This window comes from Apium graveolens, unplaced genomic scaffold, assembly GCF_009905375.1.
Source record: "Apium graveolens cultivar Ventura unplaced genomic scaffold, ASM990537v1 ctg3794, whole genome shotgun sequence".
Taxonomy (NCBI): domain Eukaryota; kingdom Viridiplantae; phylum Streptophyta; class Magnoliopsida; order Apiales; family Apiaceae; genus Apium; species Apium graveolens.
The window spans coordinates 1-54984 of record NW_027418267.1 but is presented as its reverse complement, the minus strand read 5'-3'; the positions used below and the strand labels follow the sequence as shown (position 1 = coordinate 54984).

Sequence of the window (54984 nt, the reverse complement as noted above, 5' to 3'; positions counted from 1 at the left end):
AATTTTTATTTCTCAAAATTATAATACTACTACAAAAAGTTGGAACCGTAAAAAATTCCACTGTTCGATAAAGAAAATTATATCAGTGGAAGAAGAAGATGCTCTTGTTTTTTACAAGTTGCAAATCCCAATTTTGGACGTGTTAAAGAAGGGTCCAAAAAATTCCGATGGTTATTGAACCAGAGGTTATAGAAGATGATGTTGATTATCAAAGCTAAACCTATGTAAAGGATCCTGAGGATTTTTTTTCTCCTGCTGAAAAAGAAGAAGCCTCCTTGGATGCTAGCCTTCAATTAATTTTAGTTGATTCCCTTGACCCTTGATGAACAGACATGTGATGAACTGTAAAAATTCCAAACATCTGGAAACTATTGAGGTGATTAATGAAGAACAGAGGAGTTCGGGAGAACAAGTTAGAGATCCTAACCTGAGTATGAACATTTTAAATCCAATCCAGGAGAAGGATTACTGAAGTGTTTGAGAGGACAATGCATGATCAACAACCTGAACAAAATGGAAAATATTATTCAATCAGGGAGGTCAACAAAAAGTTCCTTTTAACACTGCCAACTCATCTTGAACATAGAATCACTGCCATAAGCGAGCGAGATCTGAATGAGATTTCTTTAGAAAGGCTCTATGGTGTGCTAAAAACCTAGGTTGAGCAGATTCAGCAGAAGGAAGTCTACGGGAAGGAAGAGTGGTCAGCACGTCTACGCTCTAGTAGCTGAAGAACAACAACACAACACAACAACAACAACATCTCAAAGTCAGAGAGAATGGTACAGTCTTCCAAGGCGAAGAAAATGTGATAGTAGCAGAATTTGATCCTCCTACTACAAATCAATCAGGAGATGATTTTTACTCCTTGAAGAACTGAGCAATTGGAAGATGAGTCAATGGCCCTGATTGTCAAGAGATCTCCAATGTTCAGATTCAAGAGGAATCCAAGTTCAAGTACAAGTCCAACTATAACAATTCCAAAAAGGTGGATCTTCATCACTAACCCAGCAGTGGTGGATACAAAACAGGGATGGTTGATCGAAGCACCATTCGATGTTTTAACTGCAATGAGTTGGGACACTTTGCCACAGAATGCAGAAGCCAAAACAAGTTAGGAAGAACTCTTATGATTCTAATTAGAAGAGTATCTGAAAGGGCTTACCTGGCAAGGGAAAGAAGCTGGGATGATACTGAGTGAAGATGAAGAAGTTGGGAATCTTGCTCTTATGGCAAGTGATGCAAACACCTCATCGTCAAGAAAAGAGGTAAAATTTACTGATGCTGAATTAGTCTATCATCTAGGAGGCTCCTTAGATTGTGCTGTCGTATAATGAAATGTTAACTAACAAATCAAAGACCTTGAGAAAGAGGTCAATGAATTAAGACTTGGCACATTAATCAAGATAAATTAAAAGAACAAGTATCGTTTCTAGAGAATAGAGTTGACTGTTATAGACAACTCAAACTATTCTCAAAGACAGATCACGATCTGGACTAAGGTCAAAGCTTACTTTAATTCTTGCTCTAAGGCTAAAGAGTTCTCAATAAGCAAGCTATTAATCAAACATCTGGAGTAGGTTATGATTACAATGTTGCTATTGGAGAAAGGCATAAACTCCCCTCCTCATGTTTGTGCTAAAGTAGGGAAGTACCACATGTGCTTAAGGGTGTTGAAACCCTCTATAAAAAAATAATTGCTGACCATTTGATGAGAACCTCCTTTATTATTCAAGAAGAAATACGTGCTGAAGATTTGCTAATGAGAAGGTGTTTGCAAGTCAAGTGTGTCGAAAGTACAAGTCAAAGTTGTGAAAAGCAACTACGACTAACTCAGACATACCTGAGTTGGATAACAAAATGCCATGCCCGCCATGTATAATTTGCCTGTTGCTAATTCCTCTCATAAAGTATTGGTTTTCTAATTGCATTCTTGTGCTTTTAATTTGTGGTTGCTTATTTTATGGTAAGCACGTTTCTAGTGATAAGACCACTCCTTGTCAGCATGTGAATAATAAGAAGCATAATAGGTCTAAGACTGCTAGTCCTCCTAAAGCTAAAAGGAGACATTGTGCCTAAGCCTAAACAGAATTTGCAAGGCTGTTTACAAGGTCAAATGTCCAGTCGTTGAGAAAGTTGAGAACATAAAGTTAGAATGTTGTTTTGCCTGATAAAGGCCAATTCTACAAGTATTGCCGAACCCAACCAAGTTTGGGTTCCGAAGAAGGTCTAATCCATTTGTATTGCAGGGCATTAAACAGGTGTGGAACCGGTAGTGTGGATTCTTGACAGCGGATCGTCAAGACATATGACCGGAGATAGAGCCCTGATCAAATGTGGTTGAGATAAAGCTGGCCCAGTGGTTACCTTTGAGAGTAACAGCAATGGTCTAACTGAGGGATATGGCTATTTGCGAGCTGGTAATGTTACATTGAAAATGTGTATGTTGTGCAAGGACTTGAACACAATCTGCTTAGTATTAGTCATTCTGACAACGGCTACAATGTTTTATTCGACAAGCTGAAGTGTCAGATTCTGCACAGAAAAGTGAAAAACCTCCTTGATGGGAATCCGGAAAGGAAATCTGTTCGTAGCTGACATGAACTCTGAAAGCAATCCTGAAGTCAATTGTTTCTATGCAAAGGCATTTCAGATGAGAGTTGGCTATGACACAAGAGACTTTCCCATCTCAATTTCAAATCAATGAATCTTGTCAAGAGAGAACTGGTCAGAGGTCTGCCTCAGCTGAAATTCTCCCCAGAAGGACTGTGTGAGGCTTTCCAGAAAGGCAAGTCAAAGAAAGCAAGTCACAAAGGCACTGACATATCCTCCATAACTGGTGTCTTCAATTAGCATGAATTTGTTTGGATCATTAATGTTCTTGTCGATGTCAAAGAAGTGTTACTGTCTTGTGAGTTGTGACTATTCCAAGTCTACGTGGGTTTTATTCCATTCACTCTAAGGATGAAACAACCACAAGTTGTGATTGATCATATCAAGTTGATCGAGTTAGATTTAATGTCCCTGTTAGTGCATAAGGTCAGATAATGGAACAGAATTCAAGAATTCACTTTCTCAAGGATTCTGTACAGCCAAAGGGATTACCAGACAATTTTCAGCTCCTAGAACCCCTCAGCAAAATGGAGTGTTAAAAGGAAGAATCGTACATGATGAAGCTGCAAGAACTATGTTAAGTGAATCAGGTCTTCCAATGTACTTTTGGGCTGAAGCTGTCAATACTGCATGTTATACTCAGAATTAAACTCTAATCAACAAGACTTCATAAAAATCCTTATGAGATTATAAATGAACAGAAACCTTCTATCAAATACTTTCATGTATTTGGTGCCAGATGCTTCGTGCTCAAGGATGGAGATGATCGTCGTGGTAAATTCGAGGCAAAGGGCATATGAGGGTATTTTTGTTGATATGGAAGAAGATCATACAGGGTGTATATCATTTATCAACATAAAGTAACTGAAAATGTCAATGTTACATTTGATGACACTAAACTCCTTAGTATCCAAACTGAAGATCCTTATGAGAAACTGAAGTTTGATGATATGTCAGATTCAGAATCAGAACATGATCAAGAACCTGAGGTTGTTGCTGGTGAAGAACCTGTTAATCATGATGATACTCAAGGTAATGGTGATGGAAACATTGGCAACAATGGAGATACCACTGCTACTGACGAAGAATCGTCAAGTCAACCGGACAACAACTCAGGGGGAGATGCTGAAGGATCAACTAGTAGGACACAACATCCCAATGAATTTCAAGGTGAATCATCAAGATCAAATCTTCCAAGACAGGCTGTCTGGAATAAAGCTCATCCTTTTGAATTGATTATTGGAGATCTAAATGTTGGAGTCAGAACTAGACATGCTACTCAAAATGAATGCCTGTTCTCAGGATTTCTTTCTGAGATGGAACCTAAGAAGATTGAAGAAGCACTGACTGATCCAGATTGGGTGATTACTATGCAAGATGAACTCAATCAGTTTGAACATCAACAAGTCTGGAAACTGGTACCTAGACCTACACACAAGAAAGTTGTTGGTACTCGATGGGTATTCAGGAATAAACTAGATGAAGATGGTGTGGTTACAAGAAACAAAGCAAGACTGGTAGCTAAAGGGTATTCTCAAGCCGAAGGCATTGATTATGATGAAACCTATGCTCCAGTAGCTAGACTAGAGGCCATCAGGATATTTCTGGCATTCGCAGCATTCTCGAACTTTAAAGTTTATCAAATGGATATCAAGAGTGCCTTTCTGAATGGAAAGATGGATGAAGAGGTGTATGTAGAGCAACCTCCTGGTTTTGAAGATCCGAATCATTTGGATTTTGTCTACTTTCTTTCAGGCTATCTATGGTCTCAAACAGTCTCCGAGAAAATAGTATGACACTCTCTCTGAATTTCTTATTGAAAATAGCTTATTAGAGGTGTCATAAACAAAACTCTCTTTTCTAATAAGCATAAGAATGATACTATATTAGTCCAAGTCTATGTGGATGATATAATATTTGGGTCTACTAATGATAATCTCTGTAAGAGATTTGCTAAGTAATGCACAGCAAATTTGAAATGAGCATGATGGGAGAGCTGAAGTTCTTTCTTGGATTACAAGTAAATCAAAGGTTAGATGGAACTTTTATTTGTCAATCCAAGTATCTCAAGGAACTCCGTCAAAAAGTACAATCTAGAGGATTCTGCATCAGCAAGGACTCCGTCAACTACAACTGTCAAGCTTGGACCATGTGAAAACTCCATTAAGGTAGATGTCACAAGCTACAGAGGTATGATTGGCTCGGTACTCTATCTCACTGCAAGTAGACCAGATATTATATATGCCTACATGCTTATGTGCAAGGTTCCAAGCGGATCCTAGAGATATTCATCTCGTTGCTGTTAAACGAATCTTGAGATATCTTAAGGAACACCAATCTAGGTATTTGGTACCCTAAAGAATCTGGTTTTAACCTTGTTGGATATACAGATTCAGATTACGCAGGAAGTGTGTTGATAGGAAAAGCACCTCAGGGAGTTGTCAATTCCTAGGTAGCAGACTAGTCTCATGGTACAGCAAGAAACAACAAACAGTTTCCAATTCAACGGCCGAGGCTGAATATATTGCTACTGGAAGCTGCTGTGCTCAGATCTTGTGGATTAGGAATCAGCTACGGGACTATGGCTCTGTATTGAACAAAATCCCTATTCTATGTGATAATACAAGTGCAATAAGCCACTCACCAACAACCCTGTGCACCACACAAGGACCACGCACATTTGACATCATGTATCACTTTATTAGAGAGCACGTCATGAATGGTACTGTTGAACTATTTTTTGTTCCAACAGAAGAACAAATAGCAGATATTTTCACTAAACCTCTTGATGAATCATATTTACCAGATTAGTTGGTAAATTGGGTATGTTGAATAGCTTTAGTGATTAAACTAGTTAATATCTGAGATTTGTTGTTGAATGAATTTATAAATGAATTTTTCATACCATATTTCTTGCTTAATTCTATGTAATTGTTATTATCTTATCTTATTTATTTTATTCAACTTGTTAATTTAATATCTCAGAATTTTTATTTCTCTACAAATATTTTTCTATGAATTTTATTTGCTAAAATTCAACAGAAATCTGTTTTTGGAATAAAATATAATTATTTCTGAGTATTTTAATTTTGTAAATATATTCTGTAGTGTAAATTCTGTTTATATTTGGTTTATAACTGCAATGACAATCGGTAAGACTTTTGGAAATTGTCTTGCTGAAAAGTCATTCCAGTTCATATGTGTTTTATTTAAAATTTAAATTTTCAGTTTAGTTTATACTTGCAAGACAATCGATATGACTATCAATAGTCTTGCCAGTTATAAAACTTATATTATATATATATATATATTACTTTTTATTTTTGTATTTTTGTACTAGAATGACAATCGGTATGACTATCGATTGTCTTTCTAGTTTATTCTGTTATAATTCATGATATTTTATACTGGTATGACAATTGGTATGACTATCAGATTGTCATACCAGTTATTTTTATTTTCCTTTTAAATCCAACCGTTTGCCTGGTATGACAATCGGTATGACAATCCCGGATTGTCATACCAGTTGTAGTACTTAGGCTTTGTATAGAGTTTTAAAATCATTTCTTCACTGCTGTTTTTTTTTCTTTCTTTCTTCAACCGTTGTTTCTTTCTCTCTCTCTCTTCGATCAAATCAACAGTCACCATTGTTCTTGCTCGAGTTTTTACTCAGCACACTTAACTGTGATATATACATATACGTGTGTATACATACAGTGAGGAAGTGCTTGCCCATTTTTTTACTATTTCACTTCATTTTTTTTTCTTTCCAAAATCAGTTTTTTTGGTATTTCAATTTGGTTTTGTGTCTTGTAAGTTGCAGATCTGCTTTGGTGAGTTAAGAACATTAACGAGATACATTTCTTTCTAAATTTTTCGGATATAATTGACTTAATTCGAATTATTAATTTTTTCTTAAAAATTCGAATTTTCTTAATTTAATTCTTAAAATTCTGAAAGTGTGTGTTTTATTATATTTTTAATGGCTCTCAATTTCCAAATTGTCTCGCATAATCATGTTGGTTATTTTAATCCAGAAAAGTGTGATGTGGAAAAATTTAAGCCGTGGATTAGATTTTTAAATGACCATTCGATTGTTAGCTCTGCTATTAAATCAAATGTGCTATTAAATGTCTATCTGCTTAGACTGATTTGCACAACCTCTACTGTGACCGATGATTCTACATCTGTTTTATTCACCGTGGCAAACAATCAGTATGTAGTTGATGAAACAGACATCAATCGAGCGTTAAATTTTCCAATGGACAATTTCTGTAATTTACCCTCTGAAAATGAGATTTCAAACTTTTTCCATGCCATTCACTATCAGGGGGTGATTAATTTAACCAAGCTGTCCAAATCCAATTTGGTTTCCGAATGGGATATTTTCTTCGATACACTTTCCAAAGTGTTTGCCAACTGCACTAAATCCAACTTTCACAACATCACTTCCACTCTGCAGTATATTGGTCTTGCGGTTGTTTTCAATCAAAGGATCAATTTTGACAAACTACTTTTACCCATTTTTCTGAGACGTCTCACTACAGCTTTGCGTGATCATTCTACGAATCATAGGGTTTCGTGCTACCACCCTCGTTTTCTTATGCTTATAGCAGAACATCTTCTCACACCTGAGCATAAGGCTCTTTTTGCTAACTCATCAGTAGCTGAACCCCCTCCCGTAAGCAAAAAGATCTACACACGCCAAGACACAACCTTCAAATTCATGCAAGTTCCAGTACTTGTATCTGCTTTCATGGCCACTTTCATTCCTTTACCAATTTTCAATCTTCCCGGTCATGAACAGCAAGCTCAAACTCCAGTGGTTCAAGCCACCCAGGCACACACATCTCATGCTCTTCCACTGCAGGTAATAGTTCCTCACTCTCAAACTATTCCTACTTCTGTTGAAAGACCCCCAGTGGTTGATAGAGCTGACCATGAAGTTGTAGAACCGCAGCTTCAATCCCAGGTTATAGAGCCAAACACAGAGTCACAACCTGTCTCAAACTCTCCCCCACTGTCTAAAATGTTACCGAGAAGGTTAGTAGGAAGTAGTGTGTTTCTGGATGTGAATGAACCCTCAGCTCTGCCTCCTCCCAAGAAAAGAAGAACACTTACTCAGGCATCTGAAAGCCCATCCTTGTCCTTCCAACAGGACATGGACTTTGAAATGGCCAATGAACAGTTACTAGAGACATTCTCTCAACAGGATGAATCTATTGAAATTCATCATAGGGCCATGGCATCTTGTACTGAGTCAAGCACACTTCCATTACTCACAATGGAAGCATACAGACCAATAGATGATACTCAGGACACAGAGAGAGGAGTGCACATTGAGTCGGTTACAGTGTCTGCCATAGTTACGGCAAAAGAGCAGTCATATGCTTCTGAGGGAAAATCTGACTCTCAGCCACCTTTAATAGAGTCATTTTCTCCCCTCCTAGATCCAACACCTCTGGCTCCCTCACGGGATTCTCCACTCGCAGATTTATCTGGAGAAAGTGGAGGGCAACTCGGTCAATCTATCTCTGAAGCAATTCAGACATCTATTTCACATGATAAGATAAGTTTGACTGAGGATCGGGACTCGTGAATTCCCATTGCACCACCACTGACCTCTCTTGAAGAGGCTAGGGTGATTTCAATTGCAGGTACAGAAGACCAGCTATAGGATGGCTCCTCACGAGCACTTATATTGAGAGAAACACAAGCACGTGAGTTGAGTGAACCAAACAGGAGAGATATTCAGGTGAGCGCACACACAGACACAAACACTGAAAATCTGTTAGCTCAAATTGCTAATCTAAAAGAACAACTTGCTAAAAGTCAGGCTGAGGCTCAAACATTCACAGCACAAGTGGTTGAACAGTCTTCTTCTTCCACCTCTGTCAACAATCAGCTGGCATTCATTAGAAATGATATCTCCGATTTCAAGACCACTGTGATACCAAAGCTTAATTCCATTCAGGAATCTCCAACTTTATCAGCCGATGATATTGCAAACTTCTGCTCTCTCCATACTAGAATGACTTCTCTTGAAGACCTGGTTGAAATGAATCATTCACTGGACTCTTCCAGATTCGTGAAGATAGAAAAGGGCATGGAACATCTCAATGAAGAAATGAAGCACTTGTATTTCATGATAAAAAATTCTCACTGCCCTAATGAAGAACAAAGGACTTTCTTTGAAGGGCCGTCTGGTGGAGGCTCAGGCTCTGGAGGTAATGGAGGTCAGGGAGGGTCTAAAGGAAAATCGGTAGAGGATTCCTCAACTAAGGGGGAGAAGCAAGGGAGAAGTGGAAAGGGTAAAGAAAAAGATTCTTCTTTTGGAGACACAAGGAAGGCTGATGATGTCTACTATAGTGGAGAACAAGATGACTTCGATATTTTTGATGTTCCCACTGAACCAGTCTTGGAAGATAAAGCTGGTTTCTTAGAAGCTGAGGAGGAAAGTAATTTTGAAGAATGGGAAGAGGAAGCTCAAGTGGATCCTGTTTTTCAGAAAGAGTTCCAGCAGCAGCAGTCAGAGTTGAAGAGAAAAGAAGCTGAACTTAAAAAGATATCTCAGATCATTGACATGAGAAAAGACATCCAACGAACAGAAACTCTTGAAAAGCAACGTCTTCATGACATTAAAGCTAAAGAAAGAAGAAGAGATGTCAAACTGAAGATTGGTGAAAAATGGGATGAAGCAAGAAGAGTTATTGATATACCTCAACTGATTAAAAACAATGATAGGGAGTTTCTACATCTTCTAGACAGGCTGGAAATTTCTAATCCAAACAATGATGTGTACATGAGTTCTATCAAGACTGAAATCTCAAGGATCACAGCTGCTTTTGACAGATCTCTAAATAAAATGAGCATATTTGTATATTGTCAGAGTGAGGGATCTTTCAAGGTATCACTTCATCTGTTTGAGAATCGTTCTTTATCAGAGATTTGGGTTCATCTCAACAAAGTCAAAAGAAGCTCAAAATTGAATGAAGTCCTTCGTGAAAGGCTAAAAGAGTTTTCTAATAGGGCTAGTCCTCAAGTGGTCAACTTGCCCTTTCAAGTAAGATTCTTTAAGTCGGACTGTCTTCAAATCTGCCAGCTCGATTCACAATCTCTTAAAGACTACTCTGCTAAGCATCTTGTCTGGATGGAACATCACTTAAGAACTGCTGGATACTCATCTGAGTTGAAAACTAAAGCTGTTGATCTGATTCAAGCTTATTGTGAAAAGAACATTAAAAGGTATAATTAGTTTAAGAATAAGCTGAAGTCAGTTGGAGTTCAACCAGTTAGACTAGCCAGCTTCACTTCAGAAAAGGATCGTGTCTTTGACAAGGAGCTGCTTCAAGATTTGGAAGAAGGTGAATTCGGAAGGGAAGACAACTGGATTCAATTAGCTCAACTTAATATAATATGCTTAGAGCTTTATGAATCAAGATAGACAAATGTAGTCATATGTTCAGTCTAGAGGAACATCTATCTTGTATTCACTTGTAAATTTCTTTTAGAATCTGGAAAATGTTAAATATAATCCAGAACTTTTCTGCTATTTACTTTGAATTATTGTTTATATCTTTTTCTTATTTGTTAGTTGAGTTATCCTCTAGGTATTTGTTGTTATTGTCTAACAAACAAATAGGGGGAGATTGAAAGGCATATGTCATAACCTATTTGTTTATTCGAGGATTTAACTCAACTCAAATAAGGATGTAACAAGTAAATAGTGGTTCTATCGTCAAAGAGATCTCACTAAGTAACATATGTCAAAGGATTAAGTAACATTGTTCATCTACAGACTTGAGGACTTAATACACTGGAAGAAGCTCAAGAAATTGATCAAGCCTCAGTGATATAAATCAAGATTGTGGATTTAATCAAGTGACAGAGATCTCGTCAGGGTATCAAATATTTACAGGGATTTAATCTGAAGAAAATCAAGTTATTAAAGTCAAGACATGAAGAAACATCACAGATGTTAGTCATTCATGAACCAGACAGTACATCGAGTGTCAACATTGAAGTGGTGAAATGGATTCATAAGTTTCAGTGATTTTCAGAAGATTGTCAGAAGAGTGGTTGTTGTTCAAGAATAGTATTAATTCTATATTAATTAATTAAGTCATATAATTTAATTAAGAAAATAAATTATATTTGTAAAGATTAATTTATTGATTAATTGAATTAATTGGTTAATTAATTCTGAATTAATATTATGCATTTTTCAGAAATGATTTTGAATTAATATTCAAAATTAACTCAGAAAGACAAATATTTGAACTGGTATGACAATTGGATTGTCATACCGAAAGTCTTTTCGAGTCTTTTTAGATTGTCTTGCTGATAGTCTTTCCAGCTTAAATGATTGTCTTGCCGATAGTCTTGCCAGTTCAATCAATAGTCTCACTGATTGTCTTGCTAGATCAAAAGGATTGTCTTGCCAACAAATCAAGTGGTTGTTTGATTACTTAAGTACAGAAGCTGATTTTCAATAGAAGAATTGAATATCTCAACCAACTGAAAAACACAGAACAAAAAGAATAACAGAGAACTTATTATCTTCAACTGCAAAATATCAGGACATTAATTTCTAGTATCTATTGTTAAATTTAAACCACTAGAAATCCTTCTCTTGTTCTTGTGTAACTATCTAGCGGATCAAAATCCCTAGAACTTAATCTCAAATTGCTTTTAGCATTTGATCTTTTTATTCAAAAATTGAAAAAGTTCATGTTGAATTTATTCTAGATTTGGAATAATTTTTTTGAGATTAATCCCTTGTAAATGATACCGTTGTTGTAACACCTTTCAAGTTTAATAATAGTTTTATTTAACTTGAATTTTGTTTCACTTTTTTATTCCGCATTTTATTCGATTAAACGGTATAGTTTGTATTCAATCCCCCTTCTACAAACATATTGGGACCTAACATAACACCTACCATAAACTTTGAGGGGGTTGTACAGGGTGTTATGTTGGGAACCACAGACTTAGGGTGTTACTATGTTTTACGGTAAAGATTATGAAAAGAGGATTACCTTGTTAATGGTTGATTCCACGATCTTCTATTGTATTCCCAAATTCCCTTGAGCGAAGTGTGGCCTCCTTCTTCTCAAGTTATCCTCTCTTCTTGCTCCTTGGTTGCTACAATATGTTTTCACACAATTTCCAAGCAAGAAGAGAATAAGAATATATATAGGCTACAATAGGGACCATGGATAATTAGGTTGGGCCTTCTAATTACATCTTGAGCCTAGTCTAATGTAATTAAATATTAATTCAATCCACTAAAGAATTAATATTTGCACTACCTTTCCTAATACCGTAATTTAATTAATTCGGTTCCAATATTATTTGCTTATTAAATTCCCCATGTTTAAAATATCATATGTCCATTAATTAAATAAATTACTGATAATTTATTTAATTAATATCTTTTATCCTTGATCATCCACTCAACCTTTATTTAATTATGCCAGAATAAATTCCACCTGCAGGGTTTCACATAATTAAATCTTTTTGAGCTTTCAAGGGGACATCATTAACCCGAATATTATCAGGACATGGATTCCTTCAATAAATAATATCCACCATGTATATAATTCCATCACCCAAAATATAATGATATAATTCAAAAGAATTATTTCATATATAAATCAAATCATGTAAATAATATACACGTGTCAATTACTATTTCCGGATTAAGAACCTAAGCATTAATAATAACATAGAATCTTAGTTCTCCTTCTTAATCAGTATTAAGGGAACAATTCTAAATTTGATCATGTTCAATATACACAAAGTATACTAGCATTATTTATTAGTCAATATAAACTAATCTAAATAATACTACAGCCATACCAGTGGATTGTCCAACACCACCTGTGCTGTGAACCTTATTATATTATATAACCGTATTTAACAATCTAATATTCTGTATCCCATTTGATACTAGATTGTTCACAATATATAATATTAGACAACATGTAATCATTCAAATGATTCTCAAATAAACTGGCCAGAAATAAATGTACATACTTCAAATAAATATTTTCAGTATACACTAACAATCTCCCACTTATACTCAAAATATTCTATGTGTACATCAGTGTTTATTTAATCCACTATTACATAAATATCTATGTGTCCATCCATCTGACTCCTATCGCTTCCACATGCTTGTCAAAAACCTTGGTTGGCAAGCTCTTTGTGAAAGGATCTGCTCGGTTGTCTTCTGATGATATGTGAGCCACAACTATATCCCCTCGCTTTACGATTCCTCGTATGAGATGATACTTACGTTCAATATGTTTAGCTGCTTTGTGGTCTCACGGTTCCTTTGAATATGCCACAGCACCAGTGTTATCACAATACACCGTCAAGCTCCTAGGCAAATTAGGTACCACATCTAAGTCCAAAAGGAAGTTCCTGAACCATACAGCCTCCTTGGCAGCCTCAGAGGCCGCCACGTACTCGGCCTCCATGGTGGAGTCTGTAATGCATTTCTGCTTTACACTCCTCCATATAACGGCTCCACCTCCCAAAGTAAAAACATATCCCGAGGTTGATTTCCTCTTATCCCTATCTGATTGGAAATCTGAATCAGTATATCCCAAAGGAAATAGATCTGAGGCCTTGTAAATTAACATATACTCCTTAGTCCTTCTCAGGTACTTGAGTATAGTTTTTACTGCACTCCAATGTTCCTGACCTGGGTTCGACTGATATCTACTAACCATGACTACAGCAAAGCAAATGTCAGGCCTCGTACATAACATAGCATACATTAAGCTTCCACATGCTGAAGCATAAGGAACTGCTTTCATGCTCTCTATATCCTTAGGTATCGAAGGACACTGCTTCTTAGATAGAGCAACTCCATGCTTAAAAGGTAAAAAACCTTTCTTAGAGTTCTGCATGTTAAAACGAGCTAATACTTCATCAATGTAGGGCTCTTGAGATAAAGCCAACATCCTTTTCTTGCGATCCCTTATAACTTTGATCCCAAGGATGTATGCCGCTTCACCTAAGTCCTTCATGTCAAATTATTTGAACAACCATGCCTTTACTGATGACAACATCTCAACATTGTTTCCAATGAGTAAAATATCATCTATATATAGTACTAGAAAAACCACTGCATTACCTTCACTTCTCTTATCACGCACGATTCGCTTGGACTTTGATCAAATCCATATGATTGGACTGCCTGATCAAAACGAATATTCCAGTCTCTAGAAGCTTGTTTAAGTCCATAAATAGACCTCTTAAGCTTACATACCAGATGCTCTTGGCCTTCCTTAATGAATCCTTTTGGTTGCTGCATATAGATGGTTTCTTCAAGACTTCCATTAAGAAAAGCTGTCTTGACATCCATTTGCCAAATCTCATAATCGAGATGAGCTGCTATAGATAAAAGAATACGGATTGACTTATGCATGACTACCGGTGAAAAGGTTTCCTCATAATCGATACCTTCTTTCTGAGTATACCCTTTCGTAACAAGTCTTGCTTTCCAGGCTTTCACCTTTTTATCTAATCCCCTCTTTTTCTTGTAGATCCACTTACATCCAATAGGTTTTATACCTTTGGGTGGTTCCACGAGCTCCCAGACCTGATTAGAATACATTGATTCTATCTCAGATTCCATCGCCTTTTGCCAAAGATCTGCATCTTTGTTTTGTATTGCCTCTTCGTATGTACGGGGATCATCATCATGTTCACCAGGGACCAAGTCTGAAGACTCTCCCAAAAACATGAATCTATCAGGCTGTTGAACAACCCTCCCACTACGATGAGGCACTGGTGCGGTATTAGTGACAGGTTGTACATTATGTTGTGGTTGTTCTACTTGTACTACAGCTTCATGGGTATTATTTGTCCCTCCCACTAGTTCCTCTAAAACGACACTACTCATGGGTTTGTGATTCATTATATAGTCCTCCTTCAAGAATCTTGCATTGGTGCTAACAATGACATCCCGATTCTTCGGACTATAAAATAAATATCCTTTCGTTCCCATGGGGTAGCCTACAAACAACTTTACTTCTGTACGAGATTCAAACTTAGTCGCATTCTTGTTCAGCACATGTGCTGGACAACCCCATATTCGAATATGTCTTAAACTCGGTTTATCCCCGGTCCACAATTCTAAGGGGGTTTTAGGAACCGACTTAGAAGGTACTAAGTTCAGAAGATAAGCTGATGTCTCTAAGGCATGTCCCCAAAACGACTTGGGTAAATCCGAATAACTCATCATCAATCTAACACTCTCTAAAAGAGTCTGGTTCCTTCTCTCTGCTACACCGTTCTGCTGGGGTGTGCCTGGTGCAGTTAACTGGGATTCTATCCCATTTTCTGATAAATATTCCCTAAATTCTCCAAGCAAGTATTCGCCACCACGATCTGATCGTAGTGACTTGATACTTTTATTAAGTCGCTTCTTCGTTTTAGCTTTGTACTCTTTGAACTTATCAAAGCACTCAGACTTACGGCGCAACAAATAAACGTACCCATATCTAGAATAATCATCAATGAAAGTGACGAAATATTCATAACCACCTCTTGCTTGGATATTCATGGGTCCACATAAATCAGAGTGAACCAATTCTAATACTTGTTTGGCTCTATTCCCTTTTGCCTTGAAAGGCCTATTAGTCATTTTACCTTCCAAGCAGGATTCACAAACTGGAAATGGCTCCACTGCCAATGAGCTTAAAGGCCCGTCTACTACCAGTCTTTAATCCTCCTCAAGTTAATATGACCTAATCTCAAGTGCCAAAGATATGTTTGGTTCAAACTAGAAGGTTCCTTTCTTTTAGTAGAGTTAGAAGATGTGTTGTTCAATTCCCTAAATTGCAGTTGCAGTGCAGGTTGACTAGGATTAATTATATACAAATTGTCTTGCAATGTACCAGAACATATAATTCGTTTATTCATCATAATAGAAACATTACGATCCAAACAAACATTATAACCATCCAAAACAAGTTTAGAAACCGAAATTAAATTCCTTCTAAAAAAAGGTACATAAAGACAATTGTTCAAAACCAAAATCCTATCAGAACCAAAAGATAAATGAATAACTCCTACTGCAACTACTGCTACTTTCGTAGCATCTCCCATGAACACGTATATCTCACCATCTTTAAGCATTCTGGATAGTTGGAACCCCTGCATAGAATTACAAACATGATCAGTGGCTCCTGTATCTACACACCAAGTGCTCGTAGATATAGCCGCTATAAATGTTTCTGTAACTAGAGAAAGAGACATACCAATATTGTTTGTCTTTTTAGGAAGAAGACAATCATGTTTCCAGTGACCTGACTGTTTGCATCTGAAGCACTTTCCCTTAGGCTTTTTCACACCACCCTGAACTCCCACTGCCTTCACAGCTTTCTGTGTCTGAGCCTTTTTCTTCTTCTTAATACCTTTCGGCTTAGAGGAAGAACCTTTCTCAGCCACATTCACTTGAACACTCTGCCGAAATAATCCTTCAGCTGCCTGAAGTTCTGTCAGCAGTTCTGCGAGACTATACTGCCTCTTGTTCATGTTGTAATTCAAGCGGAACTGCTCAAAACTCTTGGACAAGCTCATAAGGATAATGTCAATCTGGGTTTCCCCGTCAAGTTCAGCACCAAGGATCTCTATCTCATTCAGATGCGACATCATCTTGAGAACATGATCCCTTACAGGTGTGCCTTCAGCCATCTGAGTGTTCATTATAGCCTTCATGGCTACTTGCCTAGAAGCCCTATTCTGATCTCCAAAAAGTTCCTTGAGATTAAAGAGCATATCCGAAGCAGTGGCCATAGACTGATGATGATGCTGCAAAACACCCGACATTGCTGCCAGAATGTAACATCGCGACATCTCATCAGCCTTAATCTACCGTTTATAATACTCTTTCTCATCTTCAGGAGCATCAGCAGCAGGCTGTTCAGGCTTGGGTTCATAAGTACAAAACTTGTACTCCTCAGCAGTCAACACAATGTCCAAATTTCGTTTCCATTCAATATAGTTAGGTCCGGTAAGTTTGTTATCCTTAAGTATGGTGAATAGTGGATTAAAGCCCATTTTATCCTGAGAATCATGCATAAAAATATCACATAAATAAGGGTGCATTAATTATTAAGATCTAAATTATTAAAATTTAATGCACTAACATCTAAACACCATAAGCTTCTGGTACGCCATGATGTGTGACATGTATACCACCTAATTTTGTTTAAATGTTACTTCGGTCCTATTACTAAACAATATGTCACGTTGGGGTGGACTATATTATTTTTCATAGCTAAGTGTATACCATCATCAAATCTTAAATTATTCGAAATCTATGGAACTTGGTACGCCACGATGGGTGGCGTGTATACCTTCCAATATTCGTAATTTTGCCTTGAATAGAATACTTCAATTCAATATTCATCAATGGTTTGATTTCCAGGTAGTGGAGGAGTCACATCGGTCTTGCTTTAAACCCACAGCCTTACAAGTTCGATGAACCCGTTTTTGACAAAATCGCCCCAAATCAGAAATAAAGAAAATCCGTATTTATTCCTTTCAAAATTTATTAATTTAAGAAGTTTGTTCTAGTAATTTCTATAACATTCTAGACACCATAAATTACATGCCACGATGGGTGACGTATATATAATTTATATTCGTCTTTATGTTAAATTACCTACAACCAATAATGGAGACCATGAGATTTAATTTCATATTAATTCCCTCTCCCACTTAGAATTTTTTTTTATTAAAATTGAGGAGTTTTAAAATTAAATGGGGCCCTATGTTGTTATAATTATGTCTAATCATGCATTCAAAATACACACATAATTTTAGCAACATATAACATTTAATTAAAGCAATTAATAAAATTTATGTCCATGTCGTCCTAATTAAGTTAAACATGCAATTTTAAAAGAATTACACACATAATTAACGACAAACATAATCAATAAATTAAAGCAATAATTAAAATTTAATGGAAAAAATTAAAATAAATTTTCCACTATTATGGCCCTTGAAAAAAAAATCCAGCTCTCAAAAAAAATCTGCCCCAAGCGCGCCCCGACGCCCCCAGCAGCCCCAGCAGCCCCAGCCGGCCCAGCTGCCGCAGCGGCCCTAGCAGCCCCAGCAGTCCCAGCAGCCCCAGCAGCCCCTTGTAATCGCACAGCGGAACAAAAAACTACCGGAATTGATTTCCGATCGCACATAACTTGTACAAAATACCCGGAACAATTACAAAAAAAATAGATCTAATACAAAACTAATTTTGTAAAATCTATTCTAACACGATCAACCCTCGTGTAAATTACAACCACGATTAAACCACGTGGAAACCAAAACAAAAATTAACCACGATTAAACCACGTGGGATCCAAATACATAATTAAAATATACATGGCCATAATAGTGGATTAACAACCTGCATAAAAAAACAATACAAGCAAAACACTATATACATGCATATATAATTACGACATGAACATTATATCATAAAACATAGAACCCATTACCAGGCTCTTGATACCAATTGTTGGGAACCACGGACTTAGGGTGTTACTACGTTTTACGATAAAGATTACGAAAAGAGGATTACCTTGTTAATGGTTGATTCCACGCTCTTCTATTGTATTCCCAAATTCCCTTGAGCGAAGTGTGGCCTCCGTCTTCTCAAGTTATCCTCTCTTCTTGCTCCTTGGTGGCTACAATATGTTTTCACACAATTTCCAAGCAAGAATAGAATAAGAATATATATAGGCTACAATAGGGACCATGGATAATTAGGTTGGGCCTTCTAATTACATCTTGAGCCTAGCCCAATGTAATTAAATATTAATTCAATCCACTAAAGAATTAATATTTGCACTACCTTTCCTAATACCGTAATTTAATTAATTCGGTTCCAATATTATTTGCTTATTAAATTCCCCATGTTTAAAATATCATATGTCCATTAATTAAATAAATTACTAATAATAATATCTTTTATCCTTGATCATCCACTCAACCTTTATTTAATTATGCCAGAATAAATTCCACCTGCAGGGTTTCACATAATTAAATCTTTTTGAGCTTTCAAGGGGACATCATTAACCCGAATATTATCAGGACATGGATTCCTTCAATAAATAATATCCACCATGTATATAATTCCATCACCCAAAATATAATGATATAATTCAAAAGAATTATTTCATATATAAATCAAAGCATGTAAATAATATACACGTGTCAATTACTATTTCCGGATTAAGAACCTAAGCATTAATAATAACATAGAATCTTAGTTTTCCTTCTTAATCAGTATTAAGGGAACAATTCTAAATTTGATCATGTTCAATATACACAAAGTATACTAGCATTATTTATTAGTCAATATAAACTAATCTAAATAATACTACAGCCATACCAGTGGATTGTCCAACACCACCTGTGCTGTGAACCTTATTATATTATATAACCGTATTTAACAATCTAATATTTTGTATCCCATTTGATACTAGATTGTTCACAATATATAATATTAGACAACATGTAATCATTCAAATGATTCTCAAATAAACTGGCCAGAAATAAATGTACATACTTCAAATAAATATTTTCAGTATACACTAACATGTTAGTGGTGAGGGGAGGGGTGAACATCAAGAAAACCCCCAGAATAAGGTAGGAGAGGTGAGTGGTACCCTAGCTAGCCAAGCCACAGTTTCTCAAAAGACTGTGGTGGTTGAAAAGGATTCAAACTCATCCCTAGTTGCATCCTCCCAAAATGGTGCAGCTATTGAAAATAGTCCCCAACCAGGACACAGAATAAAAGAGGGAGGGAGACTGAAGCCACACACTCACCTGTAAAAGCCTTCACAAGAAGAAAGAGGGTCAAAACCCTAGTTTTCACACAGGGTGCACACACTGCACAGATACAACCACCTGTATCTATGCCTTCTCAAATTCAGCTTAATGTGACTCCAACAAATGTGGAGTTACAGCCCCATTCTCTCAAAATTGACACACATCAATCACCAAATTCTCCATCACCATCTCTGGATGTGGACATGATATTCACATCAATTCTTGATTCTCCCTCTTTACAACTCAGGGAGGAGCCCCACTCAAATACTGGTGATCATCATCTTTTAGATGATTTGTTGGATCATCAGCCAATTCTTTCAGACTTAGTTGAAGAAGTTGTGTCACCTAAATTACAATCAATCCACACAGATTCAACAATTATGTCACTTTCAATTTCTACTTCTTTTCCTTCTTCAACGGATATTCCTCATCCGTTGACAAGTGGTTGCTCTTCAACGGATAAGCTTAACAACAATTATCCGTTGATACCATCAGTTTCAAATTCAACGGATATTCCTTATCCGTTGATGGTCTCTACACAAACAACTGAATTAACTCCATGTGTAGAAGACATGGTTACTGTACAATCACTTCTAGGATTGAGGGAAGGGAGTGAAAACTTGAGTGAGAGGTTGGGTTGCTCCCAGGAAAAAGGAGAGCTTGAGAGTCTAAATATGCATACTATTTCTTCCAGCATGGCAAAAGAAAGTGAGAGGAGTATCACCTTAGTAGGTGAAGGTGAGGGTGTGAGGAGTGTAAGCTAGGGGGAGCCCCTGATGCAAGAAAAGAGAGAAATTGAGAGAAAAGCAGGTACATGAGGTATAAGGGTGAATCCAGCCATTGCTATTGAGTCAATGATTATGGATGATGGTGAAAAGGAAAGACAATTTCAGCAACATTACAAAGCTGTAATTGATAACATTTCCTTGGATGCTGACACTTTTACTCATCCTGTGTCAACCTATCAACTGTTGGCTATTCAGGGCAATGAGGAGGCAGAAAAGACTTAAAATCTAGTACATACTTCAGAATCTCTACAAAGGGATAAAGCTGCTGTCAATATGATGCCTTCTACAGCTGGTGAGCCATCTGAAGAATTTGGAGTAAATTCTAATGATGATGACTCTGATTCTTTTGATGGAATCATGAACTTAGGGGGAGATGAAGGCCCAAGTTCTACTCCAGAGTTACCTGAATGGGCATTGACAAAGGAGTCTACACCAGGGCATTTCAATGTATCTTTAGTCAAACAAGTCATGGCTATCCAAAAGGAAATTCAGGAAACTTCAAATGTTGGTACCAACGCTATTCTTCAAGCCCACTTAGATTCTCTACATCTCATGAAGCTACAACAATTAAGACAGAATCTAAGTGTGGATGAACTCAAGAAGGATATAGCTGACTTGAAGTCCTATAATTCTGAGAAGCTGGATTCAATCATGCCCTTTGGTACCATGCAGGAACTGTTACTGAGACTGAGAAGAGAATCAGATGCTGAAAAGAAGATGGCCAAATTGGAGGAAAGAGTTCAAGCTATTGAAAACTCTGTGGTCACTATTCTTCACAAAAAGGGGAGAATAAAGGGGAAGGGGAAGGGGAGCCATCTACACATATACAAATATCAAAAGTGCTAGTTCCAGCCATCACTACTTCTCCAACACTTCAAATCAAAGAAAAGCTTGATGGAATTGATCTAATCCAGCTAGCAGCAGCTGAGATGAAGGTGAAAGAGCAAAGGAGAAAAATTGATGAAGGATGCAACAAGTGTTTGGCTCTTCAACTACAAAATCCTTATTTGTGAAACATAGCATAAAAGTTGAGCCAATCATTATGGAGCACAAGCCAGTAAGGAGGAATAAGGTTGGAGAAACTTCTTTCAGGAACCTAAAGCCCATGGTACTCAAGCCAACCACTAGATTTAACAAGGACTCTACAAAGAACCCTCTAAGCTTTGCTCAACTAAAAGAAGTGGATTTTCCTCTTCCAAAGCCTGATAAAGACAAAGTTTTGGGTGGTAACATCATAAAGCACAAAGAGACCAACAATGTAGTGGAAAGAATGAATATGGCTATCATCTATAGAGAGGGAAAGAGCATCTGTGTGATGCAAGGACATCCCAAATTCTCAATAGCCAAGAGGGAAGAGACCAAGAAGCTAAAGGAAGAAGCTAAAAAGCTGAAGGCTGACAAAAGAGCACAAGTAAAGCTTGAAAAACAGCTAAAGTCAAGTCAAATTGAAGAAAAGAAGAAGATTGAAGACAAGAGTGAAGGAGACAAGACTGAAAGCATAAACGTGGATATGGGGAATATGGTTGGTGAGAGTGTGGAGGAAAGGAGTGAGGAAAGAAAGGAATGGCAGAAAGGGAACATAAAGAAGGTCAAGGCAAAAAGGAAGAGTGAAGACGACACTGAGGAAACCCAATCAAAATCTAAACCACTACCTTCTATTCCTGAACCTGTTGTGGCTGATCCCAGTATAAATATTCATGGTGAAACAGTCATCCCTAAAGAGGAACCTATTGATTGGGAAACTATCAAATTGCCTACCTTCCTAACTACTTCTCCACCACCAAAGAAAATGAAAAGAAAATCCAAATCAACACCTCCTCTAACCTCAAGTAAATTCACTCAGAAACATAAACCTAAGCCTAAGCCTAAGCCACAAGCCTCAAAGGATGATTATGTTCACATTTGTTACATAAAAGAACATACAGTTATTGAACTCTTCCTGGATGAGCTGGAGGAAGTAAGGGGAATAAATGCCTATAGACAGTTACCAGAAAGGCTAGTGTTCAAGTATAAAGGAAGTGTGGAAAGGACTTGGCCTCTTCAAAGAATTCTAAGTGAGGGCTACTTTATCTTGAATAGAGTCTACTCAGCTATCAAAAGGGATACTGGCTTTACCAGGACTGCCAAAACTGAGATTCTCAACAAGATTGCCAGCATAAGGAAGAATTGGTGGGAGTCAAATTCCTTGCCTAGAACATTACTCATCCCTGAGCATGGAATTACAATTCATAAATTACCTCATTGGTTGATGGAGTTCAGAGACAACAAAGGAGTCAGAAGATTTTTCAGACTTGAAGACCAGCTTAAAATTGCCAGTAATGAAACTCTCAAGGACATGCAATCTAAGTTGGATATCAGTGAAGAAGATGAAGCTGAATTCTACGGACAAATCCAACTCCAAGTAGAGAAAAATGACAGGAGGCTAGGGAAGAAAACAAGGGAACAAAGGAAAAGAAAATGATTTGCTCAGACTAAAGGAGCACCCTTGGAATAACTGTAAATCTTTAATTCTATCTCAGTACATACACTTTTGCAGCACTTTTGAATTTCTACTTGATTTCAACTCATATATTTGTTAAGTGTTTTGTTATCATCAAGTTAACCCTGAATTTATGAAAACACTTAAGTAGAAATCTAGTGTTTGTAGCCTCAACGGATAAGATCATCTTGGCTATCCGTTGATGGAGCAGCTTTACTTAGAAATAAGTTTAGTATTGTAGCACATTTCAGTCTCTGTATTTAAGTTATAATTCTTAGAAGTTGTGGGAAATTATAAGTCATGTTGACTACTAGTGGATATGCAAATAGGAGGGCTAATTGTAAATATTTCATGTCTTGTAATTTTGTGTAAATGAAGTAGTATCAACTGATAGATTAAAGGCCTTCAACAAATGAGAAACAAAGCTTCAGCGGATGTCTCTAAAGCTTCAACGGATGTCTCTAAAGCTTCAACGGATAACATCCATCAACGGATGAGTGCATCAACGGATAAAGCTTCAACTGTTAAAGTATCAACGGATGTCACTAAAGCATCAACAGATAAAGCCATCAACGGATGAAAGCTTCAACGGATGCTCAGTTTCATAGCAGTTGATAGAGACAATTCATAAGCTGACAGAGGCACATGGGTTGACAGAGATAATTGGAATGTGGTAGCCTCTTGGAGGAATCAAGAAAAAACAGTATTTCCATTCTGGTGCAAACAAGGAAGTATTCAAAGATTCACAGATTATCTTAGATTGCATTGGATAGAGAAATGAAGAAGAAACATGTGAAGAACTATTTTATAATTATATTTTATCTTTGTCTTCACTTGAAAACTTGGTGATATATAAACCAAGTTGCAGCAAGTAATTAGATGTGAATTTTCCAGAGCTGTTTAAAAAAACATAGAGAGAAAATCATCTAGTTTGTACTAGGAAGCAGCTGTGATCAATTCTTTATATCACAGATTTTCTGAAATACACATCTCTGGTGGAACAAAAAATCCACCAGAAAAGTTTTTAAAAGCCTTTGTGTTCTTTACATTTGTGTCTTGAATATACATCTGTCTGCACCTGCTCAAAAAAATTCACACACATCTGTTCATCATACACTTAGCTTTTGAAACTGTCTAAAACTTGAAAAAGTTTTGAGATTTACATTCAACCCCCCCCCTCTGTAAATCTCATTGTTAGTTCATTGGGAATAACATAGATTTTATTAATTAAATTGTTTAATTAATAAAATATGGGGCTATTGTTATACTTGAATTTCCACACTACATGACCGAACATGTTCATGTCATGGATGAGAAGGCAGGTCGAGACATGAAGGTTGAATTGATGTCCTGAACGACATCATCAGAGTGGTAAGCATCTGAGAGCAGGACTTAGTCCGATGTTTGCCGAGTTTATCGGAGAAATAACAGGTGTGCATATCCGTATTATCAACAACCAAAATTTGAAATGGAGAGAAAAAAGGGGGGAGTTAGAGAAAATAGGGGAACAAACAAGAAGATAAAGGCAAGAAAAAAAAAGATGAAGACAAACACAACATCACTACATAAAACATACAACAAACACTTGAGCAAAAAAGATCAAGAAAAGGAAGAAATATAAAACCAGAAAAGAGACCACAACAACATTGGATTTTTCTTCATGAACTTAGAACATGTATAGGATTTATTAGTCATGATACTGCAACAAAAACACATATCCAAACATCGTCATTGTAATCTAATTGATCATATAGTGGATTTCATTTAGGTTGGGCACGCAATCCCACCCGCGGTTTTTTTCCCAATCTCGGGTTTTCCGCGTCACCAATCTCTTAACTTTAGTTCACTTACGTCAATTTCATTTTAGTTACATCACATTAAGCTTAGTGCCAACACAATATTCTTAACATTTAATCCGAAAACTTTTGTTAAAAATAATTATATTCATTTAAGTATGAATAATTTAAAAAATTCAATAATAAATATAATTTTAATAAATAACTAATATAATTTTAATCCCGATTTCACATTAATTTTAAGTCAATAATTCAACCAATTAGGTTTGATTACAGATATTATTCACCATAAGGGGTACTTTAATCACTAATCTTCTTTCGAAAAGTATTTTAAAAAGTTTTTTTTTCTTTTGTAGGCCATTAATTTTCCGTGCAGAGAGCAGAAAGGTCAAGATACTTTTACACCTTAATTGAATAAGTTCGAGCCTAAGATCAACTCCAACGCAGGCCTGAGTGCTGCGTTGGGTTGCGTGAGAAGGACCCCTTTTCAATTTTCAGCGTTGCAGATTAAAGCAAAAGTTGGCCAAGCCCGAGTAGGTGGGCTGGCCAACTCCTGTCCCATTTTGCTTTATTGTCCTATCAACATTATATTTATTATTTATATTATGCAACTTATCCATCCATCTGCCACTTGACTGTATTAAAGCTGATAACAATTTTTTTCTTGAAAAGTAAAGTTGACCTTCTGAAAATTGTAACGTTAAAATTTTTTAAAATCCTAACGTTCTAAAATTTTAACCCTATAAATACTAACCTTGTGATTTTATTGAGTCCAATTTCACTTCTTTCACTTCTTCAAATAAGTTGTATTATCCTATCAACAATGAATCCAAATAATTATTCACCTTCAAAATCACAAAACTCAAACCCACAAAATTCTCAATTCCCGAATATTCAACACCTATATTCATTTCCAAATCTTTTTTCCCATATAGTCAAAATCCAAATATCGATAATTCTCAATTTTCCAACCAACAAAATTCAAATTTTAATGCTCAAACTCCAAATTCTCAATTTCCATTTTCGAATCCGTATTTTCCGTATCCACAAAATTCTCAATTTCCTTTTGTCCAAAATTTTCAAAATGCATACCCACAATTTGAAATCCAACAAAATTCGATTACTAATGAAAATTCTCCACATTCACAAGCTTCCACTTTCCATGCTACTAACATTATTGATCTCAACGATGATATTATCGAAGTCGAAAATAAGCGAGATGCTATAACCCAATGGAAGTGGAGTGAAGATAAACTCTTAATTAGTGCATGGTTAAATGTATCTACTGATCCTATAATCGGTGCAGATCAAAAAGGTGAAACTTTTTGGGATCGAATTCACCAATATTGTGAAGAGGGTTATCCCAGACTTATCAAAAGAGGAGTGATATCTACAAATAAAAGATGGCAACGAATAAATGAAGGGGCTCAAAAATATGAAGCGTGTTACGAAAAAGCTGAAGAAGTAGTGAGAAGTGGTTCAAACATGGCCAACATTATTGAAGCAGCTCATGATCTCCATAAAACTAGACACAAGAAGAAGTCAAATTTTGAATTGCATTGGAACGAGTTTCGAAGACAACCTAAGTGGAAAACTCCAACGTCAAGTCGTGGAAGTGGGAAGCGCACTAAATTAAGTGATTCTAGAGCTTATTCAACATCAGGAAATGATGATACACATGAAAATATCGTGGAATCTCCAGTTCGTCCTAAAGGTGCAAAAGCGGCTAAGAAGGGAAAAGGGAAGGCCAAAACAAAAAAAAGATATAGAAGCTAAGTATGAAGAGTTGAAGGCCGATACGACTAGAAAATTAAATCTAATAGATAAATTTAATGATGTTCGACAGAAGGGTATAGATTTAAGGATTATGATGGCTGATACAACTGTAATGAATGAAACTCACCGCGAGATGCATGCCAAGTTGCTTGAAGAAGTGTAATCAAGGATGATGTAGCTGTTGGAAGCTAGTATTTGTTTTTTTCTTGTTGTAATATAACCGTTGGAATTTAGTGTTTATTTTATTTTTTCTTTGAATGTGACCGTTGGAGTGTAGTATTTGTTTTTTCCTTCTTGTAATGTGACTGTTGTAATGTACCTGTTGGAATGTATTCCTTTTATCTATATAACATAGTTCTTTCAGTATCATTTTTATAAATCATTATCATACTACACAATCTTCATCAAAATTACAACTCTTTCAAATATGGATTATAACTGTGCAGAGGCCGAAGAAGTCATTGAACAATTGTTACTTGATAATTCAATGGAAGAACATCGATTTAAACTCTTGAATTAACTTTATGGAGAAGGCTCATCATCCACGCAAAGGAGGGTGATAAACAGAGATCGTGAATCAGCTCACGATCGTCTAGTGAAGGATTATTTTGTAGAAAATTCAGTATATCCTCTTGAGACATTTCGAAGAAGGTTTCGAATGGGAAGACCCATTTTTTCGTATTATGGAATCTCTTTCAAATTTTGATCCATATTTTCAGCAAAGGGTTGATGCGTTGGGAAGGAAAGGGCTATCACCTTTACAAAAGTGTACGACGGCCATGTGTATGTTGGCATATGGAATATCTGCAGATGCTGTTGATGATTATGTGTGTATTGGTGAGTCCACTGCGATTGAATATTTAAAAAGATTTTGTCACTAATGTTATTTTGATATTTGAGAGTGAGTATTTACGAAAGCCAAACTAAAATGACGTACAACGTCTACTAAAATTGATTGCATGCACTGGCAATGAAAAAATTGTCCTAAAGCATGGAAATGTATGTTCATGATTGGACATAAAGGAGTTCCGACAATTTTGCTTGAAGCAGTTGCCTCATCGGATCTATGGATATGGCATGCATTTTTTGGAGTTGCTGGTTCTAACAATGATATAAATGTGTTAGACCGTTCACCAGTATTTAATGAAGTGCTAGAAGGTCGTGCTCCTGAAGTAAACTACAATGTTAATGGTAAAAACTATAATTTGGGATATTGTTTAACAGATGGAATATATCCTGAATGGGCAACCTTCGTTAAAACGATTTCTCGTCCTCAAGGTGATAAGAGAAGATTGTTCTCAAAGTATCAAGAAGGACAACGAAAAGATATAACGAGCATTTGGTGTGCTACAATCACGATTCGCAATTGTACGTGATCCAGCACGATTTTGGGACCGAGAAGATCTCGCTAAAATAATGAGAGCATGTATCATATAACATAATATGAGTGTCGAGGATGAAAGAGATACATATGATACGCCATTCGGTCCGTTACCAACTTACGATGATGCAACAAATGGTTTATCACGACCGAACCTAAAGGAAGACCTTTTGTCCCTTATGAAAGATATATTCAAAATAATGTTCGAATTCGTGATAGACAGAAGTATCTTCAACTACAAGCTGATTTGATCGAGCATATCTCACAATTTCATAACAATCGTTAATTTATTTCATATAAAATATTTTTCATTTCATGTTTTCCTTATTCTTATAATGTGTGTTTTTATTATATAATTTAATTTAATTATGTCTTGTTTAATTATCTTTTATTTTTAAATAATGTCTTATCATTTAAATAATATGAGTATAATTATAGGAAAATAATATTATTTAATCCATTATTTAATTCATAATATTTGTTAAAAATAAAACATAAAGTAAATAAGTGGGACATATTAAATGGGGCACTTGGGCTTTGCATTGGAGTAAGTTGTACAACTTTTCTTAAAACCCAGCTTTTACTTATGTGGCATGCAATTGGTTCCTCAAAAACTTGGACCTGGGCTCTTGCATTAAAGATGCTCTAAATGACCTCCATCTTACTTTTGTTAGCTGTTGTTTTTTTAGGAATAAATTAATTCAACTTTAACTAAAATTTATATATCATTTTGGTTACTTTTTAAAATATATTAAACATACTTTCTAAACATGTAATTTCATATTTCTGACTAATGATATATTTAATTTATAATTAGTGTTCGGTTAATTTAATCATAACAACTAAACTATATTTTTTATGGAACAAATGATTTAATTTCTGGTAAAATATAATTAAAATAAATATTTTTCATAAATACTTCCTTATTTTTTATAAAAAAAACTTGGTCAAACATTGGGTATCCGTCAACTTGCAAAGGTATCGATCAGCAACAAATGCTTGAGCTTGATTAGCAGGGCGCATGCTTCGGACTGTTCTTGAAAGAAAAAAAAATAGCAATAAAAAAATAAATATTTTACGGTTATAAATAAATATTGTGTTTTCTGTTATAAAAATTGATCGATTTTTAAAAAATCGCCGAGAAATCGCTTAAAACCGGTCAAAAATATTTGTTTGATTTGATCAATTTCCGATAAATCACCCATAAATCATTCGATTTTTTAAAAATTATTCAATAAATTGTAAATCGCAATCTCAACCGAATCATTCTGATTTCTGATATCTGTAACATTTGATGACGTTATAATCTAGCAACCTAGGAATCAGAGTTATCAAGAGTTGCCGGAAGTCAGACATTTGCAATATTTAAAACAAGGACTTTTTAAATTTACATAGACTCGCCCCGCCCTCTATACCCTAAAATCAAGTTGAAGAGATTATTCACCTATGTTTTGGACCCAAGTTTTTGCACCGTTCGTCCTTCACCGTGCAATCGTGCATTGATAAATATTTTAAGTCCAAGCATTTTTATACAGTATTGTTATGAATAGGAGCTGGGAATTCCTTTTGTCCCCAATTTAAGTGGTTCTTTGCTAATTTCCTAAACATAAAAGAAAAAAAAAATCAAAGAATGATAGTTTTTGACGAAAAAGGAATATATTTATTAAAAACATTAAAATTCATCCGGAATAAATTTTCAAATTGTCAAATTACAATCTGATTGTGAAATAAAAAATAAGCTAAATAAATAATTATTTTATTTTCAGATCACTTAACACATTTAATATTCATTTTCTTCGATATAAAAATATTACAATGCTATCTCGAACGATCTAACATATACCAGTTGTTGAACTAGTAGCAGCATGATCATTGACATCCACCTACGTATTATATAGTTCAATATTCAGAACTATCAATTAAATTAACTGATATTGGAGTAACGAATACCCCTAAAATATCCACCACCGTTTTAGATTCGATGCGAAACCCGTAACATGACACAATAAAATATCAAAACAGAACACACCAACATCCGAAAAGATGGCCATGAATAACAATTTTTATAATAAGGTACTAAATAAGATTTCATCAAAAAAGAATTAGATCTTGTTTTTTTAAAAAAAAATTGATAAGTAGAAGAGAGTATAGGAAAGTGAAGGGGAAGGAATGACCGGAAAATGGGGAAGGAGCGGTTAGAACCCCAAATATGAGAGTCGGCTCTTAAAATCCTTTTTAATGATAGTTTAAATACATATATATTGTAAATAGTTTATAACTAGTGCGATACACAGATTGTTTTTAATATTATATAATTTTTCTTAAATTTTATTTTCAATTGAAAATTATAAAATATAATATTTGGACATGATTGTTTTTAATATTATATAATTTTTCTTAAATTTTATTTTGAATTGAAAATTGTAAAATATAAAATTTTTTCATTTCATTTTTTATTTTAATCGTGATAAAAGTATATAATATTTTGATTTTGTGGTCTATTTGAAACACAAAAATTAATATAAAGAACTGAAAGAGAATGAACGAAGAATTAAATCAACTAAATATTTATTATTATTTAAATTCAGTTGCTTACGAAACAATATATTTATATATTGAGCCAGCATCCACCAAAATTATGATAACAATTGTAATTTTTGTAATTGTATTATTCTGCGTGAATTTTACGAATTTTAATATCAATGGCGCATATCATCACAGTGACACCGTGTACTTGACTTTACATATTTATCACACTTCTATTTATTTTCGCAAGTCGTAACTAGTTCTTGTTCTCGCTAGCTAGTATCAACTATTCAACTTGGAAGTGTCGCTTTCCATATTAATTTGATAGTATCCAGTGTCAATTTTACAAGATATAAAATAGCTGTGGAATTATAGAAGCTTTGAATATTATAAAAAAGTGACTCGCTTTATTTGAAAAGTGAATGTACTTTTCATAGACATGACTTGGACATAATTTGCAAATAAAATAGTCTATTTTTTGTGTGAAATGATTATAGGCTAAAATAATTATATTTAGCAAATAGAGAAAATATAATCCTGTTAGTTCTTACATGATCTTTTCGAAATATCTAGACTGCTATCTAATATAAAATTATTTTAAACTCTCTTATACTTAATTAAAAAAAATATTATTTAATTCCCCTTCACAAGTTATTCTAACTCTCTGTAATCGTGATTCTTTAAACAAGTTCTTAAAAGTAATCAATCTTAAAATTATAATAGTATCTATAATTATAGCACTTTTAGTTGAAAGTATGCTGCACTTTTGTCAATCTGAAAAATTTATAAATACATAGCAATACTCCCTTTGCTCAAACCACACCAGCACTTCTTTTTTCCCTGGTGCACCAAGTACCAACTTCATCCCACACAGGCCACGCATATTTTCTCAACCTTTATGGCTGATAGTAAAAATCATTCCTTGGTAATTTCATTGCCTGCTGAGGCAAGTGAAACAGGCAAAGAACAAATCTTGACCTCTACCTTAGCTAAATTTGATTTGCCGGTGGACTCAGAGCACAAAGCTAAAACCCTTAAGATTTTCTCCTTTGCACCACCTCACATGAGAGCCTTTCACCTTTCTTGGATATCTTTTTTCACTTGTTTCTTATCCACCTTTGCTGCTGCTCCACTCGTTCCAATCATCCGCGACAATCTAAACCTCACAACAAGTGACATAGGAAATGCTGGAGTTGCTTCTGTGTCCGGAAGCATCTTCTCTAGGCTTGTTATGGGTGCAGTTTGTGACCTTATAGGCCCGCGATATGGTTGTGCTGTCATCAACATTTTAGCAGCTCCAATTGCATTCTCCATCGCTTTCGTGTCATCAGCTGATGGATATATTGCAATCAGGTTTATGATTGGATTTTCACTTGCTACCTTTGTGTCTTGTCAATTTTGGATGAGCACAATGTTTAGTAGCAAAATTATCGGGCTTGTTAATGGAACCACTGGAGGATGGGGAGATATGGGGGGCGGAGTTACTCAACTTTTGATGCCTTTTCTTTATCACTTAATTCAGAGATGTGGAGCTCATTCTTTCACTGCATGGAGGATTGCCTTCTTTGTACCTGCCTTTCTCCATCTTAGTATCGGTATCATGGTCTTGACCCTTGGCCAAGATTTGCCTGATGGAAACCTTGGTTCTCTGCAAAAGAAGGGCCAAGTAGCCAAAGATAAATTCTCTAATGTCAGTTCTCTGTCCCTCTAGTTCTAAAACACATGCAATATTTGAAAATTTTACAATTGAAACTTAAAAACTTAAGAGTTTTATAGGAGGTTTTTTTTTAAGTTGACGACACAGTGCTTTTACTTAGCCAAACATGCGCTTAAATGTATTGTTAATAAACTTTTGTTTTTCTTCAGGTGTTTTGGTATGCAGTCAAAAACTACCGGACGTGGATATTCTTTACCCTCTATGGTTTTTCTATGGGTGTAGAGCTATGCATAAACAATGTGATAGCCACATACTTTTATGACAGGTTCAATTTGGAACTTAACACAGCAGGAATGATTGCTGCAACATTTGGCATGGCCAATTTTGTATCTCGACCATTTGGAGGCTATGCTTCTGATTTAGCAGCCCAAAAATTTGGAATGAGGGGAAGATTATGGATTCTATGGATAGTTCAAACTCTAGGAGGCATCTTTTGCATATGCCTAGGCCGTGCCAATTCACTACCCATTGCCATCCTTTCCATGGTTCTGTTCTCAATAGGTGCTCAAGCAGCTTGTGGTGCAACATATGGAATCATTCCTTTTGTTTCCCGACGATCATTAGGCTTGATTAGCGGATTAACTGGCGCAGGGGGCAACTTTGGAGGCGGTTTAACGCAGTTGATATTTTTTACAGGCTCTAGGTTTTCTACACCAGCTGGTTTGTCTGGGATGGGAGTGATGGCAGTGGTTCTTACTCTGCCTGTAGCACTCGTGCATTTTCCGCAATGGGGAAGCATGTTTCTCGGGCCTTCAGAAAAAGGTGAAAAATCAGAAGAAGATTTCTATGCATCAGAGTGGAACGAAGAAGAAAAAAGCCAAGGTTTACATAACGGAAGCATTAAATTTGCAGAAAATAGTCGATCAGAGCGTGGCAAGAGGATGATTGTGGCCGTGATAACTCCACCTAGCGCCAGCCCAGACAGGGTCTAATAAACACATGCCTGTTATACCTTCATATTACATAAAAAGAACTTATGTTTCATATCAAATAATGACCAAAGAGAAATTAGTTGCTACTGGCGCTTATATATTGTTTATGGAAGAATGTATTTAAAATGCAATTTGTACAAAAAATCCCTTGTTCAGGGGAGAGGATTAGTTGAACGTTCGCAAAAAATATGCAAATCAACACCGTGGTAACTACAAATTTCTTGGAAGTGAATTGAGTTACTTAATGAAAAAAGAGTAAGCTCGCCCGACCTTGAAGAGTACTCCATTGTAACGAAATAGATTTTAGCAGATGTATAATCTCGTGAAGAGAAAATAAATTTAGAACAATGATCCGTTTGCGAATCCAAAATATAAATTTAGATATCGGAAGAGCTCATTTAAATAATAGAAGCATAGAGAGAACTGAATTAAGTGACTCGGAAGTTTTTTCAATATCCCCATGATAAATTCCACTGGCGGGGCTGTTCCTTCGATACCGTGTCTGGATCTTTCGCTGCTGTGGTGGTGTAGCTACTATGGGGCTCCTACAAAACAATACCAGAAGTGGGGTTTGGGTCCCGCGGCGCCTCCGGTATGAGAGTAAGAACTCGCTTTTGGGGAAGATGAGGATATATAGAAATGCAAGATGGCTGTGTGTGTATATGAGTGTAAGAGAGTGATTAACCCCAAAACTTTTTTTCCTGGGGCTATAACCTTTTTTCTAGCCCAAGGATAGGGTTTTGGGGTTGATATATTTAAATCGTAGGCGTTCGTTCTAGGAGCGGAGGACACCTAACTGGGGTGGATGCCTTATATGTGTCAGGATGAGAATGGTTGAGGAATGTTTTAAGGATTTCCTGGCACGTGCCCTGATTGTGCTCATGATTGATCAATGACAGTTGTCCCTCCACGTGCTAAGACTTCTCAAGGTTGGGCTGCCGGGACTAGACAGTCTGGACTAGTGGTGCGCGGGACTGGATGGAGCTGGGAGTCCGGACCTAGTCCTTCTAGGAGCCATATGTACTATTATGTGCCCCCCACTCCCTTATGCAGATTTTCTGGATGGGGGAGTAAGGCTAATATTGTTTATAGTTTGTTTCTTGTGAGAATAAATTTGAGCTTTCCTTGCCCCTGATCTGGATTGTGTTGAGATAGGCCATTCCGGACTAAGGTAGACTGTATTTAGAAGAATTTGAGCTTTCCTTGCCCCCAGTCCAGATTATTTTGAGGTAGGAAAATCCAGACTAAGATAGATTGTCTTTAGAATAATTTGAGCTTTCCTTGCCCCCAGTTCGGATTGTGTTGAGGTAGGCCAATCCAGACTAATGTTGATTTTCTTTAAAAGAATTTGAGCTTTTGTTGCCCCCAATCCGGATTGTGTTAAGGTAGGCAAAACCGGACTAAGGTAGAATATCTTTAGAATAATTTGAGCTTTCCTTGCCCCCAATCCGGATTGTGTTGAGGTAATCCAATCCAGACTAAGATAGAATGTCTTTAGAGAAATTTGAGATTTTCTTGCCCCTCAGTCCAGATTGGCCTCGGTCCATATTGTGTTGAGGTAGGCCTATCTGGACTAAGGTTGATTGTCTTTAGAAGAATTTGAGAATTTATTGCCCCCAGTCTGGATTGTGTTGAGGTAGGTAAATCCAGACTAAGGTAGATTGTATTTAGAAGAATGTGAGCTTTCCTTGCCCCCAGTCCGGATTGTGTTGAGGTAGGCCAATCAGGACTAAGGTAGATTATCTTTAGAAGAATTTGAGATTTCCTTGCCCCTCAGTTCGGATTGTGTTGAGGTAGGCCAATCCGGACTAAGGTTGATTGCCTTTAGAAGAATTTGATCTTTTGTTGCCCCCAGTCCGAATTGTGTCGAGTTAGGTAAATCCGGACTAAGGTATATTGTATTTACAAGAATTTGAGCTTTTCTTGCCCTAGTCCGAATTATGTTGAGGTAGGCCAATCCGGACTAAGGTAGAGTCTTTAGAAGAATTTGAGATTTCCTTGCCCCTCGGTCCGGATTGTGTTTAGGTAGGCCAATCCGTATTAAGTTGTCTTTTTTCAAAAGACGTGCCATAATAATTGTAATGTTCAATAGCTCCTGTATTATATAATCACATATATATATATATTTGTATGATGAAGGCTTCAGATTTTGCCACGTTGGATGACTGTGGGGATTCCGGATTTCGCCTATAAAAGGCCTTCCCCTTTTACTCTTTCTATTTTTTTATCTTTACAGCTCTTAGTCTTTTCTTCTCTGCCAATCTCTTTCTCTGAGTTTTAACAGTCGCGGTGTGTGGTGTTTTTCCAAGGATCTTCGAGTGTTTTGCTGTATTGCCTCCTTCTCGTCTGTGATTTTCTTATCCTGAGTTCTTTTTTCCCTTATGTATTCCTCTTGTTTACTATTATATAAACTTCTGTGTTATGGTTGTTCTTTATTTGGATGAATGGGATTCTTGTTTTTGTGTTCTTGTTATAGAATGTGTGTGTATCTCTGTTCTGTTCATATTTTGGTGTTTGATTTTTGTTTAGGATGTTTCTGTGTTTAGGGTTTTGTGTTTGAGTCCGGGCATTGGTTTTTAGTCCGGGCTCCTGGTTTTTGTGTTTGGCTTTTCTTGATATTTTGTTGTTTCTGTTTTTTGTCCGGACTTGTAATCATGGTCCGGAATCTTTTGTTTTGTTGGTTTAGGTGATGTTTATTTGTAGTGTTTGCTTTAGTATGTGGGTTTTGGGTTTTGGGGGGTAGGTTACGTCCGGGGGTAAACTTCCCCAGACTAGTGGCTTATACCTTACTAAAATTAAATATAGGATATTCCGAACCATTATAGGATATAGATTAAAGAATTTATAGGGATTTAGACTAATCGATCTCATTTCTCGTGCCAATGTATACTTCTCCTTCTACACAGGGCCTTCTGACTCCGACTCTTCATCTAACTTTAACCGAATTGAGACGGGTAAGAAAGCTTTGACTTCGGACTCTGGTGCCATTACGAAGTTAACATTTTGTAAGATATCTCCAAAGAAGGTTCCTTGTACTCCGGAGGGGCTTTGGGTAGATGTGCCGAACTATTTTATTAACAAGAGTGAAAATATCGAAAATAGCTGGTATTACAGAAGTATTAGGTCCGGGTATGCTAGACAACCGGATGCTGGTCCGGGGGTATATGACGAGGCTGAGTTTGATCGGAGATTCGCGGAAATGATGAATACGCTGAAAGATGAATACATTGCTCTGGACCACGCGGCCCAGGATTCCTTGATCCAGGCTGCTTTTCAGTTGGACTTCCGGATTAAATGGAGGTGGCCTCTACCCAGAGAGAAGATTTATCTTAGAATGGATGACAGATTTGTTCCCATCTGGCTGGAGCACCTTAGGTTCGGGTAGAACCCGCATTGGCATCTTTTTCTTAAACATTTATGTCAATATGTATACATGTTGTCTTCTATACAGATAACACCTAATGGTATTAAATGGATGAGTTGGTTCATTTCCCCTTGTTACAAGTTCGGAGTCTAGCCTACTTTCAGGCTTTGGCATCACATTTTTTTTTGGTGAAGTCTAGTCAACCGCCTATGTCTGAGATTCGCTTCCGGGCTGCGGAGTGCGGGTATGGGTTCGAGTTCAGGCCTATTATTCAACAGTTATCGCTGAAGGGCTAGAATGGGGAAATCATCTTGCTGAAGGGATTGAATTTATTTTATTTGCCTTATATAGCTCTTGCCGAAGTTCAGACCAGGTTCTCGCGTTCGGTGTCGAGGGGTGATGCTATCCGGCTAATTTTTTCTTTCTGTGAGTGTCTCGGATTCCAGCTGACCCGTGACACGTTTATGAATCACAAGACTATGAACAAACTTGGTTGTAAGTATTTTTCTGTAGTCCGGGTTACTCCGTACTCGGACATTGCTGTTTTTCGTACTTGTTTATATATTCTGTGTCCAGAGTTGTTTATCGTTGTGTTTTATCCGGGCTAATTTTTCTGTTTCTCCTTCTCTTGACATGTCTGCCTTATTACAATCCAAATATGTCTACTTCTGCTTATAGTGATGCTCTGTTGCGTTTGGGGACTTCTTTTAAATAGAGGAAGAAAGCTTCAGTTTCTGGGTCCGGGTCTCAGACCCATCCTGAGGAAGGGTCCCAAAGCAATGCAGTCTCGAATCCGGACTCTGTCGAGGATGTACGCGTTACGGACCAGGGTGGTGATGTTGACGTTGGGGATGAGTTTGAAAATCTTAAGGAGATTGAATCGTTGGGTGAGGTTCCTGATGTTGATGTAGTCTGGAGAAGAAAGAGGCTTCAGAGTGTTGGTACGAAACCTCCTCGGACTGAGAAGTCACAAGCTTTTCCTGGTGCTGATTCTGCGAGGGATAACGTGGCGCCCTCCAAACTCGGGTCAGAAGTTTGGGGTCCACACACACACATACCTTATTTATAACCTGCTTATAATAATAAAGATAATAATAATATGCAGTGACCCTATTTACCAACTATCACGGATCACAACAGGTTAAAATATGCACACAAGCCACACACACATACTTATATTACAAACGCCCAAATCCCAACTATTCCAACTTACAACTGAATATTAAACATTATTACAAACTTCATAAACTTAGACTATTCCAAAAGCTGTCAGCTAACTTAACTCGATCAACCTGGACCCCTAGCTCTCGCACTGGATTGGGGATCCTCGCTACCAACAGGTTCCTTCTTAACTGGAAAAGAACATAAACAACATCGCACAAATGAGCTAACTAGCTCAGCAAGTTACATTGACAAGACTGAGAATAATGATCATCAAGTGAAAAGAGTTATGGTATCAAGTGAACAATGAATAATAATTTAGAATTGGATATTATATTTTTATTTTAAAACCAAGGTTAGGCTGCTGATCAGTCATGCACTAACCCCAAGTAAGGCACACAACTCTGCTCTTATTACTGGATCCAAGGCACACATTGGCCTAACTTGACCACCAATCTGGTCTGACCATGAATCTGGTCCACAATTTTATAAAACAATCCAATTCTAACATAATCACAGAATAAATAATGCAAGGCAATAAACAAAATCTTAAGCAACATTGGATGTTCAATAATAAGATGGTTCCAATCTTTACAAATGAAATATGACCATCAAATGGTGAAAGGAATGGATAACCAAAGAATCAAAGTTTCAATGTTATAAGAATTTGGTCTTTCAGAGCGTAAGGTACAATGGTTTGAATATGTAAGCAATCTGATTCAGTGTTTGGTATTTAGTTTGCATGTATTTATGGAGTAGTATCGTATATCTGTGGTTTGTATTCGGGTATTTAACAATCAATGGTTCAGAAAGAATAAGGTTTATGGTTCAAAGATCAATAACTGGAATCAAGGTTTAGGGTTCAGTGCTTCAAAGAACTTGCAATATAAAACTTAACTATCAATAATCTACAATATATCTCGAGAAAGTTCAAATCACTTGCCTGGTACTAGCTTGCTATACTTCACCAATTTCCAATCACAATCTTCTACTCCTCGACTATCTGTTTCCCTTTCCTACATCTTGCCTCTTCTGCTCACATAACATAAGTGTCTATCAATACTCAACTCACACAATTCTGTTTGGTATACACTTCTATCTACCCTTCGTTTTGACTAATGGATTGAAAGTTATGCTAAAAACAAGTAAACACTGAACATGTAGACCGACAGTCAAATAAAAAAATCACATATAACACATAGCATGTCAGACAATCAATGAAATTTCATTCAATAGGAAGTCTCGGGTCATAAACAGTCTTTCGGGTATTTAATATGATTTTTTAAATATTTTTCGGAGTCAAAACGGGTCGTTGGGTAGGTTTTAAAGGAATAAACAGGGTTCGGTTGGCCAAATCTGGCTTCAAAATAATTTTCAAATAATTATCGAGCCTTGAAAACAATTTAAAATAATATTTTAAAGCTCGAATCTATTTTTCGGAATTTTTAAATTATTTATAAATAATTAAATCTAATTAAATAATTAATTAAAATCAATTAATAATTAATTAAATCAATTAATCAATTAATTTTCAAATTAATTAACCAATTAATCAATTAATTATTAACTAATATTAATTAACTAATTAATTCAGATTTATTTTTGAATTAAAAATAATTTTTGGAATTAAAATAATAATTTTTGGAATTTTCAGTAATTAAAACAAATTTTTATAATTAAAATAAAAAAGAAATATAATATTTAAAAATTTTATAAACATGAATCCTATTTTTGAAACTTCTGGAAACCTCAGGGACCTTACTTCATCTTCTTAAGTAATTCAGGGACTAAACTGCAATTTTGCAGTTCAGTCGCCGGAAAATTACGGGGATCGCCGGAGAATACGTTCCCGGCATCCTCACACCACCATCTCCTCCATATATGATCTATACAATATCAAGAACCTATTCAAGCAATCAAATCACATTAATAACCCCTGAGTTGGCCGGAATATGGCCGAGAAGTTTGCCGGTTTCTGGCGAGCTCGACGTAAACTTCAAATGACAACTCCCTCCTCTATAGATCTCGTCGATTTGCAAGACTTATACGAATCGATTGCAAATTTCATAAGGAACACAACCCACCCCTCTAGAACATCTATCTATCCCGAAATAAGAAACCCCCAAATTCAATCAAGAACATTCAAACGAATTATAAAACCTAATTTCAAAATTCGAAAATCAAACTCAATTTTGAACATGTTATTGAACTCCAAATCAGTCATATGACATATCAAAATCATCAGGAAAACAAGCTTTACAACATGCAAGCATCAAATCATTCAAACAATCATCCGTACAAAAATTCATATTTTAAATCAAAATAATTCGAAAATATATATAATCAACCTTTGATTCTGTAGTAAAACGAGTTCTGGAATCTGATAGTACTCCTCAAACCCTTCGATTTGGTTACTCGAGCTTTCCAAACAAAGATCAATAACACCTTCAAAAGCTGGTTTGATTTTTAGAAGATTTTATGAATATATGAATTTTCTCTGTAAATTTCTATAATTACTGTTTGCAAATGATTTTCGGTACGAAATAAAATACGGTAAAGGCTATTTATAATTACGGAAAATTAGTACCCCGTTGGATCATTTCGGATATAAAATAGTATGTTTATTTATAAAAACAGATCCAAACGGTACCAGTTTTCGGGATAATTATCCAAATCAGTACAATTTGTAATGCGGTCTTGGTCTCAGCGCCTGGTTACACGTACTACGAGGTGATAATTATAATAGTTTAATAAAAAGATCCCGTTATAAAAAATACGAGTTTTATTGATTTACCGAAACGAATATTGTATCGAAAATATTGCGCCGGGACCCGCATGTTAGGGCGAAAACACGCGCTAATAACACACGCAAGTATACGCGTTCGCAAGTAATATAGAATACTTTCTAGTTCGTTCCCACAGAGACTCAGCCTAATTATGTTCAATTAAACTCACTCACCAATGTATGTTTACTTCTCAATATTAAGACAATAAAACTTAGATTTGTTACTAATTATTAACTATAATTAACTACTAAAATTAACCACTTAATTAACATTTCGAATTGACAATATTAAAACACTCATGAGATCACAACTTCATTACTACTTCCTTCAATAGTCATTGTTATTACCCTTAGCATGCAACACTGATGATATTAATCGAATAACATGAAACTGATAAAAGCCAACTTTCATGTACTAATACCATTCTACCAAACATCCACAATTAAGATAGAAGTTGAATATGCATCAATTATGTTGAGTCCCTATATGTCTACAGAAATTGACAACATAATGAATTAAGCACAAGTTATTCCTTTTGATTACACAGGGCGAATAAAACGGTTAGAGTTACCCACTAATCATGCAACATCATACATGAACCTATGCTAGCATGGAAAGTTCTAAATCTCGAGATCCACCGTCGCTTCACAAGAGATTAACACCCTATCTTATATGTTCGCGACGCATATAAGACGAATACGCACAACTAATACTAGATATCATACAATCATCACACACTAAGGTATTAAACAACTAACTAAAGAATTCCATAGTAAATCCGTTACGACCCCATGATCACGATTAGCCCATGTTAGCACTTATCATCATCATGGGTTCATATGAAAACATGATAAATAAACACAAAAGAATAATAACTAAACTAATTATATTAAACCAGAGTATGTCACAAGAGTAAATAGGTTCAAAGCAAAGAAAACTAGCATCCAACGTTACAACGAAATAAAGAATCACAAGAAAATATGCTTCCTCTTCGTTGCGGTGTGCTAAAACGGTCTTCTTCCTTATCTCCTTCGCTCCTCGATTAATACAACGATTCAACACACGTGAAACGTCTCTGAAATCTACTTATATAGAAGCCCCATAAAACTCAGATTACTCAGAAGTTAGAAGCCAAACAGAAATAGGAGTCTAAAATAAATATTAAAATTTCCCGACCCTGCGCGGCCGCTCAGCATAGCTGAGCGGGCGCTCAGCTTCCTGCGCGTCTGATTTTTGCTCCGTTTCTTCGCTGTAATCTGCTCCTCTCTTCCCTCTCGCAATGCTAGACACATGCCAAGGCTTATTATTGATGATTACTCCCCCGAAATGCAACTATTACCCTGAAACGCACAAACACTAGAAAAACGCATCAAATACACAAAATACTTGATTTCAAGACACTAATTTAAGCTATTTTAAGAAGTTCTAAGTGGTATAAAATGCCGCTTATCACACCCCCAAACTTAAATTGATGCTTGTCCTCAAGCGTCACAGACTAAAAAAAAACAAAAATCATGCATGAATGCAATCTATATGAAATGCAGCGATCCCCCTTACTACGAAAAAACCAACCAACTTACATCATCTCAACAAATGCAATTAGACGACTAAAGATCAATCAAATCATGCCAACTAACATACAGCCAAAAATGTGGTGTGTGCAGATGCTTAACAGATATGCTCCAGAACTAAATCAATTATTATGACTCAACTATCATCAAGGCAATCACATGATTATACAAAGAATAAAAATTCTAGGCACAAAGTGACTTATAACACTACGAGAATCCTGGAGCTTATGACGGAATCATGCTTTTTATTAATAACAGTAATGCTTATTTGACCGTGTAATGAGTGAGGTCCACAAAAGACTTATACAATGGTATCCATGTAGCGAGCGTTAGGTTAGCGGATCCCAGACTCTAAAAGCCTTAGGTCACTAGGCACAAAGTCCCCTAAGAACTTAATAACTCGAATACCAAAGAGCCCACTCGTGATCAATTATTCATAAACACATACTCTTTTTTTTTCTTTTTTCTTTTTTTTATTTTTTTTTCCTTTTTCAAAAATTCTGAGCAAGTGCGTTTCGCTCCATCTTGCTCAACCCTAGACTACTCGCATAACATACGAGCCGGCTACTAGCCAATTGACGCCTAGCCATAATTAGCAACAAATTCCATTTTTTTTGCTCCATTTTTTCTTTTTCATGCCTTTATCACTAAGAACCTATTCTAAAATTCTAAGCATAATAAATAGATTAACCTCGAAAACAATCAGATCATAACAACAATCTAGTCCTTAAGCATTCTCTAAGACTTAGTGAAAATACAAGTGCTTCTAGCATGCATATCAACCTACATGACTCAACATCACTTTAATGCTATCACTACACTCGCATCAACATCACAAATCAGTCGGTAAATCATCGTAAAAGGGATCATGGTATATGCATAAGCTATATGATATGATAAACAAATAAAGCTATAAAAAAACTATATGGCAAAAATTATGCAACTATATGAACTAACTATCATGAATATGCAGCTATATGACACACACACAAAATATTCCTTAACTACCACCCCCAAACTTAAAATCTTCACTGTCCCCAGTGAAGGTAGTAGAAAGGAACACAGGGTATACCTACTCGGAGTCATCATCATTATCACCCTCAGTGGGTGGTGTATCAGGAGGCGGATATGCAGAGTCCTCACCAAAAACTGGCCACTGGATGTCAGCTCCAAGGCCTCGAAAAGCAATCCCTAGCGCAAGGGTGAGCTCTTGAGCAAACCTGCTCTGCGTCTCATACATAACATCCATCCTCCGTGACAGCCTCCTATATTGGGAATTAGCCATCCCAGCACCCTCCTGAGCTCTCGAAGAACCAGCCTCATCACGCCGTGGCGTCGCCATGGTAGCACCTCGTGCTGGACGCCCTCCTGGAAGACGATAACCCAGCCCATGCTCCTCGGGCTCACCACCGGTCCACTCCTACATCGCATTCATAGTCCCGGAATCAATAGGAGCGGCCGGCAACTGCAACTGCTCATGAGACGGCCGCTGAACTCCCACCGCTCGGTAAAGCTTAGTAACCGTGGATGCATAAGGGATGTTCATGTGCTTAGCTCCCCTCAAAAACTTCAGAATTCCTTGGTAGATGAACTCACCAAGGTCCACATAGTACTCCTCATTCAAAATTCCCCACAACAACTGTGCTCTCTCAACTGTGACCTCATGTGCATGCGAAGACGGCAGAATATTAGCACAAATAAACGCATTCCATGCTCGGGCATACCTGTTCATCGTGATCGCCGGAAAGTGACGATACTCATTAGTTCCAGTCTTGAAGGTCCAAACTGTGCCCGACCTACAGTGAGTAGCACAAATCAAATCCAAGTCAAAATCCTCAGCAGTTTTCTCGTTCCAGTTCTCCTCCGTGGGCTTCCTCTCTCGCTGCCCAATCACACGGCGAATCGCCGCTGGGTGAAAATCAACCGTCATCCCCCGGACCATAGAAAACCCATTCTTCTCGGCCTTCGCATTCGCATAGAACTCGCGAACCACACTCATCGGCACTGCTTCAGGTGACTCACAAAAAGCTATCCACCCCTTCTCAGCAATCATAGGCAACAACTCACCATCCCTCCCCGATGGTAAAAACCCCCTCTCCTTCAGAATCGGCTTCCCTAAAAGCCTAGTGTACTCCTCCTCCGCAGCCCTATCATTCAACCGAGGCCTCACAGCAGTACCCCTTGAAGAATCAGCCGTAGGCACAGTGCTGCTGCTATCAATAGTCCTTGCTCTCTTGGGTGCCATTGAATCTGAATAAAAGTGCTTGCGAATTGTGTTTTTGTGTTTGGGAGAGAGTTTGAGTGTAGAAGTTGTGTGGGAGATATATGGGAGAGGTTTATGTATATATAGGGAATGGATTAGGGTAGAATTTGAATAGGAGTGGGTTTATGGGTAAAAATCATGGGATAATGGGGAATAGGTCGTGGGTTTTATGGGCTGAAATTTGTGTTTTTATTTTTCTGATTTTTTTTTTGGATTTTTAGTGAACCAAAAAAAAATTCATTTAGCCGACCCCTGAGCGGGCGCTCAGCTTGTTGAGCGGTCGCTCAGCAGAGCTGAGCGGGCGCTCAGGGGGTCACTGGAAAAAAAAATTCAGCCCAGTTTTTCTGATTTTTTTGTGGTTTTGGATATGTTATTAACTTCTAAGGGTTCCTGTAATAACAAATCATGGGTTGCCTCCCACGCAGCGCTTCTTTTTCGTCATTAGCTTGACGTTGCGTACCTTCCTCAAATTGATAATAAAACGACACTAACCACTTCTCGGTTTGCCGTGTCCCCATAGTAGTGCTTCAAACGTTGACCATTAACCTTGAATGCTTGGTCCGTATCATTCTGAAAAATCTCCACCGCTCCGTGTGGAAACACAGTTTTGACAATAAAAGGTCCAGACCACCTTGATTTCAACTTCCCAGGAAAAAGTCGGAGACGAGAGTTGAATAAGAGAACTTGTTGCCCCGTCACGAATAACTTAGGATGTAGCTTCCTATCGTGCCACCTCTTCACTTTTTCCTTGTACATTTTGTTGTTCTCGTACGCTTGGAGTCGAAATTCATCAAGTTCATTAAGCTGAAACATTCGCTTCTTTCCAGCTGCATCTAGATCCAGGTTCAACTTTTGCAACGCCCAATAGGCCTTATGCTCTTGCTCCGCAGGTAAATGACATCCCTTACCATATACCAGTTGAAACAGGGACATACCAAGTGGAGTTTTGTATGCTGTTCTGTAAGCCCAAACAGCTTCATCGAGCTTTAAAGACCAATCCTTCCTTGACGGACAAACAACCTTCTCTAGAATGCGCTTGATCTCTCCGTTAGATACTTCCGCTTGACCATTTGTTTGCGGATGATAGGCAGTAGCAACTCGATGATTCACATTAAAATGCTGCATCATAGAAGTGAACTTACGGTTGCAAAAATACGACCCTTCATCACTTATGATTACCCGAGGCATTCCAAACCTTGTGAAAATCTGCTTATGAAGAAAATTCAACACTGCCTTTGCATCATTTGTCGGAAGAGCTTTGACTTCTACCCATTTTGAGACATAATCAACTGCCAGCAAGATGTACTAATTGTTACAGGATGAGACAAAAGGCCCCATGAAATCGATTCCCCAAACATCAAAGACCTCGACTTCAAGCATCACATTTAACGGCATCTCATCCTTTCTCGTCAAATTTCCCACTCGTTGGCAACGATCACACCTTAAAATAAACCGGTGAGCATCCTTAAACAAAGTAGGCCAGAAAAAACCTGCTTGCAGAATACGAGTTGCCGTCTTCTCACCACCATAGTGTCCACCATAAACTGTGGAGTGGCAGTCTCGTAATATCCCCTCCGTTTCACAGAACGGGATACATCTCCTGATGATCTGGTCAGCTCCCTGTCTAAACAAATATGGTTCATCCCACATATACCACTTCACCTCATGCAGAAACTTCTTCTTTTGAGCTGAGGACAAATTACGAGGCAAAATATTGCTGACTAGATAGTTTATAATATCTGCAAACCATGGCTCTTCCTCCTGAACTGCGAACAACTGCTCATCCGGAAAAGATTCGTTGATCAATGCCTTATCCTGTGAAGTAGACTCGGGATTCTCCAATCTAGAGAGATGGTCAGCTACTTGATTCTCAGTACCTTTTCGATCTTTGATCTCTAACTCAAATTATTGTAGTAAGAGCACCCAACGAATGAGTCTCGGCTTCGAATCCGTCTTGGAAACCAAATAGCGAATGGCCGCATGATCAGTGAACACTGTCACTTTTGTCCCAAGCAGATAAGATCGAAATTTCTCGAAACCAAAGACTATAGCTAAGAGCTCCTTCTCAGTAGTGGAGTAGTTCATTTGGGCCCCATTTAAGGTCTTGCTAGCATAGTAGACCACATGAAAGAGATTATTCTTGCGCTGCCCAAGAACTGCGCCTATCGCATAATCACTCGCATCACACATCATCTCAAAAGGCTCTGTCCAATCCGGTGCTGTAATAACTGGCGCAGTGATTAAACTCTTCTTAAGAGTCTCGAATGCCGTCAAACATTCATCATCAAATTTGAAAGACACATCTTTCTCAAGCAAGTTGCACAACGACTTAGATATCTTCGAAAAGTCCTTGATGAAACGCCGATAAAAACCCGCATGACCAAGAAAACTACGGATTCCTTTCACAGAAATAGGTGGTGGAAGATTTTCAATGACTCCCACCTTGGCTTTATCCACCTCAAGACCCTTTCTAGAGACCTTATGCCCAAGAATAATGCCTTCATGCACCATAAAATGACATTTTTCCAAATTAAGCACCAAATTAGTTTCCAGACACCTTTTGAGCACGGCACAAAGATTATTCAAACATTCATCATACGAATGTCCAAAGACGGAGAAGTCGTCCATGAACACCTCGACATTATTCCCAATCATGCAGAGAATATAGCCATCATACATCTCTGAAAAGTGGCCGGTGCGCCACATAACCCAAACGAAACTCTGCGAAAAGCAAGTGTGCCAAATGGACAAGTGAAGGTAGTTTTTTCTTTATCCTCTGGTGTAATACAAATCTTATTATACCCTGAGTAACCATCTAGAAGACAATAATACTCATGACCAGCCAACTTGTCAAGCATCTGATCAATAAATGGAAGAGGGAAGTGATCCTTCCTCGTGGCCTTGTTCAACTTTCGGTAGTCCATGCATACTCTCCATCCTGTAACTGTTCGAGTGGGAATGAGCTCATTCTTCTCATTTGCTACCACAGTGATACCTCCTTTCTTAGGCACACATTGTATGGGGCTCACCCAAGAACTGTCAGAAATAGGATAAATGATGCCTGCATCCAGCCATTTCAGAATTTCTTTCTTCACCACCTCCTTCAGGATAAGATTAAGTCTACGTTGTTGCTCAACAGTTGGCTTACTACCCTCTTCTAGAAGAATCCTATGCATGCAATATGAAGGGCTGATCCCTTTGATGTCTGCTATGGTCCATCCAATAGCCGATTTGAATTCTCTCAAAATCCTTAAGAGTGTGTCCTCCTCACTACCTGAAAGGTCAGATGCAATAATCACAGGTAATGTAGATGCATCTCCTAAAAAAGCATACCTCAAGTGTTCAGGTAATGGCTTGAGCTCCAAGGTAGGTGCTTCCTCAATTGATGGTTTGAGCTTTCCTTCAGCATTCTTGAGGTCAGAAGTACCAAGAGATTCAAATGGCATGTCCAGCTTTCGCCTCCAGGGAGAAGCATTAAGATATTGTAATTGCTCGTTGCCATCTTCATCATCACTGTCAAAATCCCCCACTAAGGCCTTTTCTAATGCATCAGACATTAGCATATGATCGAGTTCTGAAGTAACCGCAGAATCAATCACATCCACTTTTAAGCACTCCTCATCTTCTGTAGGAAATTTCATTACTTTGAATACATTGAAGGTCACATCCTGATCATGCACCCGCATAGTAAGTTCACCTTTCTGCACATCTATCAAGGTACGGCCAGTAGCCAAGAAAGGTCTTCCCAAGATTATGGGAATCTTCTTATCTTCCTCGAAATCCAGAATAACAAAGTCTGCAGGAAAGAAGAGCTTATCCACCTTGACTAGCACATCCTCCACTATGCCCCTTGGGTAAGTAATAGAATGATCAGCCAATTGTAGAGACATGTAGGTGGGTTTTGGATCAGGCAAATCCAATTTTTTAAAGATCGACAACGGCATCAGATTGATGCTTGCTCCCAAATCACAAAGGCACTTGTCAAATGACAACTTGCAATGGTGCAAGGAATGGTGAAGCTACCTGGATCTTTAAGCTTTGGAGGTAACTTTTGCTGCAGCACAATGCTGCATTCTTCCGTTAGAGCAATGGTCTCAAGGTCATCCAGTTTCACCTTCCTTGAAAGAATACTCTTCATAAACTTCACATAACTAGGCATTTGCTCCAGAGCCTCAGAAAGGTATATTGATGTGAAGTTTCTTGACCACCTCCAGAAACTTACCGAACTGCTTATCCAGCTTTTGTTGTTGCAATCTCTTAGGGAAAAGTGGTGGAGGATAGAGCTGTTTCTCCCCTGTATTACCCTCAGGCAGAGTGTGTTCAACAGTAGTCTTCCTTGGTTCCGCCGCTTTCTCCTTTTGCTTAGCTTCTTCATCTCTAACTTCAGCTTCACCTTCTTTTGCCTTTTCAGCATCAACAACTTTCCCAGACCTTAAGGTAATAGCCTTGACTTGCTCTTTAGCTTCCTTCCTGCCTGGTACTTCCGTGTCACTGGGAAGTGTTCCAGGTTGACGATTGAGCACTGTATTGGCTATTTGACCGATTTGATTTTCCAAGGTCTTGATAGAAACCGCCTGACTCTTGCACTACAGCTTAAGTTCCTCAAAATCAGCACTAGTGGGTGCAGCTGCACTTCCTTGTTAAGGATATGATTGCCTTTGAGCATACTGTTATGGTTGCTGGAATCTAGGTGGATTGAACTATTTACTCACACCTTGCTGATATGGTGGCTGAATAGCATTCTGATTATTACCCCAGCTGAAATTTGGATGATTTCTGTTGTTAGGATGATAAGTAGCTGGCACAGGCTGCTGTTGTCGCTGATAATTGTTCACATACTGAACAGATTCATTGATAAGAGAACACTGATCCGTAGCATGAGAACCTGCACAAAGCTCACAGACCATAGCTATTTGATTGACTCCATAGGTAGCTAGAGAATCGACCTTCATAGACAGCGCTTGGAGCTGCGCTGCAATAGCGGTGGCTGCATCGACTTCCAGAATACCTGCTACCTTCCCAGGCATCATCCTCTGAGTTGAGTTTTGATGCTCATTTGCAGCCATAGTCTCAATAAGATTATAAGCCTCAGTATAGCTTTTGGCCCACAAGGCGCCTCCAGCTGCTGCATCGAGCATGGGCCGAGATTGAGCCCCCAAACCATTATAGAAACCAGTGATCACCATCCAATCGGGCATTCCAAGATGTGGACACTTTCTCAACATTTCCTTGTAGCGTTCCCAAGCTTCGCACATAGATTCTGTAGGTTGCTGCGCAAACTGAGTAAGAGCACTTCTCATAGCAGCAGTCTTTGCATTGGATAAAACTTCACCAGAAACTTTTGCGCAAGATCTTGCCAAGTAGTGATGGACCCAACTAGTTCAGAATGTAACCAGTCCTTAGCTTTATCCCTCAGTGAGAATGGGAAAAGCCTCAACTTGATAACCTCATCAGTCACGCCATTATATTTGAAAGTACTGCAGATCTCGACAAAATTCCTTATGTGCATGTTGGGGTCTTCAGTCGCAGCACCTCCAAAAGAAACAGAATTCTGCACCATCTGAATAGTGCCTGGCTTGAAGAATGCTTGACTGAATGTCATCAATTTTAGGCCGCGAGAAGTCCATAAGAGCTGGATCGGCCGGAACAATACGATCACCCATGATTACTGGTTCTTTCTGCTCACTTCCTGAATCTGAATCTTCAAAATCTATCTTCTCGGGAATATCAAGAACTTCGTCTGTCTCCTCAGCTGTATCTAAAGTCCTCTTGCGAGTACGAGAACGAGTTTGCATAAACACTCGCTAAAGTACCTGAAACACAACCGGAAACAATAAGTAACACGTCTTAATCACTGAGTCCTAACGACCAATGATGGTAAGTACATAAACTAAACAAATACGCCGAGTCCCCGGCAGCGGCGCCAAAAATTTGTTAGGGCGAAAACACGCGCTAATAACTGATAAGTGGCATTTTATACCACTTAGAACGTCTTAAAATGGCTTAAATTGGTGTCTTGAAATCAAGTATTTTGTGTATTTGATGCGTTTTTCTAGTGTTTATGCATTTCAGGGTATTAGTTACATTTCGGAGGAGGAATCATCAAGAATAAGCCTTGGCATGTGTTCACCATTGCGAGAGGAAGAGAACGGGCAGATTACGGCGAAGAAACAGAGCAAACCGGGAATTTTTCCAGTAGGGTCCTGCGCGCCCGCGCAACAATGCTGAGCGGCCGCGCAGCAGCCTTGCGCGCCCGCGCAGAAATGCTGAGCGGCCGCGCAGGGTCGGGGAAAAAGCTGAATTATTTTAGACTTCTACTTCTGTTTGGCTTCCAACTTCTATGTAATCTGAGTTTTATGGGACTATTATATAAGTAGATTTGAGACATTTTCATAGAGAATAAGAAGGAGATTATGTTTTAAATTGTGTTAGCGCAAGAAGCGAAGGAGATAAGGAAGAAGACCGATTTAGCACACTGCAGCGAAGAGGAAGCATATATTCTTGTGATTCTTGTTTCGTTGTAACGTTGGATGCTAGTTTTCTTGCTTTGACTTATTTACTCTTGTGACGTACTCTGTTTTAATATAATTAGTTTAGTTATTATTTTCTTGTGTTGATTATCATGATTTCATATGAACCCATGATGGCGATAAGTTTTATTATGGGCTAATCGTGATCATGGGGTTGCAACGGATTTATTATGAACTTCTTTAGTTAATTGTTTAATACTTTAGTGTGTGATGATTGCATGATATCTAGTATTGGTTGTGCGTATTCGTCTTATGTGCGTCGCGAACATATAAGATAGGGTGTTAATCTCTTGTGAAGCGACGATGGATCTTGAGATTTAGAACTTGCCATGCTAGCATAGGTTCATGTACGTTGTGCATGATTAGTGGGTAACTCTAACAGTTTTATTTGCCCTATGTAATCAGAAGGAATAACTTGTGCTTAAATCGTTGTGTTGTCAATTTCTGTAGACATATAGGAACTCAACATAATTGATGACTATTCAACTTCTATCTTAATTGTGGATGCTTGGTAGAATAGTATTAGTACAATGAAAGTTGGCTTTTATCAGTTTCGTGTTAATCGATTAATATCATCACTGTCACATGCTAAAGGTAATAACAATGGCTATAGAAGGAAGTAATAATGAAGTTGTGATCTCATGAGTGTTTTATTATTGATAAGTTGAAGTGTTAGTTAAGTGGTTAATTAAGTAGTTAATTATAGTTAATATTTAATCAACAATTTTAGGTGTTATTATCTTAACATTGAGAAGTAGTCATACATTGGTGAGTGAGTTTAATTAGACAAAAACTTAGTCTGAGTCTCTGAGGGAACGAACTAGAAAGTATTCTATATTATTTGCGAACGCGTATACTTGCGTGAATATTAGTGCGTGATTTCGCCCTAACAAGTTTTTGGCGCCGCTGCCGGGGACTCGGCGTATTTGTTTAGTTTATGTACTTACCATTATTGGTCATTAGGACTCAGTGATTAGGACGTAGTAGTTAATTACTCTTTTCGGTTGTGTTTCAGGTACTTTAGCAAGCGTTTATGCAAACTCGTACTCGTGCTCGCAAGAGGACCTTAGATACAGCTGAGGAGAAAGACGAAGTTCTTGATACTCCGGAGAAGTTAGATTTTGAGGATTCGGATTCCGGAACTGAGCAGAAAGAACCAGTAAACATGGGAGATCGTATTGTTCAAGCTGATCCAGCTCTTATGGATTTTTCTCGGCCTAAAATTGATGACATTCAGTCAAGCATCCTTCATCCGGCTATTCAAGCTAACACCTTTGAAATCAAGCCGGGCACTATTCAGATGGTGCAAAATTCTGTTTCTTTTGGAGGAGCGGCAACTGAAGACCCCAACATGCACATAAGGAATTTGTCGAGATCTGCAGCACTTTTTAGTATAATGGCGTGACTGATGAGGCTATCAAGTTGAGGCTTTTCCCATTCTCACTGAGGGATAAGGCTAAAGACTGGTTACATTCTGAACCAGCTGGGTCCATCACTACGTGGCAAGATCTTGCGCAAAAGTTTCTGGTGAAGTTTTATCCAATGGCAAAGACTGCTGCTATGAGGAGTGCTCTTACTCAGTTTGCGCAGCAACCTACAGAATCTATGTGCGAGGCTTGGGAACGCTACAAGGAAATGTTGAGAAAATGTCCACATCATGGAATGCCGGATTGGATGGTAATCACTGGTTTTTATAATGGTTTGGGGGGCCCAATCTCGGCCCATGCTCGATGCAGCAGCTGGAGGCGCCTTATGGGCTAAAAGCTATACTGAGGCGTATAATCTTATAGAGACAATGGCTGCAAATGAGCATCAAAACCCAACTCAGAGGATGACGTCAGGCAAGGTAGCAGGTATTCTGGAAGTTGATGCAGCCACCGCTATTGCAGCCCAGCTCCAATCGCTATCAATGAAGGTTGATTCTTTGGCTACGTATGGAGTTAATCAAATAGCTATGGTTTGTGAGCTTTGTGCAGGTTCTCATGCTACGGATCAGTGTTCTCTTGTCAACGAATCTGTTCAGTATGTGAATAATTATCAGCGTCAACAGCAGCCTGTGCCAGCGACCCTATCATCCTAACAACAGAAATCATCCAAATTTCAGCTGGGGGAATAATCAGAATGCTATTCAGCCACCATATCAGCAAGGAGTAAGTAAATAGTTTAACCCACCTGGATTCCAGCAACCACAGCAGTATGCTACAAGGCAATCATATCCTCAACAGGGAAGTGCAGCTGCACCTACTAGTGCTGATTTTGAGGAACTTAAGCTGTTGTGCAAGAGTCAGGCGGTTTCTATCAAGACCTTGGAAAATCAAATCGGTCAATTAGCCAATGCAGTGCTCAATCGTCAACCTGGCACTCTTCCCAGTGACACGGAAGTACCAGGCACGAAGGAAGCTAAAGAGCAAGTCAAGGCTATTACCTTAAGGTCTGGAAAAGTAGCTGATGCTGAAAAGGCAAAAGAAGTTGAAGCTGAAGTTAGAGATGAAGAATCTAAGCAAAAGGAGAAAGTGGCGGAACCAAAGAAGACTACTGTTGAACACACTCTGCCTGAGGTTAATACAGGGGAGAAACAGCTCTATCCTCCACCACCTTTTCCTAAGAGATTGCAGCAACAAAAGCTGGATAGACAGTTCGGGAAGTTTCTGGAGGTGTTCAAGAAACTTCACATCAATATACCTTTCGCTGAGGCTCTGGAACAAATGCCTAGTTATGCGAAGTTTATGAAGACTATTCTTTCAAGGAAGGTGAAACTGGATGACCTTGAAACCGTTGCTCTCACGGAAGAATGCAGCGCGGTTCTGCAACAAAAGTTACCACCAAAACTGAAAAGATCCAGGAAGCTTCACCATTCCTTGCATCAATTGGCAATCTAACTTTTGACAAGTGCCTTTGTGATTGGGAGCAAGCATTAATCTGATGCCGTTGTCGATCTTTAAAAAGCTGGATCTGCCTGACCCAAAACCCACATACATGTCGCTACAATTGGCGGACCGTTCCATTACTTACCCAAGGGGCATAGTCGAGGATGTGCTCGTCAAGGTGGATTAAGCTCTTCTTTCCTGCAGATTTTGTTATTCTGGATTTTGAGGAAGATAAGAAAGATTCCCATAATCTTGGGGAGGCCTTTCTTGGCTACTGGCCGTACTTGATAGATGTGCAAAAAGGGGAACTTACTATGCGAGTCCAAGATCAGGATGTGACCTTCAACGTATTCAAGGCAATGAAATTCCCTACAGAAGATGAGGAGTGCTTAAAAGTGGATGTGATTGATTCTGCGGTTACTTCGGAACTCGATCACATGCTAATGTCTGATGCATTGGAAAAGGCCTTAGTGGGGGATTTTGACAGCGATGATGAAGATAGCAACGAGCAATTACAATATCTGAACGCTTCTCCATGGAAGCGAAAGCTCGACATATCATTTGAATCTCTTGGTACTTCTGACCTTAAGAATGCTGAAGGGAAGCTCAAACCATCAATAGAGGAAGCACCTACCTTGGAGCTAAAACCATTACCTGAACACTTGAGGTATGCTTTTTTAGGTGATTCATCTACGTTACCTGTTATTATTTCAGCTGACCTTTCAGGTAGTGAGGAAGACAAGCTCTTAGGATTTTGAGAGAATTCAAATCGGCTATAGGATGGACCATAGCAGACATCAAGGGGATAAGTCCTTCATATTGTATGCATAAAATTCTGTTAGAGGAAGGTAGTAAGCCAACTGTGGAACAACAGCGAGGACTGAACCCGATCATGAAGGAGGTGGTGAAGAAAGAAATTCTGAAATGGCTAGATGCAGGCATCATTTATCCTATTTCTGACAGCTCGTGGGTGAGCCCCATGCAATGTGTACCTAAGAAAGGAGGTATCACTGTGGTCGCAAATGAAAAGAATGAGCTCATCCCTACTCGAACAGTTACAGGATGGAGAGTATGCATGGATTATAGAAAATTGAAACAAAGCCACAAGGAAGGATCACTTCCCTCTCCCATTCATTGATCAAATGCTTGACAGATTGGCGGGACATTGAGTATTTTTGTCTTCTGGATGGTTATTCCGGGTATAATCAGGTTTGTATTGCACCAGAGGATCAGGAAAAGACTACCTTCACTTGTCCTTTGGCACATTTGCTTTTCGTAGAGTTTCGTTTGGGTTATGTGGCGCCCCGGCCACCTTTCAGAGATGTATGATGGCTATATTCTCTGACATGATTGGAAATAATGTCAAAGTGTTCATGGAGACTTCTCCGTCTTTGGACACTCATATGATGAATGTTTGAATAATCTGCGCGCCGTACTCAAAAGATGCGTGGAAACTAATTTGGTGCTTAATTGGGAGAAATGTCATTTTATGGTGCGTGAAGGCATTATCCTTGGGCATAAGGTCTCTAGCAAAGGTCTGGAGGTGGACAAGGCCAAGGTGGGAGTCATTGAAA

The 54984-nt window shown here is 37.8% G+C and overlaps 2 protein-coding genes and 2 non-coding genes across 4 annotated transcripts; 3 read left to right on the top strand and 1 right to left on the bottom strand.

Moving 5' to 3' along the window:
• Window positions 1-26995: 26995 nt before the first annotated feature.
• LOC141701410 (uncharacterized) lies at window positions 26996-27688 on the top strand. Its single transcript, XM_074505065.1, has 2 exons — window positions 26996-27149; window positions 27303-27688. Exons 1-2 carry the CDS (start codon window positions 26996-26998, stop codon window positions 27686-27688), a joined length of 540 nt encoding a protein of 179 aa, XP_074361166.1.
• Window positions 27689-31068: 3380 nt separating this feature from the next.
• On the top strand, window positions 31069-32931 carry LOC141701411 (high affinity nitrate transporter 2.6-like). Its single transcript, XM_074505066.1, has 2 exons — window positions 31069-31909; window positions 32086-32931. Exons 1-2 carry the CDS (start codon window positions 31118-31120, stop codon window positions 32866-32868), a joined length of 1575 nt encoding a protein of 524 aa, XP_074361167.1. The 5' UTR covers window positions 31069-31117; the 3' UTR covers window positions 32869-32931.
• A 16278-nt stretch (window positions 32932-49209) lies between these two features.
• On the top strand, window positions 49210-49316 carry LOC141701413 (small nucleolar RNA R71). The gene has a single exon (XR_012566779.1). It is a non-coding gene; the product is annotated as a small nucleolar RNA R71 (small nucleolar RNA).
• A 2784-nt stretch (window positions 49317-52100) lies between these two features.
• On the bottom strand, window positions 52101-52207 carry LOC141701412 (small nucleolar RNA R71). The gene has a single exon (XR_012566778.1). It is a non-coding gene; the product is annotated as a small nucleolar RNA R71 (small nucleolar RNA).
• Window positions 52208-54984: the final 2777 nt, after the last annotated feature.

Coding starts and splice junctions, on each gene's coding strand:
- LOC141701410 (XM_074505065.1), top strand. CDS start 26,996: ATGGAATCTCTTTCAAATTTTGATCCATATTTTCAGCAAAGGGTTGAT. Junction 27,150..27,302: donor TGATGATTATGTGTGTATTG/GTGAGTCCACTG, acceptor ATTGTCCTAAAG/CATGGAAATGTATGTTCATG.
- LOC141701411 (XM_074505066.1), top strand. CDS start 31,118: ATGGCTGATAGTAAAAATCATTCCTTGGTAATTTCATTGCCTGCTGAG. Junction 31,910..32,085: donor CCAAAGATAAATTCTCTAAT/GTCAGTTCTCTG, acceptor GTTTTTCTTCAG/GTGTTTTGGTATGCAGTCAA.